This window comes from Biomphalaria glabrata, chromosome 2 (assembly GCF_947242115.1).
Source record: "Biomphalaria glabrata chromosome 2, xgBioGlab47.1, whole genome shotgun sequence".
NCBI lineage: Eukaryota > Metazoa > Mollusca > Gastropoda > Planorbidae > Biomphalaria > Biomphalaria glabrata.
Window position 1 is genome coordinate 8,801,190 of NC_074712.1, and position 53,794 is coordinate 8,854,983.

A 53,794-nucleotide genomic window follows, 5' to 3' on the forward strand; every position below is an offset into this window, starting at 1 on the left:
AAGGGCCACAAAAGTTGTAAGAAAGAAAAAACGGGAATGGGAAAAGTCCAAGATCACTAAAATTGAGGAACTAGCAAAGGAGGGAGACATGAGAGGAATGTATATGAAAATTAAAGATGAAAAGAACGGATTTCAAGCTAGATCACACATGTGTGAGAACAAAGATGGTCAGCTTATTACAGAAAACAGCAGGGTCATTGAGAGATGGGCTGAATACTTTGAGGAGATCCTAAATACCACTGAAGATGGAGACAATGGAGAATATGAACTGCCGCATGGGGGACCAGATCCCTTAGTGAACCCTCCAACACTCATTGAAACATCAGAAATAATTAGGACCATGAAGAATCACAAAGCACCAGGAGAGGACCAAATCACAGCAGAACTAATTAAATATGGAGGGAAAGACTTACATTCCCAAATACACAGACTAATATCAAGAATTTGGGAAGAAGAAGTAATACCAACAGAATGGGAAACGGCTCTTATAACCCCAATACACAAAAAAGGATCCAAGTTAAAGTGCTGTAATTACAGAGGAATCTCTCTACTAAATGTGACTTATAAGATACTGTCTAGGCTTATAACTAAGAGACTTGGAAAATATTCAGAAGAAATCTTAGGTGACTACCAATGTGGTTTCAGACCCAACAAATCCACAACCGACCACATCTTCACACTAAGATGTATACTAGAAAAATGCCATGAATACAACATACCAATCCACCAACTCTTTATAGACTATAAAATGGCTTATGACAGTATCAGAAGGAAATACCTATATGACACATTACAGGATTTTGGAATACCCAATAAGCTGACAAGACTTATACATATGACATTAAACAACTCAAAAAGCAAAGTCATAATACAAGGAGAACACTCACGGGAATTTAGGATTAAACGAGGATTAAGACAAGGAGACGCACTTTCCTGCATGCTTTTCAACTTAACACTGGAGAGAGTTATAAGAAATATACACATAAACACAAGGGGAACTATTACTAACTACTTCAGGAGAGAAAACATGGGTCCACAACCAACAGGGACGATATACAGCCAACCTCTACAATACCTTGCTTATGCCGATGACATTGCCTTATTGGGTAAAGAAACCTCTGACATCGCTAGAGCCTTCATACAACTAGAAGAAGCATCTCGACCAGCAGGACTAGAGGTCAATGACAGTAAAACCAAGTACATCACAATGACAAGAGACAATCAAACAGAGGGACAAAATATCAAAATCAAAGACCACGAATTTGAACACGTCCAAACTTTCAAATATCTAGGAAGTACTATTAATTTCAAAAATGACCTACTAACAGAAATAAAGGAAAGAATAGCAGCAGGCAACAGGGCATTTTATAGCACCCACCATCTACTTAAGAGCAAAATGATTTCAAGTAAAACCAAGAAAATAATATACAAAACTATAATAAGACCAGCAGCAATGTATGGAAGTGAGACCTGGACACTGACAAAGACATCTGAAAATTTACTTAACACTTGGGAAAGAAAAATCCTTAGGAAAATCTATGGTGCCATACAGGATGAAACAGGGTGGAGGACACGCACTAACCATGAGTTATATCAATTATATGAAGACCTACCAATAGTGAACGAAATAAAAAAGAACAGACTACGTTGGGCAGGTCACCTTGAAAGAATGTCAGACAACAGAGGGGCGAAAATCGTATACAGGCAAAAACCAAAAGGCAGGCGACTCAAAGGCAGACGACGAATGCGATGGATAGATGACGTGGAAGCAGATCTGAAGCAGCTTGGGGTTAGGGCGTGGAGACGAAAGGCCCAGGAGAGATCTGAATGGAAGGATGTGTTAAAGCAGACCAGAGCCCTCCATGGGCTGTAGCGCCACTGGGATGGATGGATGGATGTTCCTCTGTTTTCTCATCTAAACATCAATCATAGCAATGACTTCCCTGTCAATTGTTTTTGTTTCCTAAGTCCGGCTGGGACAATTTTTCCAAATTTGAAAACCTGATAAATGTTCTTCAGTCTTCTCGCGAGTTTCTCATTGTGGACATGTTCACTATTTATCAAACAAGAAAATCTTGCTATTGATTTTTCCCCATTAGGAATACGTTTTTTCGAACATTCCTATGCTTTATGATCTTGCTTCTGTCACATTTCTAGGTTGGTATTTATTTATTTATTTATTGAAAAAGTGCATTTTTTCCACTCGGGTGTCACCCCCTAACGGGTGTCACCCGGTGCGGACCGCACCCCCCTAGTGACGCCACTGCCACCATCTCATCACTGAAAAAGTGTATTCACAGATATCAGTGCTTGTAAGCATTGTGACCATTCTTAACGCTTGTTTTCGAAGATTTGGAAGTTTGTAGGCAATCAATTGTCTACATCGCTCGAAAATGATCAAGCAGAGATGTCTGGCTCTGAAAATCAATCAGTTCCAGTTGAAGGTCTGTATCGGCATTTGACAAATAAGCAACAAAAGCATTTTCAAAGCAATTTCAAAAAGAAATATTTCATTCCTCAACTCATGAAAATCTTTCTCTGAAATAATTTCTCAGAAGTTAAATCATTATTTTTGGAAATTCATATTTAGCTACAGATTATGCATCATTTCCGCATGTTGAATGAAGAGTTGCAATTTCGTTTGTAAAGCTATTGTACCCGTATACACACTAACTTCTATGTTCATTCTGATGTCACGTGATGAGGCGTAAAATCGCCAAATCCCGCTCAACTACCAGGAGTCGTTCAGTTGAGACCCTTACTTTGATTGCTCCGTTATAAATATTTAAATTTCATGTCCTAAAACAAAAAAAAAAAGCTTTAGTATGCTTTACCAGCGCCCCACTTTAATGCCATCATCTTGTTATTCGGAGTCTTATTTCCATCAGAAAATCTTTAAAAGTTTTGTAGTCCATCGCCTGTAATTTGATGAAATTTAGAGTACCAATTATCGCCACAAGGTTCAGATTCAACATCTTGCCATCTTCTGTTGATGAATAATGGAATGAAGCCGCAGAGGCAATGTTTCGATCCGTTTGACTCAACAATTTTTCGAATAACTATTGATGATAGCTGCTGTGACATCCAACCATATTTCTGGTGCTATCAGTAGTCACTTATAAATTACACTCATTTTTCTCAAGAAAGAAAAAGACCCTCTATGATGGTCGAAACTTTTTTTTTTCAATAGGTTTTCGACAGTGGTGGTCCCATGCATGCTCCTCAAATCCGCTATTCAGTTATTTCAAAATTGCGGTTTGTACATCAAACAGATAGGCTATGCCTACCAAGGGTTTAACGGTATCAATTGGACTTGTTGGCAGCACTAGAAAACATTTCGAAATCTGCTGCTTTGTTTGTTTATAGCTTTTAATGGAGATTTTTACCCATATATTCTTGTTGCCTTGCAATCGGTATGCGTAAAATGTTGAAGGCTTCAACTGCATTATTCTTTTCAGCATTCATTTCCTCCATCACTGCATCGTCCAATCATCTAAGTCAAAAAGCAGGAATGAATGTTTTATAGGCATTCCGAGTCGGAAAATGGTTCCTACGCTTTGCTTAAAATGTGAGAAGCCTGGTAGTTTTACCTAACCACAGACTCATTTTATAGTCTCTTCTAGGTAAATATCTTCGTCAATCAACAGCTGCAGATCTACACCACAGACAAGCGTATGTATCTACAAATATATACTTCTAGAGACTGACTACCCGATAAGGTTATATTTTATACTGCCCTTAGAAAAATCAGGACCTTTCTGCAAATGCCAAAAAATCTGCTAAAGTTGTGTAGAAAATGCCAATTTGACAGCATAAAATTTGATAGTCTTGGAATGATGAAGACATATGGATCTAGATCTAGAATCTAACTTGATGGAAATGATTACTTTTTAGTCCTTCAATGAAACCTTTAAACTCTAATCTAACTAGAAATATTTTTTTCTTTAATTATTGTTTGTGTGTGTCTGAAAAATTCGAGCAATTAGTGTAATGAATTAAAAAAAAACAAAAAAAAACTCAACTCTTATCATTTATTTAGTTTTGGCTTGGAAATTCATATCTGGCACATAAGAGTAATGTGAATGTATGAAATAGCGCTAGATTAGATCCTTGCTAGTCCTGTATTTTATTTGGATTATTTATTTATTTCTAATTTTTAAAAATATAAACACCAAAACAGGTAAACCTAAATTTAATGCGATTAAACGGTATACCCACTTAAACATAATAACATTAGATCTAAATCGGAGAAAAATTATCTCGCTATACACAGTGAGACAGTCACTGACTTGAGTCTTGACTGACTCACTCACTGACAGTCTCAGTGTGTAACTGTAAGCTAATTAGTGTAAGTACTGTAAGTGTAGACCAGTAGTGTGACGGTGTACTCACTAGTAGTCCCAAGTCTAGACTCTAGTTACTAGATCTAGTACAGTACTAGTAGTGGTATTAGTCATAAGTCAGTACAGTAACTCAGTAACAACACTCTTGACTCACTAACAGTACTGTTACTACCCACAGTCACAGGTCAGTTACTCAGTAGAATCTACTGATCTAAATCTAGATCTAGTAGAGTACTAGATTTAGATCTAGTAGTACAATATAACTGTTTATAACAAGTTCAATAACTGAATAAGTTGACTGTTGACTAACACTAGATTCTAGTGACTAGCACTAGATTCACTAGATTATTATAGATTATAATATGAAGAGTTCTAGAGTAGAGAGACAGAATCTCTAGAATCTAGATGACTCTACTAAAAATTCTAGACCAGTGGGTCGAGACCCCCTTGGGGGTCGATTGACGATTTGCCAGGGGTCGCCTAAGACCATCAAAAATGTGGATTTTTATTGTCTATTCTTCTATTGCTGTGTCACGTGTGTGTGTGAGGTGGGGTCGCGGCAGAGTGGGAGATAGTAAAAAGGGGTCACCATGCTTAAAAGGCTGAGAACCGCTGTTCTAGACTATTCTAGAGTATAGAAATCTATTTAGATCTAGCTAGCCCCTGTTGACACTGCCAGTGTTGGCTGTTTACTGTTGCCGTGTTTGACACTGTCATGCCTAGACTCTAAGTCTAGATCTAGATATACATCTAGATCTAATATAAAAAAAATTATAATATATAATTATATATATATAATATAGACATTATAGATCTAATTCTATCTAATTAACTAATTATAAATAGGTTTAATTAGGATTAGCCTAGGTCCTAGGCCTAGGTTATCTAGAATCGAGATCTACTACTGATGATCATCTAGTCTACTTCAAGTAGTACTTCTACATAATTTATTTTATATTACTACTAATCTACTAGTTTAGTAGCTAGAATAACTAGATATTACTAGATCATTAGATTTAGATCTAATCTATATTAGTATATTATATACGTCCGATATAGAGAGTCTAATCTATTCTATATATAATCTATATTCATAATATTGAAGTAGTGTAGAGTCTATATTGTAGTACTAGTAAGGACATTGTAGTATATATACTGCCTAGATGATAGATCTACCCTGTCCTTAGTCCAAAGTCTGGAAATGTCACTTTCTCATGACTCACTCACTCAGACTCAGTAAAGACTAAAGTTGAGTAAAGTATATCAGTCTAGATTCTAGATCTAAAGACATTGTAAGAGTGAGACTAACAGTAACACTAAGAATATATAAATATATATTATAATATATATATACTAAATCTATGTCTATAGAAAAAAGAATATAGGGATCATAGAATAGATCTATTCTAAATTCTAATTAAAATAAAGCAATATTATAGGGAGGTGAAATTCCTGTGTCCAAAAATGGCGTAAAATCTTAAGACTGAGTTTTCCTTACTGCTACATAGGTGTTTGTTTGAAATCGATTATGCTCAGTATACTGCTACTTAGGTGTTTGTTTGAAATCGATTATGCTCAGTATACTGCTACTTAGGTGTTTGTTTGAAATCGATTATGCTCAGTATCTGTAAAGTCAGTAAAGATATCATTGCTAAAAGGAGTGAATTCGATAAAATTTTGATGATCCAATGGAAAACGTTTTTGTCTTTGACAATTTAAAAAAAAAAATTAATAAATTATTTAACTATTTTGCATTGAAAGTACATTTTTATTTTTGCTGATACTCATTATAGGTAAGTCGTAAACTGTTGATTTTTTTTTTCTGCTAATAGTACATGTGTCTGGCTATATTCCTGAGACCAATTTTTAGATCGATCGATTGTCAACATCTTACAAACTTGAAAAAAACTAAATAGCACTGACCTCAATGGACATTTTTATTTCTTTTTTTATAGAAGAAATTGTGTTTCCTTAACAAATAAAGTCATAAATCTTGTAGCAGATTGAGATGTTATTAGCTAAAGATCTAGAATCTAGATACTGTTAAAATTAGTTTTTACCTTGCAATTTTTTTAAAAGCGCATTTGAAAATAGTTTCAGACAATTTTGATCCCTTTTTAAAAATATTTTGTTATTTCCTGCCTTCACAACTGCCGCCATTTTGTCCACACCTCTCTGACATTTCTTGTAGCTCAAGACCCGATAATTTGTTTATTTCCTTCAATATTTACATTCTAAACAAGTTCATAAAATATAAATGAAATCAGCTTTGTGAGCTAGAAATTTACTACTAATACTAGATCTACTATTAAATTTCTTTTTTAATATATAGATCTATTGTCTACGAAACCCAACTTTGAACTTTTGATCTGAGGGTGTGTCTCTTCCGGCTTGGCCAGCGACAAACTTTCCTCTCACTTGTTCCATGTCAACCAATGTTAGATCAAAACGCCACAAAAAAAATTCATAACTTTCTAACTGTTAAACATATACAGTCATAATTTATACACCATTGCAAAGTTCTGTTAAAGTATTTTAATGATGTACTAATGAAGAAAAAAAAATTTTCAAAGATAAATTTTTTATTTCACCTCCCTATAATATATTTATAATCTATCTGCTATCATCTATGATTGATTAGACTTAGACTCTAGAATACTAGATCTAGATTTATTATTCTATCGAGTAATAGATCTGGTATAAAATTTTAATTAAAATATATAATATATTGTTATGCTTTATACTATATTTAATTTATAGTTAGACTATATAATATATATTTTATAACTTATATACTAGTTACTAGTATAACTAGATTCTAGATCTAGCCTACTTTTTCTAGCTGATAATCTGTGCTACACTATGTTAGAGATAGATCTAGTGGATATATAGATCTAGATTCTTGATCTTAAACTAATTTAAACCCATCTTGCCATGCAAAACATTTCTTAGGCTTAGAGCAGTGTCACCAGTTATTGGCTTCCATCTCCCCAGATATAAGATAAGAATAAGAGAGACACCTTATATTTATATTTAGAATAACAATAACCCATCAGGGCCCATCTTCATCATCATCTAAACTTTTGCGTTTCTCGTGGAACATAGTGTACCCATCTTGACTAACCATATTTATATTATATTTAAACACCCCCCCCCCCCCCCCCCCAACTTTCACCAAAAAAACAACAACAACATGCACATACACATACTCAGTACTCACACTTTTAATAGACCCTTATATTCACTGTGACTATGACAGTATTACTTAGGACTTGGTAGACAATTATAGAGGCATACGTCTAGATCTCTAGTCTTAAAAAATTGTTCTGACACATTCACCTTCACCTATCAGTCTGTTGGACCATTGGGGCACGACTCTAGATTTGTCGACCGTCCTTCTTCATTCCTCTCTCTTTTGCCTTGGATAGACCCTCTTTCAATGGCAGGTCCCTCCATTATTTTCTGCTGTCTTCCTATCGCTTTTTCAATATATTTTTAATATATATTCTTACACATTTTTTTTTAGCACAACTACTCAAAAATGTCTGGAATAGCACTTGGTCGTTTAGGCGAAGAAAGAAAAGCTTGGAGAAAGGATCACCCATTTGTAAGAATGTTTCTTTGATGTTGTTTATAAAACATTTGTATGTGTGTTTTTGTTTATTTTATTTTATTTTTTTTGCAACATTCACACTGGCATATTTTTTTCCCCCCTTTAGGGTTTTGTTGCTAAACCAACCAAAAATCCAGATGGCACATTAAATCTTCTAAATTGGGAATGTAAAATCCCAGGCAAAAAAGGGGTAAGTGAAAAAAAAAAGGCATTACTTAGTTCAATGTTATTAAATATTAAATGGTTATGTTAGTAATGGATTTGATTTCTTAAGGTTTTAAACTTCTCCACACAATGGTAGGAGTAGGTATAGTATGTTATTTTACAAAATTCTAATAGATATTCTTATCTCTGCTACTTAGCAATGACTTTCAGTGTATTTTCTTTTTATTCTGCAGACACCATGGGAAGGTGGCCTCTATATGTTGAGAATGCTCTTCAAAGATGATTATCCAAGTTCACCACCAAAATGTTAGTTATTTAAATTTGTTTGAAAATCTTAGTACACCTCATTTAGTCTCAATGTAGTTTATGGTCATCATGAAATATTTATTTTATATACTTGCTTTAGATATGTTTATAAATCATGCCAAATCATTTTAACAATAATGTTCACTTTGTTTTTGCAGGTAAATTTGAACCTCCCTTGTTCCATCCCAATGTTTACCCATCTGGTACTGTCTGTCTTTCACTGCTTGATGAAGAAAAGGATTGGCGGCCAGCAGTCACAATCAAACAGGTAATCTATAGGGGTTTTTTTTTTTGCATGACAAAGTTGTTGTTTTTTTTTTTTTTTGTAATCTCAATATTTTCTTTAAAACATACTGTACAGCTGTCCCTTATAGTGTGTATCAAACCTTTTAAAAATCTATGTGTCTCTTATAATTTGTGAGAGTTTGTGTAACCAAATCCCTCCATTTTTCTCCTGGGTCAGCATGTTTTCTTAGCAGGATATCAATAGAGAGGCCATTCCATTCTTTAACGTTATCCAGCCAGCTTTTCTTTGGACAACCCTTTTTACATGCTTCCTCCACTGTACTTTGAAGGTTGACTTTTGACACTGAGTCAAGTCTTACATTATGACCAAACTACAGGTCATGGTTTAATTTTCCTTCGCTTTTTCCCTAGGACCTCCGAGGCTCACTCATGTAATACTGTTCTGATAATTTGTTTATTTCCTTCAATATTTAAATTCTAAACAAGTTCATAAAATATAAATGAAATCAGCTTTGTGAGCTAGAAATTTACTACTAATACAAGATCTACTATTAAATTTCTTTTTTAATATATAGATCTATTGTCTACGAAACTCATGTATAAGGTTGAGAGCTGCAAATTTCCCTCCCTCTGGCCTCAAAGAATTCAACGTTTGGGTCTTTGAATTTTTCAATGTTGTATTGACAGTATGCGTGTGATTCTTTTTTAATTTCAATTTCACAGTCAAGATCATGTCATGGTCACTGCCTATCTCAGCTCGTTGGAAAGTTCTGGTTTTAGCTTTTTTGCTTTATTTAAACTTTAAATGAAACTGGACATAGTCTTTATGGCTGTTTTGTTATCTGGTGCAAGCCATGTAGTTACTCTGAATGATTTCTGGGAATAAGGTTTGTGTACAGTGAGTAATTTCTCTTAATCTAAAGCTTCCATTGGTTTCTGCCCATTACATAAATGCATCCTTTTCAATCCTAGCATTCAAGTCTCCCATTATAATGAGGATATCCTTTTTTTTGAATGTTTATAATGCAGTCATCTATTTTTTTTTTTAGAAGCTCTCTTCTACCTGGTTAAATGACAATTATCCTGCTGTCAATGGCTATACAGTTTATAATGTAATAAGCTTTCTCTTTGTGGACTATAACATCAACACTTAAGTTGATGGTTCCTTTTGTTGCCACTATACCAGATCTTGTGACCTTCTGTTATTTTCCATAACCTGTCCTTCTTACTTCCGAGAGGCTGAGAATGTCTTATTGATATCTTTTAAGTTTGTGTGTGAGTTTCTTTAGTTTGTCACATTATTATAGAATTAGCACATTCCATGTTCCAATGACTGCTCATGTTTGGTAACTATTGTTTTAAGGTGTGTCTCAGTAGCATACTTTTTGTTTCCAAAACTCCTAGTTCAATTTTTCCGAAGATGGAAAGTCTTACATCTGCTCATTCCATCTCTGATTTTAGTTTGTCTTTCAAAAAAAAGTTCAAGTGTCTGGTTTTAGTTTGTTTCAATCCTTTTAAAAACATTGCTTTCTATGGCTTAAGTTTGCATTAAACCTTTTAAAAACTTGTAGGCATTTTATTTATATATATATTTGTTTTATAGATTCTTTTAGGTATTCAGGAACTTCTCAATGAACCCAATATAAAAGATCCAGCACAAGCAGAAGCATACACTATTTATTGGTAAATATATAATCAATTGTAATTATTCAACGTTTATATGAGGTCCTATATATAAATTTTTCCTATAAATAAAAAAAAAATATTAATGACATTTATTTGCATAATTAACTAATATCAGAGTTGCAAAGCTAATTCGCTATTGTGAACCAAATATAACTGCAGACCTCTCTACCGTTACGCAAAATGCGTATTCCAGACCTGCCTACCGTTACGCAAAATGCGTATTCGTTACGCAAAATCTCCCAAAAATGACCGCCAGTACGCAAATACGCATTTAACCCGTTGCGTTACGCATTTCGTATGCTTTTTTTTTTCTCCTCTCTAGACTAGCTTACAAGCGGTCACGGAGGTCACGCTAAGCCCACCTGTGGGGAGAGGGGCGAAACAGAAAAGGTGGGGTGAACACAATGTGCCCAGATCTATACGTTGATTGGTACTTAATAGCAATTAGATGTCAAGAAATGAAGAGCGCGAGAGTGAGGGAGTGGCGGGCTGGTACCAGTTTGGTACTGGTACTGTCAGTTAGCTGATACACCAACGTGACTTTTTTTTTTGTGTAAGTTCATGAGTAGAAATTAATTATGTTGGTGCATTCCTGATTCTCGTATTCATTTGTATAGAAAAAAAATCGAAGAGCTATCGATTCAAAGCACATTGAGTGACATTGTAGATATCTAGTCTAGATCTAGATCTGGATTCTAGATCTAGAATCTAGATAACTTGTTATACAGGAATAGATCTAGCTCGAGTCTAGCTAGTCATTACGTTATGATTCTCTACATTACCCTACGAACTAGTTTTTTATAGATCTAGTATGATTAGAATTTAGATTGACTAGATCTAGATCGATAACATCTACTACCATCTAGTCTAGATCTAGACTAGATTCTTAGTCTTAGTATAGAATAGATCAAGTATGAAGGTAGGCCTACGAATGTTTGGATCTAGCGGATCCACGGCATCGGTAACACTTTTGAGCCCAGATCTAGAGTAGTTTATATAGACATAGATCCAGATCTAGTCTAGATATCATCTCTATTGATCTAGATTTAGATTGTAGATCTAATCATGACATCTAATTTTATATATATATATATATATGACAAAGTAGAGGATCACGTAAGTGTTACGCATTCTGGTGCCAAAATACGCATTTTGACCGTAAGTGTTACGCATTTGGACTTTTTTTGGTAGGCAGGTCTGGTATTCGTTACGCAAAATCTCCCAAAAATGACCGTCAGTACGCAAATACGCATTTAACCCGTCACGTTACGCATTTCGTATCCTTTTTTTTTCCCCTCTCTTGACTAGCTTACGAGCGGTCACGGAGGTCACGCTAAGTCGTCCTGTTGGGTCACGGTTGGGGGGAAGGAGGAACAGAAAAGTTGGGGGAACACAGTGACATTGTGTTCAGATCTATACGTTGATTGGTTCTTATCGGAATTAGCAATTAGATTTAGTCTAGAAAAGAAGAACGCGAGAGTGAGGGAGTGGCGGGTTGGTACCAGGTTGGTACCGTCATTTAGCTGATACACCAACGTGGCTTTTTTTTTTTTTTTTTGTAAGTTCATTAGTAGAAATTAATTATGTTGAATCCCTGATTCCCGTATTCATTTGTATAGAAAAAAAATATCGAAATGCTATCGATTCAAAACACATTGAGTGACATTGTAGATATCTAGTCTAGATCTAGATCTGGATTCTAGATCTAGAATCTAGATAACTTGTTATACAGGAATAGATCTAGCAGCTTTCTAGCTAGTCATTACGTTATGTCATGATTCTGTACATTACTCTACAATCTAGATCTAGATCCAATTTAGTTGTAGTATGATTTAGATTGACTAGATTTAGATCGATAACATCTACTACCATATAGTCTAGATCTAGACTAGAGTCTTAGTATAGAATAGATCAAGGATGAAGGTAGGCCTACGAAAGTTTGGAGTAGACCTACGTTTGTAGCGGATCCACGGCATCGGTAATACTCTTGAGCCCAGATCTAGAGTAGATTATATTCATTATATAGACATAGATCTAGTCTAGATATCATCTCTATTGTCGTATTGATCTAGATTTAGATTGTAGATCTAATCATGACATCTAGATCTAATATTATATATATATATATATTATATATATATATATATATATATTATATATATATATATATATATTATATATATATATATGACAAAATAATGGATCGCGTAAGTGTTACGCATTCTGGTGCCAAAATACCCATTTTGACCATCAGCGTTACGCATTTGGACTTTTTTTGGTAGGCAGGTCTGTAACTGCTTTAAGATTATGTTTAATTGCCCTCATAAGCAAAACAGATGATATAAACTAAAGTTTTTGAATGAAATAGTGTATGTATTGTCATAAAAAATCATTTATGCAATAATTTTTAAACATAAAAGTACTTTTTGGATAATAAATTAAATCTTAAGGATTCCTTATAGCATTCAAATGATATATTAATATTAAAGATGTGCTAGCTTACAATCCTAGCTAGGTATAGTAATTGCTCAAGCTCTAGCCTATTTGACCTCATAATAGTGTTAAGATTTGTCTATGTTTATTATCAATATTTTAAAAAGTACACACAATCATAAAAATGGTAACCTTTTAATCATTAACTATATTTGATGTTAATTTAATAAAGCCTAGATCTGTTGCACTATTTTTATTTACATTTTTTTTTTTTTGAAGGCTGGTCTAGCTAAAATACCACTCTTTATCTATGATTTGTGAGAAAACAATTTGTTGGGCAGCCATTTTTCATTCTTGTGTAGCCCAAAAAATAGTTATCATGAAACGAATGGTTCACTTTGCAATCTTATTTATAAATCCAGATTTTTTTTTAGGTAAACCAGAATAAAAAAATTAAAATTTCCTTGCTATGTATTTACATTTTTTTTATTTTTGTGGACAATGATTTCCAACTATTCCTATCAATTTTACAGCCAAAACAGGGCAGAATATGAAAGGCGAGTTAGAGAGCAAGCTTCAAGATTCAGAGATCCTACTTACAAATGATGACATTGTATGACAGAGATGATTAAATTAATTTTTTTTTTGTCATCTTCCAGTGTAAAATGTGCGTAGAGCAATCTGTACACATAGACTATTGTCCAGTGTTTGTGTTGTATTACTCAGTGTAAAAGACCTGTTTTAGAACTTGAATCACTGGTTTATTCTTTATATCATTGTTCTTTATTTGTTTTTAAAGATTTGTTGGGCATTTATGTCACATTTGTTTACAGTAATTATGAAGCATTTTAAAAGACGAATCCTTCGTCCCCTTGAAATTTGTACTAGTTCCAGACTGATGTTAGTCCAATGTATATAGAAGATATATATATATACCTACCTACCACTTAACATTGGGTTCTGCAACATGATACTCCATACACCTAATAATAAATCTTTTGAATAGAGACAGAGCTTTGTGTTTGTTAATCATTGTGTAAACTTATTTGATCCTGTTGAAGTAATTTCCCACAACTTGAAAAACATACTTTGTGGTAAAAGTTAAAAAGTGACACTAATAAATTCAGTTTTAAAATATTGAACCGTACACACCTGTGTAATAATTTTATCTAGTCATCTATCATTGATATGAAAATGTGGAAATAGTACATAGCAAAAGCGAAAGACTTTAAAAAATTATTTATGATCATATCTTTGTATAATCTCTATTAATATCTCACCATAAAATTTCATTCTTTATAAGGTCACACTTACAAACTACATTTAAAATTATTTTTTTCCAATAATGATAGCAACAGCATGTTCATTTATGGCACCAGTTTGATTAGAAACTTTCAGCTTCATTGTTTAATCTCAATAATTGCCAGTCCAAATTTTTACTAAATAGTATTAGACTTTTTGCAATTCAAAGTTTAACAAATGTAGTTTAATTATCTCCAGCATCTTAATTTTTTTTATCTGGTCATAAACAGTGTCAACAATGTTGTTTTTTTTATTAGATATCACTAACAGAAGTGTTATTGTGGATTTTAAACATAGTAATCTCCCCTTTATATATCTGGAAGCAAAGTATCCCATGTAACACCACTTTCAAGACAAGTTGATAATATCAGTTTCTGTCAAGCAGTGGTTCTCTCTTAGTCATTGGTGCTATACAGAAAACATATAAAAGCATATTAAGTCAGCACTACAAATAATGTTCTTGCAACTGTATGGACAATGTATAGGGGGACTGATTATAGTTTCACAGCTATGCTGGGCAAGGCACATATCTCACATGGGGGACTACTGTTTACCAAAGGCTATCATTTTTTGGTGAGTTGAAAGATTGTCAGCATAATAGAGATGCCAGCTTGCTTTAACTGGAAACAGTCTGATGGAAAGTATAAAGAACGTTTTATTGCTTAGATTTTTAACACTTACCGGTATATTAAAATAAATTTCCCCTTTCAGACCTCGAGATCTATGGGGCAGATGATGTTAAGGTCATCTGTTTCTTTGGCCAACTGTTAACGAGTAGGGTGTCATGTGGCCAGCACAATGATTTTCCCCAACTTAAGTCAGGTACTCAGAGTTGGTTGGACTCAGGGGTGCCCTAAAAATCTTGAAATTTAAAATCACAGTCTTCACCGAGATTCAAACCCAGGGCCCCAGGTTCGGAAGCCAAGTGCTTAACCACTCAGCCACCATGCCCCACTTCTATATTAGGTACACTGATTCACCATATAATAATAACTATAACGTTTATATAGAGCTACTTTCATGCTTATAGCATGCTCAGAGCGCTATGGTCCAATCTCATTTGTGGACCAGTGGGGGGAGGGGGTATCTGGGAGAAGGTTTTCCGTGCAGCCTTAGGGCGCTCATTATCATTAAACACAACTCTGCTCGAGTCGGGTGTCGAACCTCGAGCCCCCTTCATATGTAGCCAAGTTCAAGCGTACTTAGCCTCTCGACCACGCTTTTTCCATGTATGAAAATTTCCACCCAGAGAAAAAATTTTATCTAGAGCTTTGAAAAATTATTTTTTTTTAACATTTTAAGGATTTAGTATGAGAGTGGTTCTGAGTCTGCAAACATATCTTATTACTAAGTATTTTTATGAAATACTGCTAGCAGTACTGTTAGTAGTTACTGCCTCAAATTTCCACTAGCACTAAATGTAAAACCATTAAGTCATGAAGATGTGGAATTTTTAAAGCAGAATTTTGTAAAATTAGTAAATTAGTACTTTTCTTGAATTAAAACACTGATCTAAAGAGATCTTTTGGACTAATTCTCATAACTTAACCTTCCACTATATTAAAATGGGTATGGTATTTCAAAGATGCTTAAAACCTTTATAGTCAAGCAATCCGACATACATAATTTTAGTTTTATTGACAAATAGTTAAAAAGTTGAACATATCTGAAAAGTACGTTAATGACACAATCATGTTGAATTCTTCATTCATTTTTTTGTTGCAAGAGGTTTACTGGATCCATATGCTGCTTTGTACAAGCATGGGCTTTGTGGTTATAGCCAATAAATTTTCAGCTTATCCATTAATTGATAAAGATATTTTGAATGCTGAACATTTCACATGAAATCATGCCTTATATTAGTTTATATAAAATAAATAGAACAAAAAAAAACAACTTTTGAAAAATAAAATTATATTTAAAAAAAAAATGAACAGTAAATAAATATAATGACACTTGTTATACACATGTATATCAAGCTTGAACAAATGAAAACATTGCAAGATTAAGCTCAGCTTTTCTCTGTAATAAAGTCGCTGTCAGTCTTGGCAGGTTCTATAACCTGCTCAACAATATCTAGAACTGGAGAAGTTGTTGGCTCTTGCTTGTAAGTTGTGACAATGTCCCCTCCCTTCCCTGCAGCTATTAAAATGTCTTTGATCTTCTGCATGCTGCTGCTGCCTTCCTCTGAGAGCAGAGTCTTCTGTTGCTCCCTGACCAGGTCTACAATGGATTTGTCTGCCACAATGATCACAGATTCTCCAGTACTGGAATCAAATATTTCAAGACTTTCTGTTTCTTGATTCTGTTAGTATAAAAAAATCAAACCTTAGTTAATTATCAGCTTTAAAAAAATCAAATTCTGTAACAACATTGTTATATTATAGTTCTTAATGGAAAAGAAAAATTAACTTCTTAATGAAAAGGTGTACTACAGAATCAACTTGTACCTCACTAAAGTTTGCCATTTCTTCAGTACTAACTCTTTCTTCCGTGATAACTTCAAAGTTATCGACAATTTCAGATTCGTCTCCAGTAGTTTGTAAAATGACATAGTTCTCTGTTATCTGTATTGGACAAAATGAAAACAGATTCTTTTTAATATGTAGCTATTAATCACATACATTGTATGTATGAGTTCATTTCAGGTGGCTAAGGAATAATGGGGTTCAAGCAACAAGATAACTCCAATGCAGTTAGAAATCTTACTACAAGCCATACCTAGCTACCGTGTACAAATTTATTAGGCTAGCATTTTGTACACAGATGAATACTGACATAAATTGTTGCACTTGCTCATAAGTAGTAAATACAATTTTTATATGCTGCATAGACCCTTTGAAAATTTTAAAAGAACATCTTTTTTTTTATAAATCTTGTATGGTAGATTTACATAATTTTAAGTTTATCCATTTGATGATGTAACAGTAGGTAACAAATTTAGAAGCACATTTCAAGAGATTTGAAAAAAAACGTCTTATCATCAAGCTGAGATAAGAAATGAGGTAGGTTTATACAAGATCATCAAGTTGAGATAAGAAATGAGGTAGGTTTATACAAAATCATCAAGCAGAGATAAAGGTATAAGGTAGGTTTATACAAGATCATCAAACAGAGATAAAGGTATAAGGTAGGTTTATGCGAGACTCACATGCTAATGTCTTTTGTGCATTGAAAAAATAATGTGATTTTTAAGTTGGTAAATTCTAATTTGTTTAAATGTACATCTTAGTACATTTCAATGAGTGAAAAGTTTGGAAATGGCTAATCTACAAAAAAACAAACAAAATTAATTAAAAAATAAAAAAAAACAAATCTTATCTAAGAGGAACAACTCCACACTTACAACTACATCTGTCATAAACCTTTTTCGATATCCAACTCAATGAGGAATAATCAATAATTAATTGAATATTTAGTTAAATTTTTAATTGATTCATGTTTTTTAGTTACAATAAATAAGTGTCTAAAGTTTCAAATTGATCCGAGAATGGTGTCTTAATACGAAATCAAATAACAGCGGCAAAAGGCCTAACAATCAATATAAGTTAGTCGACATTGATAATAAATGTTGAACAAGAAGTTTAATAGTAATGAAGGGAACCATCGAATGTCAGTTAACTCTCTGTGTTTATAAAAAGCTTCTTATCTTCAAGCCATCAAGAAAGTAGTCTTTTACATCGGCTGATATTTGGCTATCTCTTAAAACCTAGTCTTGCTTTACTAGTCACGTCATTGTCTCTTAGTCAAACTTTACCCTATTTCGGAAACAAATAACCAATCCCTAATTATGCCATAACAAAAGAAATAATGTGTTCAACTTTTTATCAGACAGACAGATTGAATGAATTCATATAAGCTGTGTAAAAAGCTACAAATTATCAATTGTTCAGTCTTGTAGTACCTCTTGGTCTGCTGGAAGAACATACTGCTGAGTAGTGTCCCCTTCAGGCAGAATATACTGTGTATCAGCAACTACTGAAGAAAACTGTGCCAGCATAGTTGTGTTATTGCTTCCTTTTTCTTCAAGGTTAGCAGTGCAGGGAACTATACAATTCAAAACATATAGAGCACAATAAATATAGAAAACTGGAGGCTACTTATGGCATTACTCAAGAAAAATCTTAATAGATTAATAAAATGAATATAAAAAGGATTGGAAAAATTTGAGCACGTTGTACTTAGTGGTTCCCTTTAAAACACTTGACTGTTCATTTATCAATTGTGGAAACAACAAAAGTGTAATTCTTTAGTCTGAAATCTGATTCACTTTATAGTTGAACTTTCTACTTATTTGACCTCTTTAGAAGCCATGCATTAATTTTTCCCATTAAATATTATAAAATATTAGCAAGTGTCAGAACTAGGATATAAAGGGAAAAAAATGTTTGATATTCAATAAGATACATAGCATCAATCAAAGTTGGGCAATCTTTTTTTTTTGTACAGAAGTAATATTACTACAATATTTTGTGTATCCCATGTAGAAAATATTTGAGAATTTCTATGCACATATTAAATAAAGGCTTTTTGCATTCCATTCCATTTGATGGGTTTGTAGGTTTTAATTAGGTCTTATCATGTAAAACAAACTGGAGTGAAAAATTATTACTACTCATGCCTTGGTAAATTTTACACTATTTTAAGCTCTTAAAATGTGTGTTTTGGTAAACAACTTAGTTTTGTTAATCTGCCCAGGCCTACTGAGTAGAAATAGAAGTTGAAAGAATAGCATTTATGGCTATTATTAACCTGACGCAAAGAAAGTTTTTATATGATAACCAAAGCAAAACTGTATGTTCATAATTCTTACTTTTTCAAATAAATTGTGCATTTAGTATTTATTATTCAGCATTTATTTACTGAGAAGGATGGATGGAAAAAAGGAGCAATGTAATCAAGCAAGTCAATAAAAAAAAATTGTAAGCTACATAAAATGTAGTTACAAGCCAAATCTGGATACAGAAAATAAAACTCATAAGTCAAGTTAATAGCTTCTCTTGAAAAGATATTTTGTGTTAATTTTTTATTTGTATTTTTCACATACCTACTTCACTACAAACTATGAATATAAAGATAATTACATAAAAAAATTAGTACTATCTTTAATACAATGTGGTCAAGAAAATAATTGTTTTTTGTTTTTTTTTCAGAAAGTAAAATTTGTGCAGATAAATAATCCAAAATTTAATACCTTTGGCTTTATGGTGTCGAATGAGAGTGCCCTGCTCTGCAAACGCTCTGTTGCATTTGTGACACTTAAAAGGCTTTTCCCCAGTGTGTAATCTCATATGACGTTGTAAAGAGCCTCGCTCTCGAAAACAATTACCACATATTTGACATTTGTATGGATTAACACCAGAATGTGTTCGCAGGTGAACTTTAAGTGTGTTCTGGGAGATAAAGAAAAATAAAATGTTATTGAGTTCTATAATAAATTCTTGGCCTAAGTGCATATTTATATGATGACTCAAGTAACAAAAGAGTGATTATTTTCTCTTGATTACTCTTTTTAAATGTGTATTGCTATATAAAGATCTTAAAATGTTTTTAGCATACAAACCTGCGTTTTAAACATTTTGTCGCAAACAGAGCAGCGATACGATCGCTCGTGCATGTGGACCCTTAGATGTTGCCTGACGTGTGAGAGACTTTTAAATAGTTTACCACACTCTCCACACTTGAAGTCTCTTTGCTCCTTGTGGACATACATGTGTTTCTTCAAAATATCTCGTGTAGTGAAGCTTCTATCACACTGATGACACCGATATGGGCGGTCACCTAAAAGTTTCAAAAGTCAGTTAGAAACACATATCATGTCAGTTAGAAACACATATCATGTCATTTAGAAACACATATATCTTATACAGAAAACAAAGTGAAATAATAGAACTGCTTGCCCTTTACATCCCTTGACAAAGCAGGGACAGTTAAACTTTCTTTGTGTCTAAGAGTGGAAAAACTAAACTGTACAATAATAAGATAATATTTTGAGAGGCATAAACAGGACAAATATTGTATAAATGTATGAAAATAATAACAATAATCACTACATTACTTGACAAAGGGAAATAACATTTAGTGAACATTTTTTTTTGTAATGCTAAGCAATTGTAGTCTGTGAAATCATTCACTTTATTTCAAGATTTTAAAAATCTAAAAGCAAAAGCTATTTCAAAATTTTGCAATCAGTTGACAATTTACCTGTGTGAGAACGCATGTGTTGACGAAGGTAACTATTACCACGGAACAATCTGTTACACACCATACATTGAAGAGTTCCTGTCGCAGATAGTCCTGGTTTTTCAACTTCTGACACTGTCTTGTTCTTTTTTAAACTGTAAAGCTGCTTGACTGCAGTGAGAGCATTTCTGAAAGAAAGTCACAGTTAAGTATCTTGGTTTGCACTGTGCTACCTATGTCATTTCATCTCTATTGAGTCTTCTAATTAATGTTTTATAAAAGGTTGCCAGAATTGGTGTAGCCCATTTATGGATGAGCCATAAAAGCTTGATAGGAAATAACTTTTTCAGTATGGAGCATAAAGGTTTCATATGGCAGAGAGCTAGTGCTAATGAGCAGAGATTTAGAGCTTCCAGTGGAGATCAGGATTATCCATTCCCTAATCACCCAACAGTTGCATGTTGTGCTAGCCACATAGAAATGAAATAAAAATTGTTTTGCCTCTTAAATTTGTATGCTCTGAAATATCAAGGGGATAAAGTAGATTCTGAATACTTGTAAGAAAAAAATATGAATGTCTGTAAAAAAGTGAAAAATTATAATGAAAGTTTTTTAAGCCAAACCAAAAGTAACATTTGATCTTTTAACAATCATTTGAAGGTTTTAATTTTCTAAACAGTTTATTATTGATCAACATTTGAGAATTTCAAATAGTCTTTGTCCACAGGTAGTTTTTTTTTTAAATATTAAACAATATCTGTCAGAAAATTTATTTGCTGACAACCTGGCAACCCTAGGACAATGTTTCTCTGGATTAAGAACATTTATACTATTATTGTGTAAAGAAAAAAATAGCTCTTCTCAATAAAGATACTTAATATGCACTTATTTGATAATTTTAATTTTTTAATAATTTTTTTGGCTTAGAAATAAATAAAAAATAAATTTATTTTTTTTCTGAACAATATGTATCACTTAATAGAAAATAGTTCTAGAAGATGTAATGTTCTCATGAGCAATGCTTTCCTTTTTCTACTCAAATGCTTTAGTTACCTTAAAACCACTTTTCTATCCATTGTTTCAATTTTTGTTAAGTTACTGTCTTCCTCCATAGACAAAACACTGGCTTCAATATCCTACGATAGACAATATAAGGGATTACTAACAAAGTTAATTAATTACTACATTATTGATTATTATATATTGTCAAAATGAATAATAGGTCAGATTAGATTAGATTAGATCACCTTCAAGAAATTACAAACTGCTAGACTGACAAAATGATTTAGATCAAGTAGTGTAATGACCACCTGATACTTAGATACTTATTTAATTATATAAGTAGAGTTAATCAAGAGGGAACAATAAACAACCAGACTTACATTCAAAGATTCGTAGTGTAGAGATAATATATGCAGCCTTAATTCTTCACGATCATTTGAAAGAAAATGGCATAGTCCACACCGAGTGGGTTGATCGGCTAAATGGTTTCGAAGATGGAGCTCTAAGCCTTCCAGCGCCTCAAAGTCTTTTTTACATACCTACAAGTGTGAAAAAAAAAATAAATTAAGATACTAGCACAGACTTTTATTTTGTTCAAACTCACTTTCATTGACCTATCATCTATTTTGACAGGCAAGTCATGAGCTTCCAAAGTTAGGCTACATTTTATTTTATCAAACATCAAGTTTATCAAAGTAGTTATATAAACATTGTATACTTTTATAAAGGAAGTAGCTTAGAGTTGTTGTTTTTCTACAATTGTGGTATCCCTTTTACTAAGTAAAATACCTGGGGCAGATGATGTAAAGGTCATCTGTTTTTATGTCCAATGAGGGTGTCATGTGGCCAGCACAATAACCAACCACCTTTAATTTTTCCCAACTAATATCAGGTACCCACTTAGAGGTGCACTAAAGATCCCAAAAGTAAAAATCTCAGTCTTCACCAGGATTCGAACCTGGGACCCCGGTTCAGAAGCCAAGCACTTTACCCCTCAACCACCTCATTCTATATGGGTGTCTTTCTGACTTTTTAAAATCCAGAGCTAAAATCTCAAACTCTACAAGGAAAAAAAAATTTGCAAGCATTGAACTTAACTACTTTAACTTCAGTACATACATGACATTGAGTAACTTTCAACTTCAACTTCAGTACATACATGACATTGGGTAACTTTCAACTTCAACTTCAGTACATACATGACATTGAGTAACTACTTTAACTTCAGTACATACATGACATTGAGTAACTTTCAACTTCAACTTCAGTACATACATGACATTTAGTAACTTTACTACTTCAACTTCAGTACATACATGACATTTAGTAACTTTACTACTTCAACTTCAGTACATACATGACATTGAGTAACTTTCAACTGGTCCACCTCCACCACATTTTTTAACTCCACCAGATCAGGATCCACCTCCATTGCCACCTCTACAACTTTTCTCTCATCCGTCTCATCTGTGTCTATCTTGGTGTCCTCCTTATGTGGCAACACCTCTTTTTCTACTAGTGCCTCAGCGTCTATTGCAGTACTACCCAGAATGCTGACCTCAGTACTTTTCTCCATTTCCTCTTTGCTGGTGACCCATTCCTGATAGTAAAGAAAGAGTAAACAAATGTATTTTACAAATAGTATTTTTCCACTAACGTATTACATATCTAGTATAAAAAGAAGAATGTAAGGTGCATGTATGTATGTTTCTTGTAGAAATGAACACCCTTTCACAAATCTTTGGCATAAATGTTTTTAGATTGTTGCAGAAGCTGTAGTACACATTAGAAGCCCTCCCACCCAATGTCATGTATTGCTGCAAATCTTACATGTTTTTAGCATTTAAAAAAATAAATATCACTGTAATGGAGGAAGTGGGTACAATCAGTACTTATAAAAAGGTTAATGACCACATGCAACTAACGTCTACTTGCTTTACCCTACTAACTTCTCATTTCTCAACCTGCATATGCAAGCTATGGGAGTATTGAGTGGAGTAGTATTGTAGTAGTTAGGTGGACAATAATTCTAATGGAGAAATCTTTTTGTAAGCCTCTATAAGCAAGAATAAAAATTTGGAGAGGGATTTTGAAATGAAAAGTAAACCGGGAATTAGGAGTAGAAAGCTTCAACAAAATTGCTTCATAAGCTTAATAATAATTCAGCTTGAAATGAAATATTTCAATTTTTGAGCTTCAAGAAAGGATGTTAAGTTTTTAGGTACATAGCATCAATTTAATTAATTTTTAGGTACATTGCATCAGATTTAATTAAGTTTAAGGCACATTGCATCAGATTTAATTAAGTTTTAGGCACATTGCATCAGATTTAATAAAGTATTAGGTACATCACATCAGATTTAATTAAGTTTTAGCTACATTGCATCAGATTAAATTAAGTATTAGGTAATTAGGTACATTGCATCAGATTTATTTATGTTTTAGGTACATTGCATCAGATTTATTTATGTTTTAGGTACATTGCATCAGATTTAATTAAGTATTAGGTACATTGCATCAGATTTAATTAAGTATTAGGCACATTGCATCAGATTTAATTAAGTATTAGGTACATTGCATCAGATTTAATTAAGTATTAGGCACATTGCATCAGATTTAATTAAGTTTTAGGTACATTGCATCAGATTTAATTAAGTATTAGGCACATTGCATCAGATTTAATTAAGTTTTAGGTACATTACATCAGATTTAATTAAGTATTAGGCACATTGCATCAGATTTAATTAAGTTTTAGGTACATTGCATCAGATTTAATTTTTTTGTTTTGTTGTAAATTTGATAAAATAAAAGGAATATTTATAAGCTTGGTTTAAACTAATTGTACAGAGAAAGGATAAAGGATAGGTGGGTGGGCAATAAAAAAAAATGACAGACAAAAGAAAAGAGGAAGAGCTGCAGTGAAAATGGACAATTTGAAAAGTGTCAAATGAAAAATATTAGTTTCAAAAACCTTTTTCAAACTCTTTGTTTTCACAGATTATTATTAATGCCTGATGCTTTTCAAACTATTTCAGGTACTATTGGTTCTAACTATAGATTTGTTGTATCAGCAGAAATAAATGTTGCACCTCAATATTCTCTGTCTCCAGCTTGATTTCTAGCTTAGTATCTATCTCTCCGTTGGCTGCCACTAGATGAGGTAGTATGTTCTCAAGTTTTGGTGAGATCATTTCCCCTGAGACCACCTTGGGGTCTGCGACCTCGGTGATGATAAAATGAACCTCATCCAGAGATTGGTCCCCTTGCAGAGGGCCATCTGTGTGAGGCAGCATGCTGCGACCTTTTTGTGAATCACGTAGATTGGGGTCAAGGACTGCAGGTATGTTAGGGTAATAGGTCCAACTTTTCATGTATCTGGGATATGCTGAATCAGGAGTTTCTGAACAATTACGTCTGAATAGATTCATAAAGAAAAGAAAATATAACATATTTTAATTAATGTTACTAAAAAAAAATTTTTTAAATCATTTCTTTTGCATACAATGTATACATAGATGAAGATTTGGTTTGTAATGTGTGCACAAGATTACCCAGCATTACACACTCAAAATTTAAAAGTGGGTAGGGATTCTTTCGATCAAAGCAACTGTGTGCATCAAATACATTGTACAATAGTTCATGCTTCAATATATTTTAATATTAAAGTTTCCTTTAAGACCTATCTGTCCATTTGATAGATGAGATATTATAACACTTATTTCACTTGTTAAAAAGAAGATCATTTGGTAATACTACAAACATATATAAACATAGATAGGAGAAAAAGATTTAATCATGAGAAAACACCACCCAATCATATCCTTGACATTGGAATCGGAGACATGTCATTAAAAAAAAAAAGGAAAAGAACATTTTATCTATTGAATTAACTGGCAATAGCCATAAAGAGAATTCCTATTTGAGACTAAAATGGCCACAAACCTTGCTTTTAAGTGTCGAGTTAGAGCTCCTGATTCTGAAAAAGCTCTGTTGCATTTGTCACACATATACGGTCTTTCACCTACAAAATTTTATTTTTAGTCCATAAGTCATAATTAAACATTTGCAAACCAAAACTCACTACATGACTATTATTTCAGTGAGCGCTAATCCCTGTGAATAGTTTTACTGCAGCTGATTCATGTGATGACACTCTTAAAGAGTAACTTAGTATATGGTGTTTGCTGAAATGTTTTAAACTTTTTAATTCACTCTTTTCGTATATTTACTTTCAGGTTTTAACTATAAACAAAAATGTTATAGCTTAGCCTAATAAATTTAAAAAATTTCTCTTTTAAATAATACCCAACATGTTAACTTATTCAATAATAATAATTTTCTTATTGGAAAAGTCCTTTATTGTTAACAAAATGCACCGAAAAAAGTTAAGAAGCTAAATCAAACATGATGTTAACAGAACCTTATAACAGACCCATAAGGAGGAATGTTATTTTAAAAAGTTTTCTTTCAAACCTATGAATGAAAGTGTGTTAAGCATTAAATAGTGTCAAATAGCAACGTTGTCAACATCACAGTAAATGATGATCTTTTTTTCCAATTATTAAATACACATCTAGAGTGTTACATAAGGGAGAAAAGGAGTTGAAAAATATGATCTATATAATCATCAACTCATAACAGGACAGAAAAACTAAATAAAACTCTACAAATGTTTTTTAAAATGTTTTTAGTAGCAAGACTGTCAAGAGATCAGTAAAAGGTTTGTCTTTACCTGTGTGCCTTCTTTCATGTCGAACTAATCCCCCTTTAGTTTTAAATCCATAGGGGCAATTATCAAATTTGCAAATAAAATTTCTCTCATCAGAATGAACAACTTGGTGAGCTTTTAGAGTCCCTGCCTAGAAGAGAATTGTTAATTCAAAGTTTGATATGCTTATGTTTCTATGTTTTAAAGATTTCTAGCATCCTTCAGGAATGAAGAATAACTTGTTTTAGCCCAAAGCTTATGCAGGACAGCAGGGATAGAGGCAGGTTTTTAGTTTGGGAAAATTTTAACCACATGGCCAGCCAGACAGGCACTTATCATATTTGCAAATAAATTTTAAAAAATGCTTAACTAATACAGTACATGGAGGTGCAGTGGCTGAGTGGCAAAGCACTTGGCTTCTAAACTGGAGGTCCTGGATTTGAATCCTGGTGAAGACTGGGATTTTTAATTTTGGAATCTTTTGGGCACCTATGAGTCCATCAAGCTCTAATGGGCACCTGACATTAGCTGGGGAAAAGTATAGGGGGTTGGTCACTGTGCTAGCCACATGACACCCCATTTACCATGGGCCATAGAAACAGAAACTATTGTGCTGAAAGACTGCAAAAACAGGAAGAGTTCAAAGTCTCCTTATCTAACAAGTTCCAGCTCCTAGAAGAGGAGACAGTAGAACAGACGTGGCAGAAAGTGAAAGCAACAGTCACCTCCACATGCCAAGAAATCCTGGGTCCCAAGTCATACACCCACAAGGAGTAGAGCTCATCAGAAACTCTTCAGAAGATCAAGGAAAGAAGAGAGAAGAAAGAAGGCGTGAACAACAGTAAAACAAGGGCAGCAAAAGGAAAAGCACAAAAAGAATATGCTGAAATAGATAGGAATGTCAAGCGTAGCATCAGAACAGACAGACGGAACTACATTGAAGTACTGGCAAAAAAAGCAGAAGAAGCAGCCCTTCAGAACAGACAGACGGAACTACATTGAAGCACTGGCAAAAGAAGCAGAAGAAGCAGCCCTTCAGAAAAGAACCAAAGACCTGTACTCAGTCATCAAAAAGTTATCTGGAAAATTTGCCATGTCAGAGAGACCAGTAAAAAACAAAAATGGTGATGTGATAACAGATGAAGAAGGACAAAAGAAGAGATGGATTGAGCATTTCCAGGAGCTTCTTAACAGACCTACTCCTGCAAACCCACCAGAGATACCGCCAGCTACAAGAGACCTACCTATCAAGTGCAGTGCACCCACCAAGGAAGAAATTCACAGCGCAATCAAGCAATTGAAGAATGGCAAATCTGCAGGACCTGACAGCATCCCAGTTGAAGCACTAAAGGCGGACTTTGATACCAGTGTGAAGTTACTCTACCCTCTCTTCTGCAAGATATGGGAAAAAGAAGAAGGGCTACCTCATCAAACTCCCAAAGAAAGGATATCTTAGTTCCTGCTCCAACTATCGAGGGATAACACTACTGTCCATTCCAGGAAAAATGTTTAACCACATTCTGTTAAACCAAATGAAAGATGCTGTAGATCCACATCTTCATGACCAACAAGCCAGCTTTTGAAAGGAGAGATCATGCACAGATCAGATAGCAACACTACGCATAATTTTGGAACAGTCCATGGAATAGAACTCCCCTCTCTACGTCAGTTTTATAGACTATGAGAAGGCTTTTGACAGTGTGGACAGACCCTCTGGAGGATTTTGAGACACTATGGAGTGCCTGAAAAAATTACTAATATCATCAAGAAGTCATATGAGGGGATGACTTGTAGAATAATGAATGGCAGACAACTGACAGAGGCATTTGAAGTCCAAACAGGAGTGAGACAAGGCTGTTGCTCTCTCCCTTCTTGTTTCTACTAGCCATAGATTGGGTCATGAAGACAGCAACAGACCAGAAGAAGAATGGTATACAGTGGACACTGTGGAAACAGCTAGATGACCTTGACTTTGCAGATGACTTGGCTCTTCTTTCTCACACACAGCAGCAGATGCAGGAAAAGATAAATGTTGTTGCAGACAATTCAGCTAGATTGGGTCTTACCATAAACAGAGAGAAGAGCAAGGTGTTCAAGATAAAGGCATCCAACAATACACCCAATGCAGTCCAAGTTGAGGCGTCGGAAGAGGTGGAAAGCTTCACCTATCTCGGCAGTATCATAGACCACCAAGGAGGAACAGATACAAATGTCAGAACCCGCATTGGTAAAGCTCAAGCAGCCTTCCATCAGCTGAAGAACACCTGGGGATCTAGGGGAATAAGCACCACCACCATGATTAGGCTCTTTGACTCCATTGTTAAGCCAATACTACTTTATGGAGCAGAGACCTGGAGAACCACCATCACAATAATGAAAAAAAATCCAGGTATTCATCAATACCTGCCAGACAAGATCTCGAATGAGGAACTGTGGCAAAGAACAAAACAGCAGCCCATTGAAGTAGATATCCTTCAGAGACGCTGGAGATGTATCACACCCTTCGCAAGCCCGCATCCAACATAACAAGGAACTTAACCTGGAACCCCCAAGGAAAGAGGAAGAGGAATACATGGTACCGCGATCTGGAAGCAGATGCCAAGCAGATGGGCAAGACATTGGGACAGTTAGAGAGACTCGCCCAGAACCGAGATGCCTGGAGGAAGCTGGTTGGTGGCCTATGCCCCAGAAGGGATCACAGGCAGAGATGAGACGATAATAGAAACAGATGACCTTTACACCATCTGCCCTATAATTTGCAAGGTCTGAAAGGGGAACATTAATACAGTACATATCTTTTATTTTAATTGGTTAAACAACTCATATAGATAAAACTCCCAAAGAAATACCTACACACCTAATGTCTTTTTTTCTTCTTAAGTAATAGCAATTAATAATAATACAATACAAAATAACACATGTGGCCAGTGTTATGTCTGTTATGAGACTCTTAATAATACACTAAACAGACCTATCAATAGTAGATTATGAGAACTTTAATCTTAGTTCAATAAATAATAATATGTCAATAGTAAACTCCTTTACGTTACTCAATTTTTCTAATCCACTCTATCTTCCTCCTTCAACAAGCATTCGCACCATTCCACATTCACACTATGCTGCGCACATAACAGTCACTTTCCCTCTGCTGTGGATCCATTTCAAAAGGGTAAATTTAAGTCCCAACATTAAATCCTATTTATTTCAATCCCAAGTAAACATATTTGTTTCAGCAGCCCAAAATTTAACTCTTGTTGTCCTAATGTTTAATAAAAACTAGCAAGGAACACAAAGAATTTTTAAAATCAAAACTTGAAAATTTACCAAAGCAATGAAAATATAGTAGATTAACAACACTACCAAGACCAGCCATTCTTTACTTCACCTTCAGCAACATAAGTTTGACATTGAAGGGTATTCTGTTATGCCCATGAAGCATGTCACAGGTCATAGAACTTAAATGGATGGCATAATTCTTGGGTGTTTGAACCTCTGAAAAGCTTGGAAGCTACGCCAACAATTATGGGGCCAGAATCAAATTGAGGATAGAGATATTTTTTATAACTTAAGATGTTTCTTTACACATTTATTTGGGATAATTAAGGTAGCTGCTTTGGCCAACACTATCACACCCTTAAGATCAAGTGAGCTCTTATCTGTAAAATTTAGGATTTCAATAAGGCATCAATTTCATAGTGCTTGCACAACATTTATGCTTTAGACAAGTACACAAATTTGATTAGAAACAAGTGATTTTTATTATTTCCAACCATTAGTTTTTCTAGACTCTAACAAGTTTGTTTAAGTGCTATAAATAGAAACAAAAATACTACATTCTTACCTCTTTAAAGCACCTTTGACAAATATTACAAGAGAAAGACACTCCTTTATTTTTCTTGCCTTTCTGGTGTGCCTCTTCTGCTTCACTCCCTTTGTCTGAGCAAGGAGTCTCCTGATCATTTGATGCTTTCTCTTCTTGTAAAGGCTGGTTGATTAAAAGACGAATACTGGTGTCATTTTGTTCTTTGCCTTTAACCAGATCCTTCTTTTTAACTTTAACCAAATTTTGACTTTTATTTTTACTGTTCTCTAAAGTCACATTTTTGTCTGTTGCTGACTCATGGTCTAATTTTTCATTAGTAGGACTATCAAGTGTAAATTCTTTATCATTATCATCACAATCGTCAGAATGGTCTTCCTCTGATAATTCTAAATCTTCTTCATCTTTATTTTTAGTTTGATGTTCATAAGCCATATGCCATCGTAGGCTAGCTTCTCTGAAAAAGAAAAAAAAAACTCATGCTTTCATGTTTTACAATGCTTTAATGTTAATATGTTAACTATAAAACTGTAAATATATTACTAATGTCACACTAAAGAGAGCTTTTCTAGGTGTATGATTTGTAATAATGATGCAGACCCTTATAAAAACTTGATGGTAGCTTTTCAGAAATATGACAGATAGTTGTTTCATTTTCTTTTTTACAGCAGCTGATGACAGTGAACAAAGTATTCAAGATACTATGAAAACATTTTCTTTTGAAAAGTGAAATAATCTCAATTATTTTACATATGTAATGATAATTAAGAAATAGAGTGTACACGTTATAAGCCATGTGAACAACATCAACATAACTACAAACGTTAAAATTTACTTACTTTTTTTTATTACATATAGCTCAAAATTAATAAAATTTAAAAACTAATAAATTGACAAGTATGTTACTGTAAAGCTCCCATTTAAGTGTATGTATGTTGTATGTGTATGTGCACTTTTCCTTAACCTCCAGTCTCAGTGACATTCGCTTCAATACCCAATTAAGTCTTAACATTGTCATACTGACAATATTTAATTGGCTGCATCAGAGGCAGAAACTGTTTAAGATACCTCAAGAGATAGAGAGGTAGGATAAATGACTCCTTTTCCTTATTCATTCTCATATTCTTTGATCAAATTAAATGGAATTTTGATCAATAGAAATTTATGTAATAACAAATTGATTTAATTCTAAATAACCAATTTGTCCAATGAAGCAGAATTCAATTGCATATTCTTTTATTTATTTATTTTATGTCTTTTATTACATACTACTTACCGTCTAAATTTTTTGTCACATATTTTGCAAATGTACATATCTGGACATGATTGAATAATGGCTTCTATGGACTTTTTGTCTAAAGGAATCTTCCTCTTTCTTCCTATTAAAACAATTTTGAAAAAAAAAAAAGGATTAATTATTATTATATTGATGGGATTTTAAATAAAAACTCTTTTAAGTACAGTAAAATAAAAATTTTAAAGCATTTACCTCTTTTCCATGTTTTCTTATATTTCTCATTTTTTGTTATGGCCCTAGGAGCTTCTTTCTCTGCTAGGGTCCTATCAATTTTAATATGCTGTGCTGCAGGTTCTGATATGGAGGAGTTTTGTACAGTGACTGAAGAATCATCCACTTCCGCTTTAATTTTTTTATTTTTTTGTACCAGCTTAGGCAAAACCATTCTTCTGTCTGCATCTGAACGTGTTTGCACAATGCGAAAGTTTTCTTCTTTAATTTTATGCTCCAAATATTGAGGTAAGTTTTTGAAAAGTTTGTTGCATTTTCTACAGAAGAAAAAGTCTTCTTCACCATCAATGACAGAGCCATGACTGTTATCTGAAAAAAAGAAATAAAGTGCCAGTACAATTAAGTTATTAGTATATGGAATATTTGCTTTAATGGAGAGCATTACAATCAAATTGATTATATTATATTTTTGGCTATGATCTGGAAAAAAAAAAAAAAGAAAGAAAGTGCAAAAAAAGGATTGATATATGGAATTGTTACTTGCGCAGCCAGTGTGAATGTGGAATGGTGCAAATGTGTGTAAAGAGAAAAAGGAGAAAGGAATTAGAAAATGGAGTGATGTAAACAGGTTATAATTGACTTATTATTTTTGTTGAACCAAGATTTAAGTTTTCATAATCTACTATTGATGAGTCTGTTTTGGTGTATGATTAAGAGTCTCATCTGCTTGTGGTCGTATCAGGAATATTAGCATTGATGAAAAGCATCACAATAAAATGAATTATATCTTATCTTCTATAAATTACAGACATTTCTTCAAACAGAAGATAATTATGTCCAACATTGAATCTAGTTATACATGTGAATAAAACAAAGTACTTTATGTTCTGAATTCTAAATTTCTACTCTAACTCTATAATACTCAGTCATAAAGTAATCTATTTAAAGTAAATTTAGTACTTTAAGTAGATATGTACTAGGTCTGAAAGGGGTACTTTTTTTTTTAGAACTGGAGATATAGATTTCTTCTATCTAGGTCTACTATCTAGAGTCTAGATACCTAAGATAGATAATCTGTTAACTAAATTATAATTTATAATTAAGAAAAGATAGAATAAGAAATAATGTCTTTTTTTCTCTACTAGATCTAGATCAAAACCTTTTTTTCTCAAATTACACCAGTCAGGAACTCAAGAGTGTGAATCAAACTTAATACAAAATAAGCATAAGAGTATAAGTTACTAGACTCTAACCTAAAGTCTTGAGAAGATATCTACTCAGAATACTGGTAGAAAACTAAAATTTTAAAATGAATACTAAAACTACATTTTTACAAGATCTAATAACTAATACTACAGTCAGAGGTATTACAGTGACAAACAGAACTGAAAATACTTCAAAATAGGAATAGTATTAAGTATTAGTATTTTTTTTTAGTAATTAGTATTAGATCTATATTCTAGATCTAGTAATGAAAACCATCAGTGAATGAATATGATTCACAAAACCAGTTGGAGTCTAAGTTTTACTAGATTAGATATTCTAATAGAAGATCTAGATTAGATCTATCTTAGACTATCTAGGATCTACTAGTCTAGTACTATATTAATTTAGTATTAGTATTAGTATATATTTTATATAGCTCTAGAGTCTAGAGACTCTAGAATTTTTCTAGATGTAGATCCGCCTATCAAATTATCATCTAGTTACATTCTTAAATCATTCTAGTACTGGGTATTCGGCGGTAATAATCTAGAATCTCATCTCTAGTAAATCTCTACTCTAACTACTAGTGACACTCGTCACTAGTCTAGCTAGACTGAAGACTCGAGTACTATTCTAGATCTAGACTAGTAGTGTAGAGTGACAGAGTCTAGAGTAGTCTAGAGTCTAGACTCTAGATTTAGTTATAACTTATAACTTAGCTAAGTTTAAGTTATACTGTACTGAAGCGAAAGCATTGATCTAGATAAGATTCTACAATCAATTTGCTTATGTGGTTGCTGGGGGCGTTTACCATCAAAAGTAATAAATGTTAGATTATCAACTGTATTGCTGTTGTCGTTCATAGATTCCGTCATTTTGTTACGACAGTGTGAGGTAGTGCGAAAGGGCGAAACTGTTGATTTTTCGTTGGATTGCTACATACACGTTGAATTTTGAAGATAATTGTTTTAATTATTATATAGATAAATTTGAAACATCTTTAAACTGTTTTTAATAAGTAGATCTCTAGATATATATATATCTTTTAAGAATTAGATTCAGATCTAAATCTAGTTGTAATAATGTTTATAATTATATAATCCGTGTAGTAGAGTCTAGATCTAGATCTCCATAAAAAATTTGTTAGAAAAGCCTTCTATTTTCGAAATTTGCATAGGCTAGGACAAATACAATATAATCAGTTTGGATTCGGTTGTTCAAAATGGCGAACGAAGTCACTCATGCACCCAACAAAACATGGGAATTGAGCCTTTATGAGCTTCACAGAACTCCGCAGGATGCAATCACAGATAACACTGAAATAGCAGTATCGCCAAGAAGTTTACATAGTGAACTAATGTGTCCAATATGCCTGGATATGCTAAAGAATACTATGACAACAAAGGAATGTTTACATCGTTTTTGTCAAGAGTGTATCATAACAGCACTGAGAAGTGGTAACAAAGAATGCCCGACCTGCAGAAAAAAACTTGTATCTAAAAGATCTTTACGCCCTGATCCAAATTTCGATGCATTAATATCTAAAATCTACCCCAGCCGAGACGAATATGAAGCACATCAAGAACGCTTAATGGCAAAGCTGAATAAGCATCACAACACAGCTGCCTTAACAACAAGTATTGAGGAAGGGTTGAGGCTTCAAGCTTTGAACAGAGCTCAGCGAGTTCGCAAGCAAAATTCAGAAAGGAAAATGGATGAAGAGTCAAATGATGGCAATGTGTCAATGTCAGAATGTCAGGGAATACCTGAAACAGATGAGAACATTTCCAATGATGCAATGCACCCCAAAGCAATAAAGCATTTTTCTGATGACTCTAGTGCTGAAAATTCAACTGGAGAAGCGAGTATGTCTGAACATTACTCTCGAGGCAGTCCAGAACCTGCCATTCCACAATTAATAAATGAAATAGAATTAATTTTCAAACCTCATCCAAATGATACTGAGATAGTTGATCCAGCCTCACAGACACGATATATCAAGACTACTGCTAATGCAACTGGTCAGTTTTTGTTTTTAGCCTTTATGAGTTTCTTATCCATTAATGTCAGTCTTTCTATCTTGTATATTTCATTGAATAAAATGGTATCCATTTAATTGATAGAAGCTCACCTGTTTCAAAGGTTTATTATTATATTATAATATAGATCTATAGATATAAAAAAAAAACAACTTTGAAGATTGTTTTCAATATTGACAATTTTTGACAATGACTGTTAAGAAATCAAATATGTTGTGATGAATATTAGGGTTATTGTTAGAACAATTTTCTGTGAGCAACAATACAGTTCTAACTTTAAAACATTTTCTTATTAAATTAATATTATATAGCTAAAGAAGCAAAAAATTGTTTGTCAGTCTGAGAGTTACTCTACAATTTACTCTTCCAAGTAATAGAAAGTCATGTTGTAAATGTAAGTCTGTTATGATCCTGTATTCTAAGAATTAAACTATTTCTACCGTACCTGTTGAATTGAACATCAATACCTTTTTAAAACAATTACCATGCTATTTTTATTACAGAAATATAATTTTCTAAATTACCTGGTGTATTATATTTATTGTTTGTTTTCAAGCTATGCAAGTATGTATTTATATAATTTTTTTTTTACTTGAATTATCACCATCATTGATAATATTAGACACCATTTCTTTATTTTTATTTCTTTCCAAAACAGTTGATCATTTGTCAAAGTATTTGGCTATAAGACTATCTTTGGATAACGCATCTGAGAATGAAGAGGGTAAGATTTGTTCCTTACATTGAAATTTTAATCTTAATGTTTAATATTTTGTTAATATACTGTGTTAGCAGTTGTCGCCCAAATGATGTTTTGTGTTTAAAGATATACTTAACTCTGTGTGAGTGCGTAAGTTTGTTATTGCTGGAAATGGTAATGGATATTACTCCACTACTTAGATAAAATTCTTTCATTGGCATGCATTTCTACTAGCCTCTCACAAATAGTCCTACTCCTGGTCTTGAGGTGTGGCGGAACTCTTTACACTGACAGGATAAGGGCAACGGCAAGTATGTTGCGCCTAAAGCAGAAAGCTTCAGGCAGGAGGGGCTAGTTAGCCTTGTTTGGCTACCCACCCAGGAACAGAAAAGGGCTGAATCCAAACCTACTCTGTCTTGCAGCTAAAACCAAACACAGAAAGGCTTTGGGAGCCAACCCTGAGAAAAAATCAGGAGCAGGAGACCCTTAGGCATCTTGTAGCACACTGTGCTTCTCTCTGGCATACCCTGTGATGCTGCTGACCCCAAACTGTATCAGCTTTTGTTTTTCCTTTGAGCCTAACATATGCTTGGAGATGGAAGAACTTTCTGACCATAGCCAAAAAGCCACGCTATCACATCATCCTTCTTTAGTTGAGCCAAAGTTATCTTAAGACTGAAACTGCCGTATATAATATGATAAAAAAAAATTATTTTTAATTTCTTTGATTTAATGAAATTTAATGTGCATTTTGCAGAAGAACAGTCAGGCAGCAGACTTTTTGATATCTTTGTTTCGACTCAGCCTGGTCAGTTTGTGCTTCTCAGTGGCCCAACCAGCCTTGAACAAGTGAAAGAAAAGTACTGGAAATTCAACAAACCTTTGGAAATATTCTACTCTATGAGAAAGTCAAATCCCACTTCAGCATTTAAAAAAGTTCACCCTGAGAGTAAATAAGTAATGGCACAAGTTTACAAGATCATTTAGTCACAGTTTCCATTTTTTTTTTTTTACTTCAAATGAGTTGCTTTTTTTTTTCATTAATTTTTTTAATTGAATAAAAAAACAAACATTTTGTAGATCTATCTTGTTCTAAATTTATCTTAGTATAAAGATGGTTCATTAAGACATACTGATGGCACTTGTGCACAATGGTTTTTATCACTTCTATAGCATTTTTCTCAAATTACCAAGTCACATTTTTTCAGAACCATATACTTTTTGTGATTTAAAATGTTGATATTTGTAACATAAAAAAAAATCTCCATTCATCAAGTGGAAACAAACTTTATAAAGATATTAGCTATTGACAAATAAAAACAAATCTGTACATTCTATGTATCACAATTATTTTGACTGAAACAAAGAGGTTTCCATAAAGAATATTAGCATTTTTTTTTTTTTGTAGAACAGACTCATCAGACTGTAAGAAGTCCTATCTAATAGGCTAAATTTCTCTAGCTTTGAGTCCTAATTGAGATTTGTTTTCCATGGTTTTGGACATTTTCTTTTCAGGTCCAACCTGTTGAAAGGGGAGCTAATTATGAAATGAGAAGAGTTGAGGCAGTTGGTTTATAATAAAGATCTATAAAAATGACTAGTGCCATATTGTAAGACATTTTATTCACTAATATTAACTGATACATTTGACTTATAAAATAATTGTTTAGTTAAATGAAACATTCAATAATATTCTCTATTCAATTATCTGTAATTACCAAGCTTATAGAAATAATGGCTTATTTCATTGGCAAGCAGTGAATTGGAAAAATCAGTTTTGACTACTTTTGTAAACAAACTTAATCTTCTAAGATTCCAATGCATCCTTCAAATCACAAAGATGAATTTCAAAGTTGATATATGCACAAAATTGAAATTGAGACTATTTGTCAAGGCTACATTTGCTGCTATTTCATTTGGGGTTGTGGGTATATAGTAGCTCTTAATAATAGGATTACTGAAATTCAAGTATTCTATGAATTAGAGCAAAATGTTGACGACAAAGACTACATAATTGTGTTAATTGACATTATGAATAAAAGTAATTATGTACATGAATTTAAATGCCTATCTTTCAAAAAATTACCGAAAAATTAAACAAAAGTAAATAAATTTAATATGGTTCTGGCTAGATTCAATAGATTACAATAGTTTTGACACAGTTGCACAAAAAAGAAATATATATAAAAATATAGACAGAGAGAGAACATAATTGGGCTTATTTGTTTATATTGTAAAACCATAAAAAGTGATCGTTACACATATTACATTTAAGACTGCCATTTGGAATTCTAATAATATTTTCTTGTAAAATATGTAGCTATTCAAATTCATTTACAATATTTATTTTTTTTGTATTTAACAGCATCCAACCAATTTTGACAAGTAACTATCCCATCTAGAAACTATTTTTCCATTAGAGGTTTCTAGAGTTACCATGGTTACTTTCTACAAGGAATCTCATCACAACATATTAGTTTAAAATATACAAATAATGAAGGAAACTCTTATACAATAAAAGCAACAATTAAGTTTTCTCTAATATTTTTTTTCTGTTTGGTGACTAAAATAAACATGTTTTTCAAAATATACTATTTTGGCATATTTAGTCAAATATTGGCAAAAGTCAAACCAACTAGAATCTGAAAAAAAAAAATGATGATTCAGTTTTAATTCTAGAGCATTATTCTTTCAAAAACTAGTAGAAAACTTTTGTTTTTAAATACGGTAACAAGTCTGAATCAGTTTAGCCATTGCAGCATGTCCATATTTAATATTGCAGTCACAAAGCTAACTGTATCATTGTTTTTTATGGGTTTGTATGCTATTGAGAACTATTTTTTTTTTATGTCTGGTTTATTCTATTATGTTTTTCAAACTAATTCTACAATGCATTGATTGTAAGAGAAATAGCAGTAAGTAGGATGATGTGTGCTTTTTTTTTTTTTTTTTATCTATTTGAAACCATTTTGTTGTTTTGTTTTGTGTAATGAACTCTGTGCAATTGTATTGTAAGTTTGTTTTCTAATCATAATATTTAGTTGTGGGGAAAAAAATCAGTAACTTGGTGGAAAAGTGTTTTTTTCTTTTCAAACAGCCAACAGGCACAAACAAAGTAAGTTACAAGAGAAGAGAGGTGGAGGATTGCAAAAGTAAAATTACTCACAGACTCATGAATGGAGAAAGACATATTGTGCTTGACTTGGGTGTACCCTTACAGTGAGGAAAGAAGAAATTTGGCTTTTATTAAGACTTCTTTAGTACATTGTGTGCATGAGTGTTCATAAATATAATGCTGTTGCCAATCTGTTTATTTTTTTCCTCAATGGTGACTTTTTCACTGAGTAACTGATTTAGTCACACTGTCAAGATTTTTAGGTTGTCAATTTGGAGACAGTCTATTGAGGTTAATTAAAGAACTTTTTCGTTTGAACACAGTTTTTCCATAAGTAACTAGCTGTTGTTTTGCTTGTTGTGTAGATTGTTGTTTTGTACTAGTCATCTCGTAGAAAAGTTTCTACACCTAGCAGGTGGAAATAGAAAATATCACATATGTTATGTCTAATTTAGGCTAACAAGATTTTGTCTTGCAATTTGTTTGATCAAAGTTGGCAATTATATATGTAATATTTATTGTATATGTCAAAACAAAATAGGGCATTGTCTTTGGGTCTGAAGATTAAGGAAAGGAGCAGTATCTCATGATGGTTATGTAGACTCATCTGATACTTACATGACAGCTAAGTAGACTCATCTGATACTTACATGACGGCTAAATAGACTCATCTGATAGCTACATGATGGCTAAGTAGGCTCATCTGATAGCTACATGATGGCTAAGTTAATATCTACAGATTAAATAAGTGGCAATTTTTTTTTTTTTTCAGTTTCTGATTTTAGTAGGCAGAAAGACCTCACCATCAGGAGCTTTCCAGTAAATGCAAGGTCCTTAATGATCTCTTTTCATTGTAGGCATAAACTATTCAGAAAGGCATGTTATGTTTTGAATGTCTTTTAATTTTGGAGTTTCCATCTCCTAGACTGGCGATAAAAATACATTTCTTTCGCAATGTACTCCAGTGTACAAAATTCAAGTAGAACAGACAAGGGTTTAACTATGTATCTTAAAACAAGTGTCGTATGTTTGATCTATAGAAGTTTTAAACATATAATCCCGCCCCCACCCCCCAAAAAAAAATTTAACCGCAAGTTTAGAAATAGAAAGCGAATACAGACTGTAGAAGTAAAGGTAATTTTTTATAAAATATAATATTGTAAAACATCTGCTGAATGTGTAGATCCGTAGTTTTGTAATAACACCTTGATTGCTTTTATTTCAATTAGTATTTGAGGTGTGTTTATAAACTCCTCTGTGCTTGTTTTTTGTTTTTTTTTCTCTTCACATACTTATTGAACTATGTATGAAATGTTTTGTTTGTGTACAAACTCACGTGTAAAATCATCATAAACATCCTATAAGAAATGAAGTTGTCGTTCTTTGATTTCAAGCTGTATGTTATGTCAATGTTTAGGTGGTGATTTCTGTGATTCTTCTTTTTTTTTTTTTTTTTGAAACCTGCCAGCCGCTGTCTCCTGCTACCCTGCAGGAGGTTGGGCTAAATTGCAATAGGGTATTCAATTCTAAAAGAACATCTGGAACGTGTAAAACAATTTTTTTCTATTTATCCAATACTACCAATACATTACAAAACAACCAATGAGAGATTGTTTACACTGGCTGCTCAGTGTCTTGAGGTTTTGTTTTTTTTAATTAGAATTTCTTTTTCACGGTATTGTTCCCAGAAAGAAGGCCTTTGCGAGTCCTGAGGACCTTGTGATACTGTCTTAAAGTTTTAGTTTGAGTTTTTTTTACAGTGGTCGGTAGATCGTCGCGGGGCCCGATTTGTGAATAGTGATCCTGTGTCGAATCTCCTGACAAAACTGATGTCCATTTTAAAGCACAGTTTGGCTATTGTCATAATGTGTTGTTGTTTCAACATTTATTTGCATACCATATGCTGCGGAAGTCTTATCAATGCGAATCACCAAATCATTACCAATTACCTTCTGTCTCAAAAGGCAATAGATGCGCTCAGCTAAATCACTGCCATGGTTTCTGCTTTTTTTTCTTGATTCCGGGTTGTGTTGACTAAACAAGCCGATTCTTGAACGGCAAGGTTCGTTACAGTTCTTGCTTGTGAATGCAACTGTTTTAGTAGGCCTACTATCTGATTGGGCAGCTTACTTTCTCATTCTTTTGTCCAAAGTCGCTTCATTCTTTTTGCTATCGGCGAGGTTTGTACCAGCAGTCTCTGTCTCCATGCTTTCCTAACTCGCGCGATTTACTACCACATACTACTTTCATTGGGTTCCCGGTCATTTAATCCCCGGTCATTTCATCCCCGGTCATATCATCCCCTGGTCACTTCATCCCCTGGTCACTTCATCCCCCGGTCACTTCATCCCTGGTCACTTCATCCCCGGTCATTTCATCCCCTTGATATTTTCACCATCTGATCATTTTTATCTAACAAATTGTAATTTTAAAAATCATGAAATTAGCAATATTTAATGTATTCATTTTATTTAAATGACAAAATTGTAACACGTTAATGTTTAAAAGGAATTAAAGCAAAACTTATACAGGCGACATGATATCACGAGGATAGGTGAACTCAGCCTTTATTAGAAAAAAATAAAACCTTATTTCAAGGCTAAAAATGATGCGCCCATTTTCAAGAAATAGCGATTGAAAAATAAAATAAAGTGAAAAATGGTCGTACTTTCGCCATAGCTTGGCCTTTGATGATAAGTTATCAGCGGCACGGTCATAATTATTGTAATCGCACTTCTATCTCTCAAATGATTTTTTACTACTTCCACCAAACCTTGGCCTTCGATCCGGATAATATTATGATATTACAACCCCCACATCCAATAGAAGCACTATAGCCAAGTACACACCCAGATTTACAATATAATATAAGATTTCTCATTAAGAAAACAAAGTGGAAGAGGAAACACTTTAAACGCATTAGTAACAAGTCATAAAATGTCTAAAAGCATTCTACATAATCATATTTATATATAAAATATTTAATTGGGGATGAAATGACCGGTCACCCTTTCATTGATGCCTGCAGTCCCCATATATCGCTTGCTGACATCTTTATAGGTTAGTCTCGGGTGTACCTTGGGTCTGACTCCCTTCGCAAGCTCGGCATAGAGACTGAGAATTTTTCCATCTGGCATACGGGCGATATGTCCGAGCCAACGTATAGTCATCTGTGTCAAAAGAGTACAGTGTGTATTGGCCAATTTCAAAACTTTCTGATTGGAGACACGATCCCTCCATGATATTTACAATTTGCGTCGCAGGTAGCGGGCGAAAACTGCTCTTGATGCTTGCATGTTGATCAGCTCTCACTACAATAAAGAAGAATGATCACTGAGTAGGCGTACACTAACATTTTGGTGGCCGTGAGCAGTTTGACATTTTCACAAACATGATTAGAGACTTTTTTCCATTGCTGCAGAAGCGTTTCCATTTTTTTTCGGTAACCTTAATATAGGTTTCTGGCAATAGCTGATCCCAGGTAGGTAAAATCCTTGCACCAACGTAAGGGTGTGATTTCCGATACTTATCCCGGGTATTTCTGAGATGTCTTGTGCCAGATTTCATTGCAGTCTTGGTGATCCTTATTGCAGGGCTGGCATATAGGCATAGTCATCTAGGCAGATGCCTAGGGCCTCCGATCGGTGAGGGCCTCGTAAAGGACTAATACAAAATTTGCGAAACTAGGAGCAAAGCTCAAACATAGCCTTAGTCTAACTCTATATCTTTTTACTATGACTTGAGGTTTATTTATGAATGTTTAAATCTCATTAATGGTTAGATCAACCTTGTTAGACTACCTATGTTAGATGAAACTTGTTGCTTATATTGTTAGTGAAAGTCTAAACTTTATTTCGATTACACGAAGCATCCAAACACATATGATAGACCCGAGCGGTGGAGGAGAAGTGACAGTGGTCAACAAGGTTAATTTGCAGGAAGAATTCATACACACGCTCACGGAAGATTCAGGTTCAAGCGATGCAGACGAAAACCAGGACATCGATTGGAAAAATTCAGGCTTATGGCTAGTGTCTATTTCAATTAGCAATAATGAACGAGTTTACTTGGTCGAAAAGGGAACGTCTCGTCACTCGAATCGTGATTTTGGAACAAAATATCCGCAAGAAAAAAACTTTGAGTAGCAGCACGTCTCTTTTTTTTTTTTGTTGAGTTTAGGCACAATTAATTTAGGGAATTTAGACCATGTCGTGCCCATAATCCTTTAAGGATCCCTCTCCCTTTTAGTCATAATGGCCTTTGAGAAAGTTATGAAATGGTGAATGCTCAGATCGTCGTTAGCTGGTTTATTTGAGTTACGCCGATTGTTCTCAGATCTAAAAATCAAGCTAACAATTGAAGGAAATAACAATTTGATAATCATGTCAAGTGTTCCAGCTGATTATAAATCGTCCATGAAGTACATTCGTGCCACCAGCGTTTGGATTAAACTGGAAAATCGGAGGTGAGTGCCGCATAGCAGTATAGTTCCCTATTCAGGATACCCGTCTCTTCGTTATGCCCAGTTAAAAAAGCCTTCCATCGGATCTAATGGGAATATGTACACCATCTTCCAGAGATTTAACGGTGCTGGCGAGTAGGCCTACATCCGAAAAGAAGATGCCATATAGATCTAGAGCTATAGATTCTTGATTGAATATGCCCAACCTGTGTATCAAGGATTGGTCTTCTTAGTCACACAAGAAGTTGCAAAGGGAAAAGATCGTCTCTCGAGACGTAAAATGCCACAGAACCTCGTCTTGAATTTTAATAATTAATAATAAAGCGATGTTCTTTTTTAGTGGAACATGAATTGTTATTATTTCCCTTACCGGAAAAGACGCCATTGAATTGTAACCACACATTACATTACCGGCCGTTCCAGTTTATAAATATTCTATCCGAACAATTTGATCTAGATTTAGATTAAGAGAGTTCTAGATATTTATATCAAGTAAGCTATTAGATTTAGCACAAAGATCTAGGTTGAAAATATGTTTTACTAGCCTTGAAGCCTTTCCCAAGTTAGTCACTAGTCTGAAGTAGTCTACTGACTAAAAAAATCAAATCACCGACTGTGACCGACTCATTAGCCGACTGACCGAGAAAACGGAGATTGCGAGAAACTAAGCTCAGAAAGTTGAGAAATTCAGAAAGCTACTTTAACTTTTACTTTTAACCCTTTACACAGACTCAGGCTACTCTTAGTTACTTTGAGTACTAACTGATTACTTTTTCTTTTTTTTTGTAACTGAGCCTGACCCCTTTATCTAAACTTAAACTCTTGAGTCTCAGCCCTCACCCCACTCATCAGATTCAGAATTCAGATCAGTTCTAGACGATCTAGATCTAACATTATCTAAACTTAGAACAGTCTAAAGTTAAAGATGGCTGCCTGGTCGTGCGGTTTGCGCGCTGGACTGCCGTTCACATTTATCGATGGTCCAGAGTCCAGGGTTCAAACCCTGCCCACTCCCATCCCCCGTCGTCCTGCGGGAGGTTTGAACTAGGAAGTAATTATCTTCAACTCTGAAGGAACATCCGAAACATGTAAAACAGATTACAAAAGATGTCACTACAATATGATTAAACAATGATGAATAGAATAATGTTTATTAATAAGTATTAATGTGATATGACATTGACATGAGTCATGACAATAGTCAGGTCTGAAGTGAATAGTCTTTGTGATTTGTGACAATTTGTCTACTAGTCTAGGTCTAGATTTAGAATCTAGTAGTAGTAGTACTAGTAGATTGAAGATTCTAAGCTAGATAAAGGAAACAATCATCAATCAAATCAATGTAGAAAATAATTCTAGATCTAGAATTAGAGTACGATAACCGGCACCCCACCCTTTGTAATTGTAAAGCATACTGTCCTTCTCACCATATTGAGGTGAAATAAAAATTTATCTTTGAAAAAACAATTTTTCATTAGTACACATCATTAAAATACTTTAACAGAACATTCCAATGGCAATGGTGTTAAATTATGACCTTACAGTTAGAAAGTTATTAAAATTTTTTGTGGTGTTTTGACCTAACATTGAGCACAATGGAACAATTGAGAGGAGAGTTTGTCTCTGGCTTAGCCGGGCTTGGCTGGGTGAGACACGCCCCCAGGTCAAAAGTTCAAAATTGAGGTTGAGTTTTGTAGATGATTATGATAGATCTAGTTATTAAATAAGAAATTTAATAGTAGATCTAATATTAGTAGAAAATTTCTAGCTTACAAAGCTGATTTCATTTATATTTATGAACTTTACTTGTTTAGAACGTAAATATTGAAGTGGAAAAAATTGTCAGGTCCTGAGCTATATAAGAAATGCTAGAGTGGTGTGGACAAGATGGCGGCGTTGTGATGGCAGAAAATAACAAAATATTTAAAAATTGTGATCAAAATGGTCTAAAACAATTTTTTTCAAAAAAATGCGCACATAGACTCATGCGTATATTTTTATTATAAAAAAAATATTTTTATAAATGCAGGCTTTACAAGGCCTGACAAGTTTTTTTTTGTTTTTTTTTATCAAATATTCTTATATAGACCATCTCTGTAAAAACCCACAGAAATAATTTTTAACCCATTTTTTTCAACTTTCTAAACAAAGCGTATTTTTATATCGCAATAATACTTGGTAGGATTATGGCCAGGCATGATATCTAGAAAAAAAAAATATTTTTTAAAATTTTCCTGGCCTCTGTATTGGTAAAAACAAAAAAAAGGTATTTTTCATAATAAATTAAAAAAAAACTTAACTTAAAAAAAAATTCCTCATTAACCATCATATAATCAATAGTCTAAAGTAGTCCATAACATTTCTATAAAACTTCTTTCATTCATTCATAAAGTATAATCTCTTTCTAAGTACAACCCGTGTGAAAAATTTTTTTTTAAAATTCTATGTCTAAATTATCTGTCATTTTTTACTTCCCGTTTTTTTTCGCCTAGCTGTATTATATTTTTTTCTTAGCACATCCAGCTATATCGATGGACCACATGTAAAGCTGTAGTGACCTAGGTGTAAACCTGAACATGTTTTAGATATTTCCTTTCATGTGGCCATTAAATTTTCTAACCAGCCAGCCACTTTTATAAAAAGAAAAATCATGCAGCGAACTTTACGCATCACCATAACGACCCTACCACTCTTTCACCTCAAATTTAATTGTAACTGTGCATAGTGATACATTACAACCTAACTATTTTTATGGGCAAAAGGATGACCAATTTAATGATACTCTCAGTTTTTTCATAGGTCAAACTGTTATGGAGCTATGAAAATTGAAACGTCATCATTAAAAGTATTTTGTAAAAAAAAAATTAAAAATTGCATAGAAGGCAGAGATAAAGTAAAAATACAAACAATATTTAATTATTTTGATGTGAAGAAAAAAAAGAACTGCAGTTAAGACAAGCTCACAGCAACATGTGTTTGCAAAGTGACTCAGCTGATGTGCAGCTGCTCAGCCTAGATTTCTGGTAGTGATAATAGAGATTAAGTCAATGTCGTCAGTCAGGTTCTTTTCTAAAACTAATTATTCGAGGTCTTTACACTCTCTCTGCATTTTGTTTTTATCAAATGTTTTGCTTGATTTAAAATTATCTCATCTTAAGATTTCTTTGTTAGTTTGGAAGTAATTTTTTTCCTTGTGCTTCAGCTACTTTAGAAACTCGACTGTAGTGTGCAAAGTTGTGTGACAGTATCCATAAATTATTGCTAATTGGTTTGGGCTCATTAGTTATTTGTCAAGTTTTTAACATAACTAGGTTTAAAATTTAATCCAGTCATGCAGAAACATGCAAAACAGTTTTGCAATCTTTTTTGACAACTGACACAGTTTAATATTTCTTTTTGTGAATGTTTTTATAGGAAATGGCAGATTCAGTTGAAGAAGAAATGGCTGAAGAAGAATACAGACATGAAGAGGAGTCTTCAGAAATGAAACAGGAAATGTCCAGTGAGGAAACTGGTGCGGCCGGTGATAATAACACAGCAGCAGGAGGAGATAATGATGATGCAGGAAAAACAGAAGAAGAAATAGAAGAGGAGTTGAAAGAAACTCGTATAACAATAGCTCGTTATTCACCTCATACTGTGCCAGAGTTTAAATTCAGTGAAATGAAAGGTATGCTATGTATAATAGTTTAGCAAGTAAGTCTTTTATGAAATTCCTATCATATAAAAATGTAAAACAAAATGTATTAAAAACAGCATATATATATATATAATTAGCAAATATAGATTTTTTATAAAATGCATGTATAATACATTTAATTTGTAAATACTTAGTTAGATTGTATTTATTTTGAAAATTTATATTTGGTTAGTACACTTGTATTTATTTTGAAAATTTGTAACTTAGTCTACATTTGAAACAAAGTCTTGTGTCTTGAACATTTTATGCTAGTCTACATTTGAAACAAAGTCTTGTGTCTTGAACATTTTATGTTAGTCTACATTTGAAACAAAGTCTTATGTCTTGAACATTTTATGTTAGTCTACATTTGAAACAAAGTCTTGTGTCTTGAACATTTTATGTTAGTCTACATTTGAAACAAAGTCTTGTGTTTTGAACATTTTATGTTAGTCTACATTTGAAACAAAGTCTTATGTTTTGAACATTTTATGTTACAAATGTAACTTCTTTATTTTATCATAAATATAGGAAGTTAATATGTTGAAAATTATCTTTCAGAGCGTTGGATGTGGCATCTGAAAATATATCCTTTGGATCAAGAAGATTGTAGAAACTGTATATTAGATGCTGCCACCAAAATTTCACAGGAAGCTTTTTACTATGTTCCAAAACGAAAGAACGGTCAAGGGTAAATTATATTTATAATTTTAAAAAAAATCTTATATCAGAAGTCCACATTTTGCTGTTTACTTCTTGCTAATTGAACTCCATTTTATATCAAGTTGAATAAATGTGAAGAAAAAAAGTGTTGTTTTTTTTCTAAACATGTTATTGTTTTTTTCAAAGAGTTGCTGAGTTGAGCATGATCTCTGACAATGAAGCCAATGCTGTGATGTCTAGGGTCGTCCGCATGCCATTTTACCACAGATATGTAACTCTTGAATTAACAAAACGTAGCCGTGAAGATGGGAAAGAAGCTGATGAAATGAACACTGAGCCAGTTTATACTAAGATAGAAGAAACAGGTACACTCTATAATGTGCTAGTGATCATTTTGATTCATTCTGTGCTTGAGCATAAAAGCTTATCGTTTTCTTGTCCTGATGTCAAAGAATAACCTCTAACTTTTGTCTGCCCACTCCAGCCACTATTGTGTTTGACTCAACCAAGTGTGAGAAAATTAAAAACACAGCCACATCTCGAGGTAAACTTATATAGTCTAAAAAAGTTCCTCACCTTGGATTTTTTTTTAGCGTAAATTTAAATTTAAGTGAATGAAAGAAATATTCTTAGTTTATCACTTAAGGAAAAAAAAGTCAATGTTAATTAAGATAAGCCTTGTATATCACTCCTGTGAAGTATGTCTGATCAATATATTCTAACAATAAATATGTCTAATGGTTTACAAAACAATGATAGCAGGGCAACAGTGTTGAGCCAGCTTGAAATGCTGCCCTGTTCTAAACACTGATGTACCCATTTCTTCACAGGAAACCAGAAACGCCGAAGTCTCTGGGTGAGATATTTGTCTGAAAACACAAGCCCAGAGCTTCTTCGTGTTATCTTTCCACTGTCACAAAGCACTCAAGTACAAACGCATGACAGTTTGCGGTGAGTAGGGGAGGACATGGGATCCTATTTATCCCATCCTCCTTGCTAGAGATCTGCTAGTTATTATAACAATAACTCAGCAGATCCTTAAAATGGTCCCTAAGTGACCTGTAGACTAAAAGCAAAAATTTGCCTCTGCTTTGAATCAGGGTTTTTTAAACTCTTTGTATATGTAACTGCTGGTTTATTAGTACCAGCAGAGGATTGGCACAGCTTTGGAATAACCTTAGTCTTGTGGCGCATGATTAATTACATTGTGAATATTATCATTTAATTTATGTTTTCACAGCTTCTTTGGTAAGTTTTGTGTGTAGAGTATTAGTTTTAAAATTTAAGTTTAAATTAATTCATTTTGACCCCAAAACGTTGCTAAAGTTTAATTAACATGCTTCTGTATTTAAGCCTTAGTTTTATTTTTATGTAAATAAATGCCATTGTATTTCAGCATTGGTCTGATAGAAGCTAACTCCAAGACTGATGTTCTTGTTTTTATGAAAGCTTATGTCACAGTTATAATCAACAACACACATATACTAGCGCTACAGAATAAGGAACCTGCTGAAAATGAAAGTGGTATGTTTTAGCGTTATTATCTGTATATTATACAATTGCAACAGTGGATTTGCCATTAGTATATAGTTAATTTTTAGTACCGTACATTCTTAACTTCCCAAATAATAATTACTAGTAAAATAAACCATTTTTTTAAACTGACTTCTAACTTGTGCTCTAATAGTTGTATGCAAGTACATACAAATTTCATGGTTGACTTTTAACTCCTAGAACACTCTTGGAAGTAAACACTTATTTTAACTTTTCTTCTGCTTTCTACTTTTCAAACTAGTTTTCCTGTGTTCAGTTACTCAGGTCTTGTTTGTGCACTGTAGGTGGTAGGAGTGGGTTTATTAGCCTCCTCTCCTTTTATATGGTTCTTTTTTTTTTGTTTTGAACCAATCAGCTTAACTCACATTTTCATGGTAAGGTGCAATTAACTCAGTTTAATTTTTTTTAGTAGGATCTAACTAGACAATAGCTCATCTGCTCCCTCATGCTGATTTAATCAAGAGTTGTATGTTTTATCCACATGAAAAGTTTTTGATCATGCTCAATCTACTCTAATAAATCTCATTTTTTCCCTTTTTTTTATTTATTTAGATTATAATTAAAGCTCTTAAAACCTTTGAACAATTTACACTCTTAAATATTTTTTGTTCACAGAATTCAAAGTGGAATTGGAAAAAACTGTGACTCCTTTCAGTGACCTTCAGGGTGCTCCCACTGAAATAGCAGACAGGTCTGATCAACGTAAAGATGACAAAAATCAAACTTCCAGGGTTCTGAAACGTACCTTGCAGCAACAACAGCGACTGTTAGATGGTAGAAGGCGGGATCAAAAGAGAGGAGGAAGGGGTGAGCCACCTGCCAAAAGAGGAACAGGAAATTGGGGAGATTCACGTTTTGATAGACGAAGTGGCGGTGGTAGATATGGTGGCGGATTTGGAGGTGGAGCTGCATATTCAGGAAGATCAGGCTATGGAGGTTAGTATCATAAAAATTAATCTGAGTAATTATTTAGTAATTTAAATGTACAGACTGAAGACACAATTAGTTCAACTCTTTCAGTTATACCAATAATGTTTTTTTTTTCTGGGAGCCACAAGAAATCTAATCATTTATTTTCCTTTGTTTTTTACCTCTAGAGTCTCCATTCCTTAATCTCTCTGTTTCTCTTGCTTGCCTCTTTTCTTTTTTACTAGTACCCTGCAGCAGTCTTGTCATTATTTATTAATAAATCAGTGGAAAGATATATTGATCCTTTTTTGTGAGAAGTCAGATATTTAATTTTTTGTCTCCTTTTTTGGAGGCTACGTGAATCCGCAAGACATGGCTGCTGAGATGATGATGATGCAGGCTCAACTCAATCAAACTATACAGAACCAACTCATGATGCTTAGTCCAGGATCTAGGTCTGGTGGTTTTGGAGCACCACGTTATGGTGGAGGTGGTGGTGGAAGACATGGCGGAAGAAGTGGTGGAGGGCGCAAGTAAGTGTGAACTGATTCTAATTCTCATATTCTCTTTCATAATTGTTTTGACTTTTTTTTTAGAATGTCCTTTTTAGTCACATCAATAGAAGATTTTAAATGTCTACTTCCAAGTCATAGTTATATGTTAAAAATTTGAAAAGAATATAAATTAAAGAAATTGAAAATACTTGGTCAATTTTTGTTTTAGAAACTCACCAATAACACACTGTTTCTACTTAAGTTTAACTGTATTTTTATATTACTTACATGTAATTAGTGCCATTAAAAAAACTCAACTGTTATGTGGGTCTATGGTCAACTATGGTTTAGAATCTTGAGTGTTCAAAGGTCTATAGGGCAGTTTATGTAAAGGTCACCTGTTTCTTCAAATGATGGTTAATGAGTGTATCATGTGGTCAGCACAATGACCAACTGCCTTTACTTTCCCTTACTAATGTCAGGCACCCATTAGAGTTGGGTGGACTTAGGGTTTGTTCTAGAAATCTCACTCCAAATCCCAGTCTTCACAGATTTGAACCTGGACCCTTCAGTTTGTAAACCAAGCACTTTACCACTCAGCCACCATGCCCCATTGTAAGTTAATATTGTTAACTAATTTTAAATTGTATACATCCTTAGAAAGTCTTGTCTAAGAATAAGATGCAATATTTTCATTTACAATATTAAATCAGCGCAATGCAATTGCATGTAAAAATTGCATTGTTTTGAAACTGCTGCTTAGCTTGTTTAATTGATTTCTTTATTGAAAAATGTTTCAGGGGCTTTGGAGGTGATTGGTAAAAGTCCTGAAGATGGTAAGTAGCTTTCAACTAATGAAGGTGAAATAAAAAATATTTCCAACTTAAACAGTTTAACATATAAATGAACAATTGTAATATTTTAATACAATCAAGTTGCCAAATTATTATTCCGCTCTGGACATTTTCCAGTTCTTGTAATTAATATGATTCTAGGCCTACAGAGGTATAGTTATTGATGGGAAATTGAGAACCTGAGCAGATATGAAAAATCAATGTGATTCAATTATTTGCACATGACAAAAGAAGAATTGACCATTTTAGTGAACAATAAACTTTTTCAATGAATTCTTTGTTAGAAAACAGTTGCAATGCTTGGGTTTTACAAAAATCAGCTTGAATCTTGGATTTTACAAGTAAAAGAAAGTCATTCATTAAGTCAGATTAAATGTTTTGAGCATGACGTAGCAGATTTCCCAGATTCCCATTAGAAACTTCTTATCTTGAAAGCATAATCAAACATTTTCATTTCTTTGATTTTACCCCACAGAAAAAAAGTTTTTGAGTGTGTTGTTTTTAGCAGTTTACTGATTTGTATTTAAAGAAAACTAGAATTTAAATCTAATGCAGTTTAATATTAGCTAAGTGAAATTACTGTCTGGGTGAGTCCCTCTAGTTGCAGCTAATGTAAGGTTTATTCATAGTTAGGGTCTAGCAGTGATTGACTAGTCTTGTAAAATTTATCCAGTAGTTCCAAAATATAACATTACCATAAATTCCAACTCCTCCATTTTATTGAAAATGTTTGACTTGATTTCTTGTTTTGATTACTGTAGTATGCATTAATATGCAGATGATAAAAAAAGTTAAAGGAATGTTCCCCTTTCTGACCTTGTGATCTATGATGGTACAGGTCATCTGTTTCTGTGGCCCACAGTTAACGAGGGTGCCACATGGCCAGCACAATGGCCAACCGCCTATTTTTTTCCCCTATTAATGTCAGTTATCCATTAGAGCTGGGTGAACTCAGAGGTGCCCTAAAGATCCTGAAATAAAACAAATCTTACCAGGAATTGAACCCAAAACCACCAGGTCAGAAGCCAACACTTAACCATTGTGCCTCCTTTCACCAACTAAAAGTAATGAACATGGCTTTATCGATTTTGAGTATCCTTCTAGTGGCTGTTATCACAAAGTTATTTATATTAAAATTGTAATAATTTGAAACTCTAAAAATATATTTAGTTTTAAAAAGTTCATAATTTTTTGTTCTCAGCTCTTCCCCATCACAGCTCCTCTTGTCAACTGGGAACATTCAATGTCTTGATAGTTTTTATTGTCTATGTAGTGTTTTTTTGTTATGGCAGGCTTTTTTTTTTTCTTGGTCTTTGTACATACATTTTATTTGAAACTGCCAGCAACAAAACCAAATTTTAACCTTACTGTGCATATCTTAGATTATTGGTTTTATTGTTTCTATGTACTGCATCAGATTTCTTCTTCACATCTGAGTGTCTTTTAGAGTTTTAAAGTCTTTATCAGTTCATTGGAGGATGTTTTATGTTTTTTGTTTTTTTTTTACTATGAATTGTTTTGTAATGATTGACCTGTCTGGTTTTGTTTAAGTGCATGAGTTTCTTTTGTTTAGCCCATGTTTAATGTCAACAGACAAACATTTGTAACTCTTCACAACACAATGAATTGTCGATAATGAATAAATGGCTTCATTCAACTTCAGTATTGACTAGTTTTTATATTTATACCATGGTGTGATGACTTGTATTGTAATAAAAAGCTGAAGAAAAAATGTAAAAGTTTAAATATAGGATTGAGAACTGAATGTTTGAATCCATATGGCTGCCTGGTCGTGCGGTTTGCGCGCTGGACTGTCGTTTGGATTTATTGATGGTCCCGGGTTCAAACCCTGCCCGCTCCCATCCCTCGTTGTCCTGCGGGAGGTTTGGACTAGAAAGTAAACTATCTTCAACTCTGAAGGAACATCCAAAACATGTAAAACATTTTACAAAACAAACATATGTTTTAACCCTTATAGAAAGGATTTTGTTAAAAAAAAGTAACTTAAAAAAACAACACATTAATAAAAAGAAAAATTTATTAAACAGCAAAGCTAATATTGAGTGAAATTGCATTAATTATTTTGAATGAATCATGTAATCAATGTTTAATAGATCTTTGAGGGATTAGAGCAACTTTCATGCTTATAGAATTCTAAGGTCCAATATCTTTTGTTGCGGAGGGGGTAATTGGGAGAAAGTATTTGTGCTGCTTTTTTGAAAGCTATTTAACTCTCTTGAGCCTCCATGACACATTAGCCAATGACCTGTACAAATACTTATAAAATAAGGTTTAATAGTGTTAAAAGTATATAGTTAAAGTCTATACTAAACACCCTAATTCTCTACACAAGGCTTATCTCCCTTAGCTGAGTACATTTCTATATAAAACATAATTAATCAATAATCGTTAATTGATTGATTCATGTGTTGTATAACTGTACTTCAATTAGACCCAAGAATGTGAGAAATAGCATTTACACGATTTCATCCAGACAAACAGAATGGGTTGATGATGTACGCTTTAAAGTAGAAAATAAAATAACTGTTTAATATGTCAGAATTTAAATAATTAGTATTAAAATATTTTCATATACATGTATCACATGATATAAATAAAATGTCAAACAATAATACCACATGAATGATAAATTAATACTTTGATCTCATTGGAGTGTGTGGAGACAACAAAATCTCTTAGTTCAGAACAAAGTCTTCTTACACATTTATACAATACACAAAGTGATGGCTAGGGGAATGTGTGCTCTGAGCAATAGTGTGAAAAGTCAAAATACAATCATTGCAAGATCAAGAGAATATTTATTATTGCTTGTGGTCTACTAAT

The 53,794-nt window shown here is 33.4% G+C and overlaps 4 protein-coding genes across 6 annotated transcripts; 3 read left to right on the plus strand and 1 right to left on the minus strand.

The window, feature by feature from the left end:
• Window positions 1-4,022: 4,022 nt before the first annotated feature.
• On the plus strand, window positions 4,023-13,801 carry LOC106073237 (SUMO-conjugating enzyme UBC9-B). Its single transcript, XM_013234109.2, has 7 exons — window positions 4,023-4,180; window positions 7,870-7,950; window positions 8,063-8,146; window positions 8,355-8,427; window positions 8,586-8,695; window positions 10,277-10,356; window positions 13,326-13,801. Exons 2-7 carry the CDS (start codon window positions 7,885-7,887, stop codon window positions 13,396-13,398), a joined length of 486 nt encoding a protein of 161 aa, XP_013089563.1. The 5' UTR covers window positions 4,023-4,180; window positions 7,870-7,884; the 3' UTR covers window positions 13,399-13,801.
• Window positions 13,802-15,713: 1,912 nt separating this feature from the next.
• LOC106056125 (transcription factor E4F1-like) lies at window positions 15,714-33,407 on the minus strand. Its single transcript, XM_056018987.1, has 16 exons — window positions 33,293-33,407; window positions 31,297-31,644; window positions 31,084-31,186; window positions 29,829-30,264; window positions 26,012-26,138; window positions 25,222-25,300; window positions 24,369-24,693; window positions 22,637-22,879; window positions 21,660-21,818; window positions 21,331-21,413; window positions 20,299-20,465; window positions 19,658-19,875; window positions 19,289-19,487; window positions 17,999-18,141; window positions 16,545-16,661; window positions 15,714-16,399 (listed from the first exon to the last, which is right to left on the minus strand). The coding sequence occupies exons 1-16, from the start codon at window positions 33,354-33,356 to the stop codon at window positions 16,106-16,108; spliced, it is 3,105 nt and encodes a 1,034-aa protein (XP_055874962.1). The 5' UTR covers window positions 33,357-33,407; the 3' UTR covers window positions 15,714-16,105.
• Window positions 33,408-33,482: 75 nt separating this feature from the next.
• LOC106072321 (E3 ubiquitin-protein ligase RING2-like) lies at window positions 33,483-38,653 on the plus strand. Of its 2 annotated transcripts, XR_008776405.1 has the most exons (5): window positions 33,483-34,502; window positions 35,179-35,244; window positions 35,978-36,177; window positions 36,736-36,830; window positions 37,586-38,653. XR_008776405.1 is itself a non-coding variant. In XM_056018988.1 (4 exons), exons 1-3 carry the CDS (start codon window positions 33,704-33,706, stop codon window positions 36,175-36,177), a joined length of 1,065 nt encoding a protein of 354 aa, XP_055874963.1. In that variant the 5' UTR covers window positions 33,483-33,703; the 3' UTR covers window positions 36,736-38,653. The 2 variants fall into 2 exon arrangements, 1 of the variants encoding a protein (XP_055874963.1); XM_056018988.1 differs by having other exon boundaries at window positions 36,736-38,653.
• A 4,507-nt stretch (window positions 38,654-43,160) lies between these two features.
• LOC106070261 (uncharacterized) lies at window positions 43,161-52,607 on the plus strand. 2 transcript variants are annotated; one of them, XM_056018989.1, is made up of 11 exons: window positions 43,161-43,289; window positions 46,212-46,467; window positions 47,038-47,167; window positions 47,326-47,504; window positions 47,624-47,683; window positions 47,970-48,090; window positions 48,536-48,663; window positions 49,309-49,629; window positions 49,955-50,135; window positions 50,897-50,932; window positions 52,152-52,607. In XM_056018989.1, the coding sequence occupies exons 2-10, from the start codon at window positions 46,215-46,217 to the stop codon at window positions 50,916-50,918; spliced, it is 1,395 nt and encodes a 464-aa protein (XP_055874964.1). In that variant the 5' UTR covers window positions 43,161-43,289; window positions 46,212-46,214; the 3' UTR covers window positions 50,919-50,932; window positions 52,152-52,607. The 2 variants fall into 2 exon arrangements, with proteins under 2 accessions (XP_055874964.1, XP_055874965.1); XM_056018990.1 differs by having other exon boundaries at window positions 49,973-50,135.
• Window positions 52,608-53,794: the final 1,187 nt, after the last annotated feature.

Coding starts and splice junctions, on each gene's coding strand:
- LOC106072321 (XM_056018988.1), top strand. CDS start 33,704: ATGGCGAACGAAGTCACTCATGCACCCAACAAAACATGGGAATTGAGC. Junction 34,503..35,178: donor GACTACTGCTAATGCAACTG/GTCAGTTTTTGT, acceptor TTTCCAAAACAG/TTGATCATTTGTCAAAGTAT. Junction 35,245..35,977: donor CGCATCTGAGAATGAAGAGG/GTAAGATTTGTT, acceptor TGCATTTTGCAG/AAGAACAGTCAGGCAGCAGA.
- LOC106056125 (XM_056018987.1), bottom strand. CDS start 33,356: ATGACGGAATCTATGAACGACAACAGCAATACAGTTGATAATCTAACA. Junction 21,414..21,659: donor TACACTACGAATCTTTGAAT/GTAAGTCTGGTT, acceptor TGTCTATCGTAG/GATATTGAAGCCAGTGTTTT. Junction 16,662..17,998: donor TTCTTCCAGCAGACCAAGAG/GTACTACAAGAC, acceptor TGTCCAATACAG/ATAACAGAGAACTATGTCAT.
- LOC106070261 (XM_056018989.1), top strand. CDS start 46,215: ATGGCAGATTCAGTTGAAGAAGAAATGGCTGAAGAAGAATACAGACAT. Junction 46,468..47,037: donor TAAATTCAGTGAAATGAAAG/GTATGCTATGTA, acceptor ATTATCTTTCAG/AGCGTTGGATGTGGCATCTG. Junction 49,630..49,954: donor AGGAAGATCAGGCTATGGAG/GTTAGTATCATA, acceptor CCTTTTTTGGAG/GCTACGTGAATCCGCAAGAC.
- LOC106073237 (XM_013234109.2), top strand. CDS start 7,885: ATGTCTGGAATAGCACTTGGTCGTTTAGGCGAAGAAAGAAAAGCTTGG. Junction 8,147..8,354: donor AAATCCCAGGCAAAAAAGGG/GTAAGTGAAAAA, acceptor TTTATTCTGCAG/ACACCATGGGAAGGTGGCCT. Junction 10,357..13,325: donor GAAGCATACACTATTTATTG/GTAAATATATAA, acceptor TCAATTTTACAG/CCAAAACAGGGCAGAATATG.